Here is a 62,559-nt window from a genome sequence, read left to right as displayed (position 1 = left end):
TCTTATGTGCTAAAATGTTTTACTTTGGCCTTGTTATAGGTCAGGTTTTTTTTTTTTTGGAGTGTGTACAGTACACTTTGGCTTGGAGGGCCAAAGATTCCAAGACCCTCTTCACCTGAAACTGGATGGCGAGCCCCAGCCCAGAGGACCAGGCGCACGGGTAGATAGTGACCCGACTGGTCACCAGCTGAGAGACTTTGAGACTGAAGAATTAATTCATTGGAGACTGAAGTATTCAAATTTATTTATTTATTTTTTTTAAAAAGCGCGCAGTATTTGTTTGTCTTTTAAATGTGGATCCACAATTGTTATTATATTAAATATTTGCTCTTTTCTTGTAGACACTGTGTGTTCTGTTGTTGCTCACACCTGGGTTTCCTAGAATTTAATATCTTCTGATTAGGCCCAACTTCCTATATATATAGTATAAATTAATTAACCTGTTTTTGTGAGTTGCAGGTTACAGAAGCTTTTACAGAGAGTGCTTTAAAAAAATGAAACATTAGTGGATCTTTATTCAAACTAACTCGGCTTTTACTTTGGTTCTGTGGTTGGCGACGTCTTTTAAAAACCAGATTTCAGAAAGAAGGAGAGCAAAAGTGATGCAGAGTGTTCTTCCAGTTTTGGAACCAAGTGGTTCAAAAAAACATCTTTAATTTAATTAAAAAATTTGAATGTATTTATTACTCAAATGATGATGTTCACAGATTAAGTATTCAGATATTTGTAATATCATTTCATAAGATGCAGTTTTGTATTGGAGTGCTCGTAATATTATTTAAGTAAATTTCTGAGTTTGAAAAAAAAAAAAATTCCAGACAAATATTTAGAAATGTAAAAAAAAAAATATTTGATTTTCAAGACTTGACTCTTAAAGCTCTGACTGTTTAAAACTCAGAAATTAGCATGTTTTATGTAGAAAATTTCAGTTTTTTCTTACCGATTTTTGACTTTTCAAACTCCAAAGTTTCTTTTGTTTCTTGTCTAGAAAATTTCTGAGTAATCTAAAAATTTCGGAGTATTTCTTTTCTTAAAAATTTTTTACTTTTCAAACTCAGATCTCAAAATTTCAGAGTTTCTTTTTAGCATAATCTGACTTTTCAAACTCCAAAATTTCCACATTTTTTCAGAATTTTTTGAGAATCTCAAAATTTCAGACTTCTTGGTGGAAATGTACTCCTATTTTCACTCTAAAATGCCCCTAGCACATCTTTGGCACCATGCAGCGAAGACAGAACATTATGATGTATAAAATCCATGATCATCACTGAGGCTCTGTGAAGCAGCAGGGAAAGGGAATCTTGATATTCAGGCCAAGCATGAACAAACTTATCTTTAGTGGATCGCTGCTTTTGACAATCCAGAAACATCTTTACATCTTTTCAGTTTAATTTGGCTTCTTATGAAACTGTTTCCTTTTATTCAACGCTTTAAATCAAATCCTCTAATCACAGGGATGTGAGAGCTCAGCTCAGCAACCAGTTAAAGACAGAATAACCATCCAGACTATGTTTGAATTATCGGCTTTACTTTCAGGGTTTTCGGACAGGTCGGCCCCCACTTTGGTTTCTTGTGCAGGGAGGTGGAAGTGGTGAGCAGCTGCAGGAGGAGGGGAAGCTGCAGGACAATTTGCTGCATAACAAAAGTCCAATCAAAGTCTCATCAATCTGAGTCGCATTCATAAACATCTTCATCTCCTCAGAACGTTTCCCATCTCATGCGGAATTGAGATGGGACATGGAGTCCTGGAAAGCATCATCGTTTGTTGGCAAGCGCTGCTAATCCGCCTCTTTTGCTTTTGCTTAGCTCTATGTCGATGTTTCAACTTCCTCCTTTTCTCTCCATTCAACTCTGATTGAGTTCACAGTTAAGGTTTTTTCTTTTGAGATAATAAACAGCTGCTCCCAGTTTTACAAAAAATACCTTGTTACCACAATTAAACATCATCTAGCAACTGATCTGTCTAAAAGGAAAAATAGAAAAAGGGAAGAACTGCCCAAGCAATTTGAAGAAAAATCTAGAAAACAAATGAATAAGAGTTGCTAAAGTTTAAAATACAAATACTCAAGTAAAATTAAAATTTCATAGACTTTTTTTATTTAAAAAATAATAATTTTTCAGTTGCTCCTGCTTCTGTTTACCATGAATGTCTGTTTTTCTTGGTAATTTAAATGCTCTTTTTTCTCTGTCTCTTTAAAACAAATCGCCTGAGATTTGTAACGTTTGTGATTGTGAACGCACATTTTCTTGGATTTTACTCAACCTTGTGGGGGGAAAACTCTTCAGAAAATCTGGCCGTTCGTTCCCGTGGAGGACGCGCCGTGGCAACAGCGTCTCGCTGAATTACCCTGGTACCTTGACTGGCTACTCACGTCAGGTTTCCATGGCAACACAGGTTGAAGAGTTGATTGAGAACGGGCAGAAGAGAAGCAGATGATGTCTGTCTTCGTTGAGCCACTCACCTCAAATTAGAAAATTCCGCATGAGATGGGAAACGTTCTGAGGAGATGAAGATGTTTATGAATGCGACTCAGATTGATGAGACTTTGATTGGACTTTTGTTATGCAGCAAATTGTCCTGCAGCTTCCCCTCCTCCTGCAGCTGCTCACCACTTCCACCTCCCTGCACAAGAAACCAAAGTGGGGGCCGACCTGCCCGAAAACCCTGAAAGTAAAGCCGATAATTCAAACATAGTCTGGATGTTTATTCTGTCTTTAACTGGGTTAGCTGAGCTGAGCTCTCACATCCCTGTAATTAGAGGATTTGATTTAAAGCGTTGAATAAAAGGAAACAGTTTCATAAGAAGCCAAATTAAACTGAAAAGATGTAAAGATGTTTCTGGATTGTCAAAAGCAGCGATCCACTAAAGATAAAGTTTGTTCATGCTTGGCCTGAATATCAAGATTCCCTTTTCCCTGCTGCTTCACAGAGCCTCAGTGATGATCATGGATTTTATACATCATAATGTTCTGTCTTCGCTGCATGGTGCCAAAGATGTGCTAGGGGCATTTTAGAGTGAAAATAGGAGTACATTTCCACCAAGAAGTCTGAAATTTTGAGATTCTCAAAAAATTCTGAGGAAAAAATGTGGAAATTTTGGAGTTTGAAAAGTCAGATTATGCTAAAAAGAAACTCTGAAATTTTGAGATCTGAGTTTGAAAAGTAAAAAATTTTTAAGAAAAGAAATACTCCGAAATTTTTAGATTACTCAGAAATTTTCTAGACAAGAAACAAAAGAAACTTTGGAGTTTGAAAAGTCAAAAATCGGTAAGAAAAAACTGAAATTTTCTACATAAAACATGCTAATTTATGAGTTTTAAACAGTCAGAGCTTTAAGAGTTAAGTCTTGAAAATCAAAATATTTTTCTTTTTTTACATTTCTAAATATTTGTCTGGAATTTTCGTTTTTTTTTTCAAACTCAGAAATTTACTTAAATAATATTAGGAGCACTCCAATACAAAACTGCATCTTCTAATCTCACGCTGTTCTCACACCGACCCAAAAGGCATCCAGGAGTTCTGCTTCTTTTCTTTACATATGTGTGTGTGTGTGTGTGAGGAGGTGTGTGTTTCCCTGCCAGTATCTTGCACCCTGCTGTTATGTGCTGGACTGTCTCAGGGGCCTCCTTGCACAACCTACACCTTGGGTCTTGTCTGGTGTGGTAGATCTGGGCCTCTATTGCTCTGGTGTTTAGGGCCTGTTCCTGGGCGGCCAGGATGAGGGCCTCTGTGCTGTCCTTGAGTCCAGCTTTTTCCAGCCATTGGTAGGATTTACTGATATCAGCCACTTGGGTTATTTGCTGGTGGTACATCCCATGTAGGGGCTTGTCCTCCCATGATGGTATCTCTGGCACCTCAACCTCCGTTCCCTGTTGTCTGAGATATTCACTGAGCACATTGTCTGTTGAGGCTTTGTCCCTGATGTATTTATGGATCTTAGTTGTTTCATCCTGGACTGTGGTTCTCACACTCACTAGTCCTCTGCCTCCTTCCTTGCGGCTCGTGTACAGTCTCAGGGTGCTGGATTTGGGATGGAACCCTCCATGCATTGTTAGTAGTTTTCTAGTCTTAATATCAGTGGCTTTTATCTCCTTCTTTGGCCAGCTAATTATTCCAGCAGGGTATCTGATTACTGGCAGGGCATAGCTGTTTATCGCACGGATTTTGTTCTTGCCATTGAGCTGGCTTCTCAGGACTTGCCTTATTCGTTGGAGGTATTTAGCTGTGGCTCCTCTCCTTGTGACCTCATCGAGGTTGCCATTTGCTTGTGGTATACCTAGGTACTTGTATCTGTCCTCTATGTCTGCTATTGTTCCTTCTGGGAGTGAGACCCCTTCTGTGCGGATGACCTTCCCCCTCTTTGTGATCAGCCGACCACACTTCTCTAGTCCGAATGACATCCCAATGTCCGTGCTGTATGTATATATATATATATATATATATATATATATATATATATATATATATATATATATATATATATATATATATATATATAATCATCTGAACTTTAAAAGAAGGTTTTCTCTCATAATACAGATAATTTTATTGCCCATCATTGACCTAAAACGCATAAGAATTATCTAGTTAACTATTTATTGTCAGACAAAGGAGAAAATGTTATCTTTTCATATTTTGTAGATTTGGTTTCAACCATAAATTAGGTAAAGCCCACCTTTTTTCCTCATGTACATGTGGTGGACCTTCCTGTCGCCGTATTTCGGTTGGCGGATGCCACAGTTGGACAGCGAGTTGCGGGCGTGATCGGGATTCATGCCAAAGTTGAGGTGGTGACTGGGATGAGTCATGGCCAGCTGAAAGAGAGCGTGAGCAGAAATATTTAGTCTACTTGTCCAAATTAACAAGTTTTCTTTCCAGTATCCAGGAGAAGTTTATCACTTCAGGCAGATCTGAAACCTCAACATTGATCCAGACATTTCAAACATAGAAATTGGTGTGAAACAAAATCAGAAGCTCTCATTTCAGACCAGTTTTTAACATCTCTGTATTTATTTTGTTTTCAATTAAATTCCAAATTACAATTTTTTTTATTGTTATTTATGCGACAGATCAAAAAAAAATATTTATTTCTGGTCATTTCTGAAAATTCAAACTCAGTTTCAGTTAATTTTGTCACTACTTATTAAAAAATGAAAAATATGTCTGCATACTATAAAGCAGGGGTCACCAACACGGGGCCCGTGGGCCCCCGGTGGCCCAAGGGACCTTGTCAGTCGTCTGCGGAGCAAGTTCTATAAATAGCCATTGTCATTAGGCAGCATTGCCAAAGAAATAATTTAATTTAATGTTTTTACACTGAAGTAATAACATTTGTTTAGTTACATGTGACTTTATCCACAACAATGTAGAAGCACAATTTATGCTGTTATGGGAAGATGTCTTACTTGGCCTCACTAAAAGCTCAACTTGCTGCATTTTACAATGAAGTTAAGTTTTATATCCAGACTATCAAAGACAAAAAATAGCTATTAAAACAATTGAAATCTCTATTGTTTTAAATGAACCCTTAGTTTTTTCTTTTTCTTGAATATATTTATCTGTATTTGCTTTTTCTTGAGGCAGAACAAATGAGGCATAATTCTGTTGTTATACAGTGTGTCTGCGAATAAAGTTTAAAAAAAAGCATTCCCCCCTCTCCCCCCCTCACCCAACAGACTTCTTGTGGCTTTGATGTCAAGCAGTGATGTCACTCATCCTGTCTGTGACATCACAGGCGACTGTCTTTGTATTCTCAGATTCCACAGAGAAATTCATTTGCAGTTTAAGATTTGAAAGAAAAGTTACAATGGAAGGAAAGAATTTATTGTCGACCAAAAGTTTGGAGAAGAAATTCATCAAGCTGCAGGAAGAACAGGCGCAGCTTCAAAGGAAAGTTGAAAAACTCAGGAGAAAACTAGAACAGCTAAATTCTAACAATGCAGACAATTACCAAGCTGAGCAGAATGTTCTTAATAACATCAATGACTTCTACAAGGACAAGATTAGATCATTGAACTCAGACCTGGACAAAGAAAGAGAGAAAATCTACAAGCTCAGATGGAAACATGACGCCATCGTAAAGCGAAATGCACAACTGAAACAGACAGAGATTGAATTAAACAAGGATTTTGATAATTTATTAAAGGAAAAATCTAAACAACTAAAGTGGCGTCAAACAGAAAACAGAGAGCTTAAGAGAGAAATTGAGGCATTAAAACTAAAGACGGAAAATATACAATCCAGGGTGGCAGAAGAATCCAAGGAGGTCCCCCATATAGAAAACAAAATCCCAGAAGAGACGCCAACATTCCTGCAACGAGTTGGACGTACCTTCGTCCACATGTACCAATCAGGAACGTTAAGATACTGGGTGCCACCCTGGATTTTTTAATTTCTGAAGAGGAACTTTGTAATAACTTTAAGATTTTGCAGTTTGATTTTCTTTTGAGGTATTGAAGTTTTCACTTGCTGTAAGTTATGTTTTCCATTTTCAGTGAGCAGCACCACTGCTTCTTTCTTCTAAGGTTGTTTCACCAGTTTTCTCCTTACAGTGTTCTTGGCATTAACCATTCAGCAGTCATCCTCTAAGGTAACGGCATCTCAACGTGCTTTGCACTCGTGATGCGAGTACAGAAAGGAATTTGGTGGTTGGAGTAAACCTGCTACTGTTATGCCTCTAACAAAGGTCATTCCAGGGTTAAGCTATTGAGAAATGAGGCATCAGCAGCACTTCATTATGGAGTCCAACTTTCACATCCTGCAATGTCAGCTTAACTTCTAAAAAGATGCAATGTTGCCTTTAATTTTAAGAATTTTTACACATGGACTACGCTACACAGTCCATGTGTAGCGTAGCCGACACGGAGAGCGAGAAAAAGAGATCCCAATCTGATCTAAAATAACAACGACTATAAGGAATCGGTAGTTTATTTCCCCAGTGTTTTACCTACCATTGGTAAAACAGAAGCCTGAGAAAATCCTGACGGATAAAGTCACAGGTGTCGGACTCACTGACTACTTGACAGACGGGTCAAAGATCGAGAAACTGAAGGCATGTTCACAGTCATCAGTATTCCTCAAATTTAAATTGTGACCCCAAATCTTGTCTTTTGCAGAAAATAAAGTTGTGGGGAGTCATAATGACGTGGAAGCTGAACGTAGATAACTTGTCTGCTTTTGTGGCAGGAAAGAGGAACACTGAAAACGCATGTTTGCATTTTTTTTCCTGTATCGTGTTTAGACATTAAGAAAAGAAGACGCTCTATGTGAAAGGAGTAGTACACTAATAAAGCAAACTGGTTGGATTTAGAGTTTATTTTTGATTTGGTGGCCTGGTTGGTGGCTTTGGATTTGATTTTAGAGTGTAGATGTTACAGTATTGTAGAGGAGTAAGGGAGTATTTCAGTTTTTGATGTTGGTTGACCCAATCTTTGTTCAAGATTGTATTTTGACTAGAAAGATGAGATTTTTGGATCAGTGTGAGAATCTGCTAGGTTTTTGTTCAATTGTGGTTTTTGGTTTTGTGAATAAATGGAATTGGTTTTTAGTGCAATGTGAGTAGGTTTTGGTTATGTTACTGTGAAATATTGCATCTGCTACCCGAATATTGAACTGTTAGCATGCGATGATGGTCATGAGGCTGTCATATAGCAACAGTCTTTAAATATGTGTCAAACTCAAGGCCCAGGGGCCAAATCCGGTCCGCCGCAGCTTTTAATGTGGCCCAGTTGTGTGCTCTAATATTATTTTATCAATCAAATAAAATCAGATTTTACTTGTTTACTGTCAAGTTACATCTATAAGTCCCTCCAGTTGTTAATGAATTCAGGAAATTTATGTTAAATCAGGAGATCGGCGAATTTTTTCCTGCAAATATTCCACAAAAATGGTCAAAACGTAAAGTTTAAGTGATGCTAACTCCACTGCTTCCCACCTGCAAGTGGCAGTATTTCCTACTTCTACTACACTGCTGTACTTGAAGTCAAGTTATCGTCTGTAATCGACATGGAGAGTTACAAAAATAACATTTGCCATTATGCAAAAGTACAAATATTGCTAAATCTTTTGCAAATATTTCTTTTTTTTTTTAAAGGTTTTGTTGGCTCTAGTGGCCTTTATTTGAAAGTAGTTTTGACAGGAAACAGGGTAATCAGAGAGGGGGAAGACATGCGGGAAACGTCGCCAGGCAGGGAATCGAACCTACGACCACCGCTACAAGGACTAAGGCCTCAACGTGGGTCATGCTTTGCCCCTGCGCCACCACAGCACCCCCGTTTGCAAATATTTCTAAATTTGTGACATGGATTGTGAAAAACATTACAAAATCAATCCTGAAATCATGGAAGGTCTGATTAATGTGGAAATATGTTCAAAATTATTTAATTTTAAGGACTTATTGAAAGCAGACAGAACGCATAGTCAATGAGTTGGTGTAAGTGTAAACGCAACATTTACACTCGAGTGAAAATGGCTGAAAACAGATGCGTAATTAAATAGTACATCTTTGAAAAGCAGACAGGGATCCTCCTGCACAACCAACAAGAAGTGGTTTCTGGATGATAAGTAAACAGCAAAACACTTGTCATTTCCAGCAGCCATTGTGCAGCTGACAAAACATTCTTTAGCTAGCAACCCAAGCCGAGTTAAAGTGGCTGGGCTTTGCTGGTGTTGCTAGGCAACAGCAGTGCCAATTGAGTGTGTCTTAAAAATTGTGAGGTTTTAAATTGGCTCATTTTCAAGGCACCAAAAGACATGAACTTGTTGGCAAAAACTGCTGGGTAGGTTTTTTAAGTGCATTGTTTGTTTTTAGAAGCAACAGAAACACAAATGGAAGAACAAAACGAGCAAAATGTAAATTTTGAATCACAGGTCTCCTTTAATAAATTTAAGTGGACTCAGCGAAAGACTCCATTTTTTCACTGGACTACCTGAAAGCTGCCACTTTCCCTCCTAAAGCTTTAAAACGCCCACAGTGACATTTAGCAGAAGGTTAATTACAGGCCAGCTCATTCCTCAGGGTTAAAAACGAGGCCTTTCAACAGCACAACACCGTAAGACTAATCAGGAACCCTGCAGCCTAATGAGCTGATCCCAAACAGCAGAGGTCCCTGAACACATCGTCAGCCCGTCCTGAGGTGTGTCAGGTTAACGCCACAGCGGCCAGCGTGTGGGCGGGCGGCGTGTAGGAAGCTTCTGAGGACATCATCACAACATCTACGTCTTGGTTTTTAAAGAAATAAGAAGCTAAAAACTCTCCCAGCTCACCTAAAAAATCTATTCACCACTCAAGTATACCAGTTATGAATATTTGAAGGTAAACAATCAAAGAAACAAATCTATTTTCTAACCTATTTAAAGGTAAAATGCTATTTCCTCTGAGTTGCTAAAAGTAAAATGTTTTAATTTAGTTGAATTCTTGTTCAATATTTAACAGAAAATAAAACATTTCTTCACTTCTTTCCATTTGATTTCTGTCAAACATTTGTGAAAATATTAATCTGTTATGGTCTCAGATGAAACTGTACTCATGTGGAAATAGAGCTCCATCTGGTGGATGAGATCAGAACTGCACCGCTCCGTTTCTGTAAATAAACCAACTTTTACAAGTAAATGTAGTTTATTTTTTAAACATGAAGCATATTGAGGTTGTGTTAATTAATTTGAGACACATTTTTAAAAATATACAAGAAAGATTGAGCTGTTTTCATTCTTCCACCACACTTTTTAAGTTTACACTTTGTGTTGTTGACATTGGCAGGATTTTAAATATTGCTCTAGTTCCATTGGCAGATAAATTTATTTCTAACAAGATAATTTTCATGTGTTATAAGTAAAACAATCTGCCAATGCAACTAGTAATTTTTTTGTCAGTATTAATAAATGATTGACTTAAATTAAGATCCTTTATCTTGTTGAAAGTTTATCTAAAAGTTAGTTTTGTCTTATTTCAAGTGTACTGAGATATTTGCAGTAGAAACTATCAAAAAGTACTCGGTGAGATTTTGTGTTTTTGCAGTGTGGGACAGAAAAGCTATAAAAAATTAATAAAAAGAATAAATCTGGTACTGTATGCCCTGACTTAGTGTCTTTCCTGGAAATATTTCATACTGGAGCAGCTGAAATGTGAAAAAGCAGAGTTTTTCCACCAACTTATTGATGATGAGTTCACTGGCTTGTTTTCGCTAACAGAATGGCAGCTTCCTGTCTGTTTCCACTTCAGAGTCCTTCTGCAGCATCACTTATTCAGGTGGCATTGAGTGGAGTGGGCTGCTTCCGCACTTATTGCTTTTCCTCCAACAAGATGGCACCGAGGAGGAACTACTTTAGCATCTGCTGCTTTATTATTCCTAAACAGCCTAAAAAGAGTAGAGCTGTGCTGTTTCTACTGAATCTACAGCAGGCGGATGAATCAAAACGTCCATCTGCGACATCAGAAACTCACCACAGTGAATCTGAGATCAGCGCCACGTTTTTACGTCTTCTTCTGCTCTCACTCCGTAAAGCGCCTCATGCAGGATTCATGCCTGCTGTAGACATGAAAAGGAAATCACCTTCTCTTGTCCTGCATCTCGTCAACAACGAACACGTCTATTTTTCATGCTGTCTACATGCGTGCACATCAATCTTAAGCAGGAAAAGCACTTATGGAAATTACAAGATTGCAGGAGATTTCCACAACAGACCGAAAGTGACAGAAACAGATGTTTTTCTCAGTTCATCGTAACTTGGGTAAATAAAAAGAGCTGTTTTCAAGTACAACGACAGGAACGGTATTTAAATTACTTTCTTAAATTATGAATTAACTACAACTTGCTACGTTTTTTGGAAAAGCAGCAACACCCAGATTTTATTCAGTCAAGAAAATTATTTAAATAGAACTGAAAAACCACTGCATCATGCCCCAAACAACAGGTGAGAAACCGATTACTGCACTGCAAAAACACAAAATCTTGCCAAGTATTTTCGTCAAGTTTACAGTGCAAATCAATCAAATTTTATTTGTATAGCACATTTCAGCAGCAAGGCATTTCAAAGTGCTTTACATCATATCAAACACAATGCAACATAGAATCAACTCAAATATCTCAGTACAGTTGAAATATGACAACATTTTATTTACAAGTAACTTTTCATCAAGATAAAGAGCTTATTTTACATCAATAATTCCTAAATATTGGTGAAAAAGTTCTAGTTTCACTGGCAGATTATGAAACTTTTGACAAGACATATTTCCCATATTTTAAATTAAATAATCTGCCAGAGAAACTTGTTCTTTTTCATCAATATTAAGGAATTATTGACTTAAAACAAGCTCTTTATCTTGCTGAAAAGTTACTTGTAAATACATTTTGTCTTATTTCAAGTATATTAAGATATTCATACTGGAAACTAGACAAAATTTTTTTTTTTTTACTGTGGCGTCTATCAGTTTAAGAAATTCCCAACAATGGAAAAATGTATTCCCAGTTGTCACCAGTAGCAGTTAGAAGGATATAAATAAGCATGAAATAATAGATTTATCATTGCTTTTTGTTCCACCGTAATGTCAGCGTTTCATTTGGAGGAAAAAGGTTTCAAGCCTGAGGACACAATACCAGTTGTCAAGTATGGAGGTGGCAGCATCATGCTGCGGAAGGGGTTTGCAGCAGGAGAAACTGGTGCATTTCCTGCAAAAAATGTGTGGGAAAAAAAGAGAACTGAAAACAAATACCACTTTGATCATTTTAATTTTTAGAGTTCCAGCAAATTGATTGATAATTGATCAGTTTTTTGTTTTAAATATCCAAAATACTGCTAAACGTGATGTGACCTTTCACGCCTCCTCAGTCTTTTTTGTTTTTAAGAAGTTATTAGGCATTATCTATGACAGCATATGTCAGATTAATCTCAAAATTTGACATTTTTATAACAAATTAAAAAATTTTCGAGCTCAGAAATTTTCACATTTTTTTTCTAGGAATTTTCTGAGATTAATCTAAAAACAAATTTGGCGGAAATTTAACCCTCTTTTTTCTTCTATATATGACCTCCAAGGAGTGAAGTACGCCTGAGAATGTTGGAGCAACTTGAAACTGCTACTTTGTATGGTTACCTAGCAACCAAAGTATTGCTAGGCAACCAAAGAGTGAGTGAGTGAGTTAATGTCACCAACTTTACTTACAGATTAGAAAATATAAAAAGTTATTTATATTCCCATACTTCAACGAGGGAATAGAGGGAACTTTCAGAGAATTAAAACTAAAAGACAAACAACGTCTTCCTCCTAGATTGTTGACGATGCTGAAAATGTACAAAATTAAGGAATTTGTCATGACAAACGTCAAAAATCGGTCAATACGCTCAATTTTGAAATCTGACATGATATTTAATAAAACTCCAAATATTTATTCTGAATTTCCTTCAAACGTCTCCTTAAAAAGTTATTGGTATTCATGTTTATTTTGTTATGTTTCTTTTCTTTACTGATTTATTCATAAAACCATGACAGTTTGAATACATATTAGTGATCTAATAGGTTTATTATTGATAAATGAAGAATATTTTATTACAAATAAAGCTCAGTTTATATAAACTATGCAATAGAGGACTGATAATAAATATTATTGATTATAGATAGATTTGAGACTGAAAAAGGTTTCAATACACAATTATTAATTTGTCATCGACTGCTAAATTTAATACTCCTTAATTTATTGTTTATTTATTAGAAACGTACTAATTTGCACATAAATCATCTGGAAACTTTTGGCCTCACTTTGTTGCCAGCAACAGCGAGCGTCATTTTCTATGAAATCTGGCAAATCCTCCATCATTACATGTTAGCTGTCAAAACTGAGTTTTTAAGACAGGAAAACATCCCAAAATAAATCAGTGAAGATGTCAAAAATCTCATTTGTGCCACACGGGCTGAACCAGTGAACATGGCTGTCCTCACAGGACGAGGAACAGACACGGCTGTCAGCTTCGTGACAGACCAGCAACACTCAGAAAACAATTCGACTCACGCTTCATTACACCAGAACACACACAATTTGCTAGATTTTCAAAAAGTCACTCAAAGACGACATCATCCCAACACATTTTTAATTCCATAATTGATAAAATTGTAAAATAGCGCAAGCTGGAGCGGCTCTGCTGCGCTGGTTTTTAATGCCGTGCAGCTCATCGGTTTCCAACTTCAGAGAGTTGTCATGAAGCGTAACCACGGCAACAAGGTGTCGGTCTCACAACTGCTAGCAGCTGATTAGTTCAGCGGCCTGAATAACGTTTGAACTTTGACCCCCAGAATCCCAGAGGAGTTGAAAAGGAAAGAAGAAGGAGGAAGTTCACACCGTCTCTTCCATCCATCGTATCCCCTACTCCAACATCTCTCTGACCAGACGGAGACTTAAAGAGGAGCAGCAAAAGCAAATGAGGTGGATCAGCAGAGCTTGGTGTCATCCAGGAAGTGTTAGCATGTCTTGATATCCTAGCAAGTATTTTTGGTGTAGTTTCTGCTGCAAATATTTTACTACACTTGAAATAAGACAAAACTAACATAATTATTTTTTCAGCAAGAAAAAAGTCAATAATTCTTTTATACTGATGAAAAAATTCTATTTCCACTGGCAGATTATTTCACTTCTAACATGGGATTGTTGGGCACTGCCCACCTTTGGTTGGAGCTACAATCCCTTTCAGATAAATAAAGTCTGTTTGAATTTAATTTGGACAAAACTCTTAATCTGTCAATGAAAGCATAAAAGTGTAACGAGTTTCACTTTTAGAACTGAATTGCTGAAGTAACTCAACTTATTTGCTGATTTTATGATATGTAGACGTGATGACACAACCGTCAGAATAAAACCTTTCCTGATCAAAAGAACTCCGGCGCTGACGGACCAAATGGGACATTGAGAGGGAAAGTTTGTTAGAAGGATTTAGGTCTTATGATGAGCAGCTGGAGGCTGGGAGGCGGCGGCCCCTCGGAAGGCCTGCGCTCGCCGTAAACACGCTTCCAACCCATCAGTTGGCGGCGACACGCTCATCGTGTTCTTGTTTTCCTGCGTCTCTCGTTGACTCGCCTAGCTTTAATTGCTCTGCTGACGCAGAGACACCGGGGCGAAGCTTTGGAGTTTCCCTCCACGCCTCAACACGCATTCGGCTCTAACGTGGATGTTCGCGTCGAAGCTTCAGGGCGGATTTAATTAAGAGAATGTGACTTGTTGTAATAGCTTTCATGTTGTGAGCCGAGGCTGAGACATTATTGATTAATGAGATTATCGTCTGGTCAAAGTCTGGATGAAACCGCTCCCAAAGAGATGTCAGTCTGAACGGCGCTGCTCCGAAAGGGAAAATGAAAGAACTTCTAAGATGAAAGATACATTTCCAACAAAAATTTCAGAAATTTTTAGGTTAATCTTAAAAATTTTCTAGAAAAACAAGGAAATTTCTGAGCTTCTAAAGTTGCAAGTTTTCAAGAAAAAAAATTTGAGCTCAATCTCGGAAATTTTCAAGAAAATAACTTGGAAATTTATGAGATCCAAAGTTGATCATTTTTGACTTTTGAAACTTGATATTTTCGACTTTCAAGTTTTTTCTAGAAAATTTTTGAGATTAAATGTCAAAATTCCTTAGTTTTATTTATTTATTTATTTTTTACAAATGTTCAACTATTTCCAGGTTTTTTTTCAAGAATATTTCTGAGATTAAATCTCAAATTTTCTTCCTTTTTTCCCCCACAAATTTTTGACTTAACAAGGTGAGAAATTACTGAGATTAACCTAAAACTTTCTAGGATCTTTTTGTTGCAAATGCTCAACTTTTGGAGCTCAGAAATTTTCTTGTTTTTTCCTTGAATATTTCCATGTTTAATCCCAAAACTTTAGAATTTTTTTCTCACAAAAATTTTCAACTTTTGGAGTTCAGAATTTCTTATTTTATTTCTCATATTAACCTTAAATTTCTGAGTTCTCTGGCAGAAATGTACCCCTGTTTTTTAATCTACGATGATTTGGGTCATCTAGGAATTCATAAGACCAAGTGGATTCCTGTCAGAAAAGTCAACAGGCTTTAAATATTTACCATCTGAATCTAAATCAGTCCTGTGGCTTCAAGCTGTGAACCATGTTGAGGAAAAGCTGTGGACAGATAGACGTGATGTGTTGGACCCAGGTGAAGCCAAAACACCCAGACATGATCTGATTTCTACAAACAGTCAGAAACTTTTGGATTTTCCTCAAAAAGCTCATCTGGAAGTCGTCGGCTGGCTGCTCAGCGTATCGATTCGCATGTCAAATTTTGGTATCTTGAAGATCAAAATGAAAATAACTCATTTATAGAACATAATTATAAAATTATAAAGGAGTATTAAGACAATACTAAGTAAAAAAATAAAATTACAAGAATAAAGTCGATATAAGAATAAAATAATAAAAGACAAGAAAAAAGTAAATTTGTCATGATCAGGGTCATACTATGACTATTCCCATAAAATTACTTTATTATCTCATTCCTGAAAAATTATGACTTTATTTTCATAATGTTACAATTTTCAAAATCTTGACTTTAATCTCATATTATGTCAATTTTATTCTTGTGTGACTTACGAGAAAATCATAATTTAGCTTTTTCTAACACGCCACCATAGATTGTTATGAACACCTGGGAATAATTTCATATCAAAAGTACCTTTAGAAATGTTTATTTTGAAAAACTGTGAATTGCTGAATATTTATTTCACCATAATGTAATAGATTTACAGCTTTAAAGTTATCTTAATGCTCTCAGAACAGCTTTAATGCTGTTAAAAATCTGCTGTTTTTTAACATACGACAAGTTATGGCCAAAAACATACATATTTAAAAGCAAGTGTTCCTTTTAATATATTTTACTAATATATAATCACAACAACCAGTAATTTGCTAAAATTAGCACCAATCAGAATAAAATCAACATCTCAGAAACAAGTTTATTAGACTCTGTCCTGAGTTCATTTATTACGTTTCAGAATAAAATCATTGATCTAATAAAACTCAATCATTTGCACAGTTCCAATTTCTGGAGCGCAGATTGCCTCTCCATTCACTTATTAAACATTCACAAATGGATTGCTTCGTGTCAGTCACTCTTTCTTTAGCTGATGAAGGCTCACCCTCCATTCTGGAGAAAATCCTCTCAGAATTGGACGTGACTGTATGAGAACGACTGTTTCCCAAATTACTGCGACTCTAAGCCATTAGAAATGAGGGGAGTGAAGTTTTCTTCAACTGAGTCAGGAATCCGCCTCGGGGTTTTCTCATTTTTTTTTCTTTTTAATCAACCTTAAAACCTTTAAGTATAAATAACTGCTGCCCTTAGAAAAGGCTCCACCTCGCAAATGAAAGCCACAGCATCCTGATTCAAAGCCAGAAAATTAATTAAACCAATCTCTCATCAAATGTTGCTTTTTGCACAGATTAATTTACTGAAATGGAACCGGATTCATCTCCCAACTCGGTTAATAATAACTGACGAAAGGCAGAAAGTCAACCTGCTGCAGCTCCTCTAGTAATGCTCTTGAAAGTATGAAAATGAAAGATTGTTCCCATGAAAGGGCAGCACAGCAGGGAGCCCAGCAGCATGAAACACAAAGCATCTTTCAGAGCTTTTTCTGCTCCCCAAAAACCAAAAACCGTTCCAGTTGCTGCGAGACCAACGCTTCCTCTTGGACCTCCAGCGGAGCGTGCTAATATGACATCCTTTCAAAATACCTAGATTAATAGTAATATGGAGCATTTGCAAAAAAAAAAAAGCTCTCAATTTTTAATTAAAATTTGAAATTACAATATTATTGGTGCTAAATATTACATAGATTTCTGCCTTGGCAGGGTTTCTGTTCTCCTGCTAGTTTATCAAGATTTTTTATTTTATTTTTTTGTTTTGTGACTCCATGTTTGTTGAGAAATTCTGCAGCAATGCAACTTGAATTTTAAAAAGTAACTTTTTCCACACCACACTGGTGCATAAACAAACCATCACTCAGTCAAGAAAAACCTTAAAATAAAGATGATTGGATGAACAAACTTTACACTGCAAAAACACAAACCTCACCAAGTAATTTTGGTTTAATTTCTACTGCAGATATCTTACTTAAAATAAGACTAAACTAATTTACAAGTAACTTTTCAGAATGATAAAAGCTTGTTTAATGTTAATATTGATGAAAAAGAGTTGGTTCTACTGGAAGATGTTTCTTGCTGAAAAGTTACTTTCAAGTTAGTTTGTCATATTTAAAGTGTATTAAAATACTTGTACTAGAAACTAAGCAAAAATACTTGGTTAGATTTAGTGATTTTTTATGGAATCTCCATTCCTTTCATTGTGAGACGACAAGCACCGATTGGTTGGACATCTGCTGAATTAGGTCAGTTATTAACTTTAGATATAGGAGTTTATTTTAAGTCAATAATTCCTTAATAGTGTTGAAAAATTACTAGCTGATTATTTCACTAAAACATGGGGAAAATATCTTGTTATAAGTGAAACAATCACTATAGGAACTAGTGATTAATATAATTAAATGTCCCTGTTCCACCCATTTCAGTGCTTGGGAGATACACCTAATAAAACCAGGACATTGTTACTGATATTTCCATTTTAAGCTGTAAAAGCAAAGTGTTATTGTGCTATTCTTAAACAAAACTCATTAATTGTTGATATGAAAATCCTCCGGTTAGGTTAGGCTTCCAGATCCTCTGAACCGCTGTCAGAGCTCATAATAACAAAAGGCCTGGTGAGTATACTTTACAGGTCAACACAGCTGCAAGGCAAATCACTTATCCACATTGAATAGTAGGCAGCATGTAGGCAGCACAGAGTTATTGTTCCACGGCTGGAGCATGACATTTACTGCTGGGAAAACGCCGGGCTGGAGGTGAGTGGGCTGTGCTGAGCAGGAAGACGTAAACCCTCCACTCTGTGCTTCTTCCATCCCCAACGAATGAATTACGACATTGAAGCTCGGGGATATATATACATTTATGCTAGTCCAGTCCTCAGATGCGGAAAGCCAAGACTTGTAAGTACATTAAAAACGAATTGTTATGAATTATTTAAAATGCAACAACAATCTTGGTATTGAAAATAAATTCAAAAGCCTTTTTGGAAAGAATAAAAGAACCGCCTTGCTCCTTAAAGCGGCTAAAATTAGAAGAAAACAGAAGAACTAATCTCAGGAAGATCTCACTGTCGCCATCTTGCAACATCGACATTAAAGGTGACCTGCTATGCTTCTTCAAACTGGTTAGAATGGGTCTATGGTCTAAACAAAACATTTTCATTACATTTTTTGCACAAAATATTTCTTAAATAATAAGTTTTTAGTCAGAATGAATTTGTTTAGGTTCTCTTTTACTTTAAATCCAAATAGGCTGCTGCTGGCCACGCCCCCAACTCAACACTTACACTCACCTGAATAGATGAGCAATTATACAATCGGACATGTTTGAAAAGCAGAACTGGAGCCTACTACATAACCAAAAAAAAAAAAAAAAACACAGGAAATGTTTTCAGGAAAGGAATCTGTAAGCTTGATGATCGTGTCCTTTAAATTCTGGGAATTTAATGCTTAAACTTTCATGATCCAAGAACTTAACCTGTTACTCCCAGGAAATTAACTTGGAAATTTCAGTAAAGTGCTCTCTAATTTTTGGGAATGTACATTTCAAGAATTTAGAAAGAGGACCCTTCAAGTTCATGGAAAGTAACTTGTCTATTTCAGAAAAATATCTCAAAAACAACTCCCTAAATTCCACAAAAGTCCCCAGCGTTTTACAGGAAAGTCACCTAAATTCACAGATGCACAATTATAAAACTGTACAGCTTTGAAAGGCAGAAGTGGAACCTCCTGCACAACCAACAAGGATGCAGCAAGTGGTTTCTGCATGGTAAGTAAAAAACAAAACACTCATCTTTTCCAGCAGCCATTGTGCAGCGCATACAACAGTAAATCCAGCTGACCAAACGTGCTGGAGTTCCACTTGGGTTGCTAGGGAACCAGTGCCCATCAAATGTGACTCAAAAATTGGGAGGTTTTTGAAATGACTCATTTTCCAGACACTGCTTTAACTCGCTCCCAAAAAGCGATAGGGTGTTTATTTTAAACACTTTAGAAGCAGCTGAGACCCAAAAATGTGAAAAATGTGAATTCTGTCTCATTTAAAGCTCATTTTTTCCTGCTAAATCTTTCCCTGACATTTATTCCTTTTTACGGCTGATTTCACTGTTTGGTATTTCCCTGCTCTTGTTATTCGTTTTGTCAACTTTGGAGTCAAAGTTAAGGAAAAGGAAACTAGTGAAATGTCGAGAGGTGAGAGGCTTAACCTTAAGACATTTGCAGAGGTAATCAATCAGACTGACAGCGGTGCCACTGTTCGGTTTGCCTCATGGTTGTAAAACACAGAGGGCACTTTGCCACGTAACGAAGCAGGACCGCTCATAAAAGTAATTAATTTCTAAACATCATCATAGGAAACACCAATTAGGAACAAGGGATAACAATATAAGGTCATGGTGGAGACTTTCTACTCGATTATGTGCTTCAAGAACAGAAGTTCAGCCATTATTATGCCTTTATCTGGGTAAGCTGATTATCAACCTTGCAATAAATCAATGTGAGAATATCAACAGTAGGGGTAATGCATGAATTATTAAGGAGTTTAATAAACTGGTGCTGTAATGTGACCACTTTATAGCAGGCTGCTGCAGTGCGTCTGAACACGGCGGCTTTAATAAAAGAGAAACGTGGTCAGATTTGCCAGTCGTCTCATTCACAACTGGAAATTGGTTTTCAAAAGCAGTTTCTTCATAATTGGTGGCAGTTCAGGGTCAAGAAATAAGATTCAGGCTTTGACTATTTGAATGAAAATCCACCATCATTATATCAAATGTTCATGTTTATTTAGGCCATTTAGGTATTTGTTTATACCACCAATACTAATTTGGTACCATGTATTGTTACTTTGAGACACTGCTAATGCTAATTGTTCTGTACTAACCCTTTACTTTAAGCAAAGTGAAGGAATTAGCAGCTGCATTAGGATTAACAAGCTAAAGCTATAGGCTGCAGTAGCATTTGTCTTTTGCAAACACTATTTACATTAACAACATTTTTATGGCAGCTAATATTTAGCTTTTTGTTTGATTTGGGTTCTTTTCCTTTCTATTTAAGAAAAATATGCAAAGAAAGTTAGCTAGTTAGCTGCTATAGGCTAATTATTGCTGGATTAATGCATCATTTAAATTGACATAGTGATTACTACTTATTATATATTTATGGGTTTTGTTCATGTCTATCCAGAGATGATAATACCATAAAGAGGAAATGGGATAATTAGCTTCTTACAAAGCTACAAAACTAAAACACACAAGTAGCTATGTGTGCCATTCAAGCTCTGAAAAATCATTAACCTTAATTTACCTACTAACAACATAATTTTATAAATGTATGCTTTTACTAGATCTTTGGAATGAAGATGATAGTAACATCAAGGAAATAAGCTGGTTAGCTGCTATATTGTGCTCACTATGTCACGCTAAGTAGCTAAACTCTACATGCTACAGCAGCATTTGTGCAATTAGACAACGTACAAATTGTTTGAGGTACAAATAAAACTTCTAAGTTTCCAAAATCAGATAAAAATAAATAAATGTTTGTTTTTGCTATAACGTTACCATCACAAGTCATATGATGAAAATTAAAATATATATATATTTAGATATTTATGGGCCACAGAAAACGTAGGAACAAGTTGCCAAGAGAAGAGAAAAAGAAGAAACAATTTTTTTTTGCAAACTATATTAGTTGAGCCATAAAGAAATAATCTCATGCTCTGAAAAGCAGTTTTGGAGGTTTTAAAATGGTAAATTTGTGTTTTAATTCAGCAGAAGGTAATTTTTAATAAAATGTTTTTTACATATCTGTAACAACTGTCACTGTGTCCTGACAGTACAATATGAGATAGATAATCTTTTTAAAAAATCAAGCTCCTCTTTCTCATCCTGGCAGTACTATTACCATCTGCAGAAATATGCTACTTCCAGTCAGAGCCAGGAGGAGGGTCTTAGTGCTGTCAATCAAGCTTGTGTACACACTGGTCGTTCTCCACAGCCGTGTCTAGCATGAATGCTGAAGCTTTTAGCATAGCCACCGTTCATCAGCGGATAAACAGTTTTTCTGTAATTATAAGTACAGATACAATAGGCCTTCGCAGCGCTTTGCTGCTCGGGCCTAATTAAAGCTGCAAGCAGCCTCGGGCGGCCCTCGCAGCAAGCGCCGCTCCGGCCTATTGGCCACCGCGGGGGTTCCAGCCACCGCAGAAGCTCTCGCACGGTTTCCACAGCCGCAGCCCGCTCCCCACCGCAGAAGCTCTGCCGCAGTTTCCAGCACCGCCGCCCACCGGCTGCCGCAGAAGCTGTCGCGCTTTTCCCCACCCGTCCACCGGGCGATACACATGAATGTGTTCGGCAGCGCTCCCCGACGACTGTCAAGAAATCTGGTGCAGATTGGTCGATGCATCGAGGAGATACAGCCGATGTATTAACTTAGGGGGCGCAGTGGAGTCAAATTACATTTCAAACCCGTTGGGCTCTTTAGAGGTGAACAAAGGTCATACATATCCAGTTTGGCGCCAATCGGATGATCTATGTGTGAATTAGAGCCAAACGTATGCATATGGCGAGGGACTGATATTCGCCATTTGGCCACGCCCACACGGTTCAGCCAGCAGCGAGCATTGACAGAGTTTATCATCCAAATCATCTTGATTAGGTCAAGAGAGCCATAAACAGAGCTTTCCAAGGAAAAAACAGCACTTCCTGTTCTGAGGGGGCGGGGCTTAGATGACGTCATAATATGATGACATAGAATTTTCAGGCATCCCACCAGCATCACTCAGGCCAAGATTGGTGCAGAAGCTATCGACCGTTCACAGTAAAATATGAGACTTCCTGTTGTCAGGGGGCGTGGCCTAAGTGATGTCATCATTTGACCATTGGATATTATTGGACACCCGATGATGATCAATAACTGAAAGTTTGGTGTCTCTGTGAGTTTTTGTTAGAAATACAAATTTTTCATTTATTCCTGTGTATTACAAAATCGAAGTATTTCATTTGCAGGGCAATGCTGCCCTCTGGTGTTGAATTACTGAAAACGTTTCATTATTTCAGTAATTCGACACCAGAGGGCAGCATTGCCCTACAAATGACGAACATGGACTGTTTATTCTGTTTAACACAGAAGATCTCTCTAATTCATTCTGAGAGGGCGGGGCTTAGATGGCGTCATAATATGATGACATAGCATTGTCAGGCATCACACCAGGATCACTCAGGCCAAGTTTGGTGCAGCTCGGTCGAAACATGTGGAATCTAGAAGCAAACGTATGGCATCGGCGTTACAGGTCACTTCGCCACGCCGCCACACCCACCTGCTTCATCGCAGCCGGTCAGGGCTTGGATCCACAACACACCAACATGTCTTCTGTCTCTGGACACAGTTTCATGTTGATTATGTCAAAGGGCTAAGATAGCGACCGTTCACAGTAAAACATGACACTTCCTGTTCTCAGGGGGCTTGGCCTAAGCGATGTCATAATACTTATAACAAGACATTTTTCCCACGTTATATGTGAAATAATCTGCCATTTTAACTATTACTTTGTCATAAATGTTAAGGAATCATTGACTTAAAACAAGCTAATATTTACTTGTAAGTTAATCTTGTGTAATTTCAAGCACACTAAGATATTTGCATTAGAAACTAGACCAAAAATATCTGGTAAGATTTTGTTTTTGCAGTGCATCATAACCAAATTCAGAGTTAGGTTTAACATTAGTTATTTTAAAATGGACAGACAACTTGGAAATTAAGTATGGAGTTTTACTATGAAATTATATACAAGAGGTATTTATTTCTTTAACAAATAATCCAATCTGTCATGTTGCAGGTCTGGAAGCCGGTAAGACGGTGAAGCTGGAGCCCAACGCCGTTCTGGGCTTCTACCTGCGGGTCACGTGCAAGGAGGAGAAGAGTCTGAGGAACAACAAGAACTTCACCACGCTGGATGTTCAGAAGAACGGCGTTCGCTTCACAAACAGGTGGGTGTTTTCGCCGTGCCTGTACACGTCAGGGCGAGCTGATCCATAACCCCCAGCCTCGCTTCTCGTCAGCCGCTGCGCTGACCCTTGAACTCTTTCTATTATGTCTCTGCAGCAAGCTGAGCTCTCTGAACGAGGAGTACACCAGAAACAGGGAAGAGTACGAGGAGGCCCAGAACGCCATCGTCAAAGAGATCATCAACATCGCCTCAGGTGTGGCCTCACCATCACATGCTGCGCGTGGTGTCCTGTCAGCATGGCATTGATTTTACCAGCAGAGGAGTCTCTGGTGTCTTGGCTACATGGAAATGATGAATATCTGTAAACTGCCTTCTGCGCTTTTCTCTAATTGATTTCAGTCACATTTCTTCCAAAGGCCACTGAACTACATATTCCTTTTAAGTCCTAATTACCATTTCTGTAGGTGAGGTTAGCACTTTAATCCATCCTAACATCAGAATAATTAATGTACTTCCCTGAGGTTGGCCTCTTTACACTCTCAAGACGTGTTTGAGTTTTAAAAAACTGCAATTTCTCAACTGAATGAACTCAAATACCTGACCTGCCTCCTCAGGTGTGTGCGACCAGAGTTTTGGGATCCACGTCGCTGAGCTGGCCTGCTTCCCCCCGTCGGTGATGGCCGTGGCGAGGGAGAAGGCGGAGGAGCTGGAGGAGTTCCAGGAACCTGTGGGGGACGATTCGAAGCGGGACGAAGAGCCCGAGGTCAAGAGACGGTGGACAGATAAGCAAGTAAGGCTCGATTTGACACAATTCTTCTGCTGTCACTCTAATGCGAACTGTCAGTGTTGCTCTCTTTTCCTTGCGTGTCATAAATCGAGCGCTTCAGAGGCAGAGCCGGAACATAAATTAGTAGCTGGTGAAAATTACTGAGAAAATGCAATTGTTTTCCAGGAGTTATGTACAAATAACTCCCTGCAAAAGTATTTACACCTCCTTGAATAGTATTTCCTTTAAAGGGGCATTGTTATGTATTTTCCAGGCACAAATTTATAGCACAATCAAGTAGCTATGTTACCTTCAGTTGTTAAAGTGCTATAGTGTATGTATATATCAAATATGACTTAAAACATTTTTGCTTTGTAATTTAACGCTTTGATATTGGGCCTTTTTTGAAACTCCGTCTTCAGGAAGTCATCACAACATGGCTCCTTTATTAACTCTTTAACATCGTTTTTACCAGGGTTTCACTGAGAAGTGGCTCGTTTAATGAGCTCAGCAGGTGGGTAGTTCCACCAGATGTTTGCTAATTGCTTCTGGCTAGTCTGAAGGAGCTGAGTGGAGGAGTAACCTGGGTGGGCTGCTCTGTGAGTCGGAAGCTTGAAAACTGCAGCTCAGAGGAGGAGCTATGCCTGGAAGGCAGAGCTAGGTCTAACCAGGCGTTTTCACAACTGAATGGTTGCCATGGAGATTAAAAGATTTGTCAAACATGCACAAAAACCTCAATAAAATTTGCAAATACTAATCTAGAAATCCAAGTTTTTGCCTTTTCCAGGGTCCTTGCTTTCTATACCTAATAATCTCCATCCTGTGTCTCCTTCAGGTGGGAGAAAAGGTGATCCAGGACTTCCTGGAGAAGGTGAAGGCACTTCCTGTCGTCACCATGACTGAGGAGGAGGTGAAGGCAGAGCTCAGGAGAATAAAGCAGGACTTGGTGGCCAAAAATAACACGTACATCAGTGAGATACTTGCCCGCTGTGCTCCTGTAAAAACTGCCTGACTTTTACATTTTTTTCTCTAAATGCTCATGTTCACCTAAAGCTCATGTAGGAATAGAGTTGAGATTAGAGTGCCTATAATCTATAAGTTTTTCAATAAAGAATTTCTCTTAATTTGCTTTCCACCAACATCTGTACATGTTTCTTTGAATTTGAAGCAGATTTTTGATTCAAAGAAAGAAAACCAGAACTTTGTGTTCTGGTTTTGCCTGACCTGACCTGATATGTTGCATCGCCTGACCTGATTGTTGCTGCATGAGCTCGTCTTCATCTGATCTGGGTTTCCAGGAAGCCAAGCGTCATATAGGGCAGATAAGGAATAGGCATGTCTGAAGGCTTGCCACCGTCATCTGGTGGCTGTGAACATTGTTCATGTATAGGTCTTTGGTGTCAGTGTTTGCTCTGTTGATAGCATTCAGTAAAACTGCAGCATGGGTTTCATGCATGTGGAATTGAGATTTCCCGCAGAGAACCCTAAAGAGATCTGATTTCATGCGGAGGACAGACATGGCTTAGTTTCTTCGACATACCCTTGGTGAGAACATACAAGCGAAGGTTATGTTTGAGCTGATCTCATTTTGACAGAATGTGTTTATTCACAAAAACCTTAAGCATTATATCTATTATTTTTTTCCCTTAAATGGTCCTCCATTCTCAAAGCAGAGGCTTTGGCAAGCCAGTTTGTCATATAATCTGTTTTATTCACATGCTAAAAATTGAAACTGACTCAGATACAATTTGATCCACAACTATGTGGAGTGTTAGGTTTTAGCATTTATTGTATTTATTAAGATAGTCCAGGTGCAGGTCAAATGCAAGTTCAATTTGTACATCAATCCAGTTTCTTTGATATGTGTGTGTGGGGATGGAGAGGGATGCAGGTGTGTGTGTGTGTATTAGAGAGTTTGTGTATGGCCTTTGAACTTTTTTTTCCTGGTGCTTAAATGCTTTTATAATGCACGGGACAAAAATGACCCATCAGACAATCCTTGTACTCTAGTGGTGTGCAGCCCACATGGGCAAAGCATCACTTTTTCTAATGATGGGGTCAATTTAGGAAGTCATAAAATTTCAAGCCGGAAAAAGATAGTTTACGGTATTTTTTCTGCAGGTAAACATGGTAATGGGTCACTTTTGACCCGCAAGACAACACAAGGGTTAACTAAAATGTGTCAGAAAAGAGGAGACATTGCGCTTTGTAGACAATATTGAGTTATTACAGTAATTTCACCCCCGCAGTAGCAGGGGAGCTGAGGGGCGCTCTTTTAATGGACAGTAAATAAAGAAAATTACTTCCTAGATATTGAAAGTTCCAGTTATTGATAAATGGGCAAATATATTTACTCAGAAAACATTTAAAGAACTACATACAATTAAAATAAGTAAAAAAAATATTCAGGCGGAAATTTGAAATTTAGGTAATAAAATGCTAAAGAAAAAGCAATGATTTTGCTAAATCATCTCCATTTGTTTATTATAACTCACCTAAAACAGGAGAGATTTTGTTTTGTTTAAGTTCAGATTGGCTGTAGCAAATGTTGAAGGGAAAAACCTTCTCTGCATCTTCTTTGTACCAATCTAGATGAGGAAGCCACAAACCGACAGCTTCTGAGAATGATGAGTTTTGGGTTTTCATGGCACATTTTGTTTTGCCACCAGGGAATAATTCCCTTGGGCGTAAATCTCTGCATTGTGCCACTCTGGGGCAGCTCTCTGTGTCAAAGCAAGCATGTTCAGCTGATCGACATTTCCAAGAAGCTGGTCAGAATTCAAATTCTGTCTGGAATAATGAGGCATGATGGCGAACCTGCAGGCCTGTCGGTGGTGGTCGCCGCCATCACTCTCTGGTCCCATCGACTCATTCCTGTCACGCTTTTCCAGTATCAACCTTATGTTCTGCATTGTTTCCACTGTTGGTCACGTTTCATAAATTATAACACGAGTTTCACTGCGTGTAATTGAAGTTACACCCCAAATACCTGTGACTCGATGCGGTTTAGTTCCATCTGTAAAGCACATAAAGAAAGCAAACTACAATGTTTTGACCTTATTCTTTCTTTATGTTTGGCTTCCCGTGATTTCCTTTTATACAATCATGTTCAATAAATTAAGAAGTCACTAAGTGAAACATTATGTAGATTACAGACTGATGATTTGAAACCTTTATTTCCTGATTTCCTGCTTCCAGCTAATGAAAGCATGACTTTTAAGAATAGAGTATTACTTCAGACCAATAATAAAAGTAATGTGGATTTCAAAAAATGTCTCCTACCTCCTTGAAGTTCTCTTCTAAGAAACAAATTTCATCTCCCCCTAAACTGTCAGAGTTGGAGAGGAAAATGACACAGAACTTTGGATTTACACTCTATGCACTGCAAAAACAAAATCCTACCAACTGCTTTTGGTTTACTTTCTAGTGCAAATATCTTATTACATTCGACATAAGACCAAACTAACTTAAACGTAACTTTGCAGCAAAATATAGGAGCTTGTTTTAGGTAAATAATTCCTTTATATTGATGAAAAAAGTACTGGTAGATTATTTAATTTAGAAGGCATGTTTACCATAAATCCAGGAAAAGAAAGGTTTCCAGAGATGGTGGAAATATGTCGACATATCTAACATAACTTCTCTATTTTTGGAATTTTGTAAATGGTAATTTTGACCTAAAAAAGTCTGAATGTAAACATCTGGGTTCAACTGTACAATGCAAAAATGTAAAGTTAAAAAAGTAATGTAAATAATGTAAACTAGAAATAAAATTAAGTTAGAAGTAACTTGTTAGAAGTAACAAGATGAAAGGGCTTGTTTTTAAGTAAATTCCTCAATACTGACAAAAATGTTCTGGTTCCATCAGATTATTTTACTTATGGCAAGGGAAAAGTATCTTATAAGTGAAATAATCTCTCAGTGAAACTATACTTAAAAAAAAAAAATCAATATTAAAGTTATTGACCTAAAACAAGCTCCTATATTTTGCTGAAAAGTTACTTGTAAGTTCATTTTAATTTTATTTCTAATCAAGATATTTTCACTACAAACTAGACCACTCTAAGCTGTTTTTGCAGTTTTTCTTTTTGAGTAAAAAAGAAACCAAACAAACTTTCTTTTAACTTAGAGATGCCTATTTAGTTTCACTCGACATTTTAATCAGAGCAAGTGAATGAAAAACCAGACATGTTTGATCTAATAAAGTTTTATTTTCTTAGAAATGGCAAGTTTTCAGTTTTCTTTTGTCTTTCTAAGAAAGTATACCCCTTTTTGAATTTCAACTAGCATCTACTAATGGTTATTGAATACTTCACAATATATTAAGTCTAGATGTTATGGTACATGCATACGATTCAGGCTGCATGAGGAGCCAAAGTCACCACGATACACTGGGAGGAGGGCAGAAACGGGTGGGGACGGGGGGATACAGGGCGCTGCAGACTGACCAGGTTCCAGTTAAAAAGGGGGCTGTAGCGCCCCCTATTGAAACCCTCTCCACAAAACACTGACTGCATCAACATATAAACACACACGCACACAGAGTTTGCACTGTGCACGACACACATTTACACACACCTCTTTATACAAGTGTGGAGCTCCTCCACCGGCCATTTAAACTAACTCACAGGAGAGGGTTTAGTGCTAACAAGCTTCTCTTTCACAGAAAGAAATTCACCACTGGAACCTTTCAGCTTCTGCAGTCCAACGTGGCGGGAGGCGGGGACGGGAAGGGACGCTAACCAAAGGAAAAAAAATAATTATTATAATAATATATAATAAAATAAAAGACATTCAAATACAGTCAGCTTTTTGCTTGAAAATACAAAACTACATGAGAAAGCATTGAAATAAAATCCATCAATCAGAACATATATATATATATATTTTAAAAAGCCCAAGTGCTCCATCTCTCTCTCTCTCTCACACACACACACATACACACCCCCACGCACACGCACGATCAATCTTTTCCCTTTTTTTTTTAATCCAATGGGGATGGCAGCTGCGAGGAAGCAGGAAGTCTTTTTAACCGCAGTTCGCAAGAGGATTAGCTGTGTGGAGATCTTCATGCTTTAAGTGCCACCAGGTGGACCTCGAAAGCCCCTCAGAATAACCTGCCCTTCCCAGTCTTCTTTGTTTACAGTCTGGAGCGAGGAATCGCTTCAGGAAGCTCCACGGCTCCCTCTAGTGACCCCCTGCAGCGAGTGCGGCTGACGCCAAATGAAGCTGCTTCCTCTGCAGCCTCTTCCACTGAGAGCGCTGAGCTCAGAGTCTCTCTGGGTCCTTATAGCTGCAGGCGGATGCACGTTTAGAACTGGGTGTGTGTGTGTGTGTGTGTGTGTGTGTGTGTGTGTGTGTGTGTGTGTGTGTGTGTGTGTGTGTGTGTGTGTGTGTGTAATGCAATGTGTTTGTTTGCTTATCTGAGGGCGTTAACACGAGCCGCCGCCTTCAGTTATGTTGTAGCGTGTTGGACTCGATGGGCGGCGCCGAGTCGTACAGAGTGTCCGTGTCATGTGTGGGCTCTCCGGCCAGCGTACACGGGTTGGACAACGTTCCCGCGCCGCAGTCACAGAAAAACCTGGAGGAGAGCGTGAAGCAATAAAATTAACATCTACAGGTGACCTAATGTGCTCTGTTAAACTTGAGGAAAACCATGAAACTCGTAGTTTAATTACGTTTTTAATAAAAGTTTTAAATTAAGATGTCTGTCCTTTAAAGAAATGTCAAATGCAAGATTTTCTCAAAGTCTGGAGGCATTTTTCTAAAGAGCTTTAGAAACAAAATGAAGGAAACATCAGAACAAACATAAATTTTACTGACAAAATTTAAAAGTAAAGAACGAAAGAAGCTCACCGATCGTGTCGTATAAACTCTACATCGTGTCCTTGGTGACACTTTTTGATGCAGTTAACACAGATGGCATTCCTATCTGTTGTATTACAGGTGTGACACCTAGAAAGCCAAATAAATCATTTAAATAAAAACTTAAAACTGCAATAAAAATTATAAATCAGATCTATTTCAATATTTTTTACCTATAGAAGTCGTGGTGTAGCTGGAGATCTTGTTCACCTCGCCTCTCACTGACCTGCAGACGGATTTCATCAAGTACCAGGAGATGATTGAAACCACTCTGGATGTGAATCAGGTTGGGTTCATTGTTAATATTGTAATGACGTCAACACCGGAGATGTAGTCCCGCCAAACAGGGTTTATTAGAAATAGGTACAAGCTGCTATTTCTGAGGCTGCAGCTCACGCCTCTAACAAACGGGCACCATCAACCATTAGCTTCATTGCTAACTCCCCTCTGAACTCTCTCCCACATCCGGTTCCGGTACTCCCGCTCCACCGATCCCCCGCCCACATGACAGGCCTATCACATGTGAGTGGGAGCCAGCAGAGTCAGACAGGGGAAGCCCATAACTCTCTAACAGAAAGGATCACAATGCAACTTATAACAAATACAAATAACCATATGAACCCCAGCAGAACTAAAACACAGAATCGTTACACTACCCCCCCACTACAGAGTTCCTCGCCCACGAGGGAACAAACAAAGTCATCAAACCGTCTTGGGGCCCTCCTCGTCCGCTGTGGGCGAGCTCCCTGCGGCGCTTCAGACGGCACCGCTGGGACATCATTCCGCAACAGCGGTATGGCTTCTGGAGAAGCTGGTAGCGATACTGGCGACCCCGACTGATGGCCTTCTGGGGCCTGTGGTGCAGCCCTGCCCTGGTAGGGGGCCAACCTGTCCCTGTGCAGTGCTAGTTTTCTCCTGTTCTGGAGCATCTGCACTCTGTAAACAACCTCCCCCATGCGCTCCAACACTCTGCAGGGGCCCACCCACTGACTGTCCAGTTTCGGGCAATGACCCTTCTTTCTCCGAGGGTTGTAAACCCAGACCAACTCTCCTGGTGTAAAGTGTCGGCCCTTAGCTCTTACATCATAGTTCCGTTTTTGACGCACACCTGCTTGTTCCTGTTGTCTCCGAGCAAATGCATGTGCTGTCTCCAACCTATCCTGAAGCTTTCTGGCATACTCAGGACCAACTGAAACAGCAGGTGCATCCGGAGGGCGTCCGAAAGACAGTTCAGCTGGTGTGTGCAACTCTCTCCCCAACATGAGGAGTGATGGAGTGCACGCTGTGGAGTCCTGTACAGCTGAGCGGCATGCCATTAGCACCAGTGGAAGGTGCTCGTCCCAGTCCCGCTGATGCTCCGCTGTGAGAATGGCCAGCTGCTGTCCAAGGTGCGGTGGAGTCTTTCCACCAGTCCGTCGCTCTGGGGATGTAGTTGTGTTGTTCTTGTTTTCTGGATGCCAAGACGGCTGCACATGACAGAAAAAACCCGTGACTCAAAATTTCTGCCCTGGTCACTATGAATAATGTCTGGCACCCCAAACCTGCTAATAAATCCCCCCAACAAGGCATCTGCCACTGTCTCTGCCTCCTGATCAGGGATGGCGTAGGCCTCTGGCCATTTTGTAAAATAGTCAATAGCTGACAGAACATAACAGTTTCCCTTGTCTGAGCGTGGCAGTGGACCCATAACGTCCACCGCCACTCTTTCCATAGGGGCCCCTACAACAAACTGTTGCAGGAGGGCATGCGACTGACCTGTCGGCCCCTTCCGTGCTGTGCAGGGGTCACAGCGGCGGCAGAAGTCCTCCACGTCCCTCCTGCACCGGCCCCAATAAAACCCCTGCCGGAGGCGGCGGAGTGTTTTTGTGACGCCAAAATGTCCGGACCCAGATGCTCCATGCATGGCCTGCAGGACTACGTCTTTCAGGCCTTTGGGGACTACAATTTGCCACCGCTCCTCACCCGTGGCAGGGTCTTTCCATGCCCTCTGCAGCACCCCGTCTTCCAGACGCAGAGCCTCAAACTTGGACCACAATCCTTTAGTTGCCAGCGAGAGCCCAGCCACCTCCTCCCATGGTGGTTTCAGTTGTCTCTCCACCCACTGTAACACAGGCTGGATGTCAGGATCCTGTTCCTGTTGATGCCTCCAGCTGTCTGTGCCAACCGCCTGCAGCGCCCTGCAGATTACTGGGTCACCCCGACATGATCCTGGCTGGCTCCGTTGCAGCTGTTCCTCCTCCAACCTCTCCCTCCGGTCACAGTAACTGCATCCCCCTGCAGCACAAGGGCGACGGGAGAGGGCATCGGCATTAGCGTGCTTAGCTCCAGCCCGATGGACAACTGAGAAGTTGTAGGACTGCAGCTCTTCCAGCCACCGGGCCACCTGACCCTCAGGTTCCTTAAAAGACACCAGCCATTGGAGAGCAGAGTGATCAGTCCTTATAGTGAAGGGCAGGCCACACAGGTAGTACTTAAAATGACGCAGAGAAAGCACCACCGCCAGCAGCTCCCGCCTTGTCACGCAGTAGCGCCTCTCTGCTTTGTTAAAGGCCCTGCTAAAATACCCCACCACTCTCTCGCCTTCTTCCCCCAACTGGGAAAGGACACCCCCGACTCCCACGTTACTTGCATCCGTGTCAAGAATGAAAGGGACAGGGGTCAGCAGGAGCGAGCACTGGGGCCTCAGTCAGACTTTGCCGCAGACAGTCAAATGCTCCCTGGCACTGTTCGGTCCACACGTAGTCTCGGTTCTTCTGGAGGAGTTGGAACAGGGGAGCCGCTATACTTGCAAACCCCCGCACAAACCTCCTGTAATAAGAAGCCAGGCCCAGGAAACTTTTAAGATCTCTCTGGGTTGAGGGGATTGGCCACTCTGCCACCATCTTTACTTTGTCCTCCATCGTGCTGATTCCCTCCCTTCCAACCCGGTGACCCAGAAATGTCACTTCTTGTTGCATGAAATGACATTTATCTGGGTGGAGCCTCAGCCCTGCTGCTCTAATTCTCTCCAGCACCTGACGGAGTGAACCCAGGGCCGTTGCAAAAGAGGTGCCATGGACCAGTATGTCATCCAGATACACCAGGCACTCTTGGCGAGGGATGTCAGCCAGCACCCGGTCCATCAGTCTGGAAAAGGTGGCAGGGGCATTGCACAGCCCAAATGAGAGCACTTTAAACTGCCAAAGTCCCCGTCCCGTGCAAAAAGCAGTCTTTGGTCTGGCACTCGTTGATAGGGGGACCTGGTAATAACCGCTGCGAAGATCCAGAGACGAGAACCAGTTGGAGCGTGACACTAGGTCCAGTGACTCATCGACCCTAGGTAGTGGATATGAATCTTTTTCTGTCACCCCATTCAGCGGCCTGTAATCAGCACACAGGCACCACTCTCCATTCTTTTTGGGCACCATGACAACAGCAGCCGCCCAGGGACTGTCCGAAGGCTCAATAATGCCAGCCTGCAACATGTCCAACACTGCCTTGTCACATGCTTCCTGCCGGGCCAGGGGGAGCCGGCGTGGCCGACATTTTATCGGGGGTGCATCTCCCGTCAGAATGTCATGCTCCACCAACCGAGTCCGCCCCACCTGGTCTTCACTCAGAGCAAAACTGTCCTTAAAGTCCACGAGCAGCTGCCACAGTTGTTCTTGCTGCTGGGTGTCCAAACCCCTACAGTTCTCTGCCCAGATCCTCCGCATCATGGTCACCGATGCATCTTCTGTCTCATGAGGCATCCAAACTGGGGGTATAGGGCATGTAGGTGTGGGGACTGTTGCGGCAGCAATCTGGTTGATCTGAGGTGAGATGTGCTCAACAGCTGCAATCTGAGGTTCTGTGTGACAGACCACGGGCCCCAGCAGAACTGGGTCAGAAACTGCGGGCATCAGCGGGATGAGGGGACCTTCTTTAAAGCTCCATGTCCCCCCTCCCAAATCCAACTGGCACCCCGCAGCCCTTAAAAAGTCCAATCCTAATATGCACATGTCCTGCACCTCTGCTACCCACACGGGGTGGGTGATAGATCGGCCACCTACATTAACAGTCATTGTCCCCCTCCCCTTCATAGGTGCCATGTCCCCTGTGACTGTGCGCAGCTGCACTGTAGTGGGCTGAATCCGAGTCCAGTCTGGCACCACATCAGGCCTCACTAGCGTTACTGTGGAACCAGTGTCAATCAGGGCCGTGCAGGGAATTCCTTCCACTGTGACTGGGACATAACAAAAATCCCCAACACAGGTGCGGCCAACCACTGCAACCATGGTCAGTTGGCTTTGGCTTGAGTGCATGTCTGGGGGAGTCTGGGGCAGGACCCCCTGATGATGCTGTCGGGCCCTGCCTGCTGGCAATGAAGGTGTGGAGGCTACGGCAAGGGTCTGCGATGCCTCCCCCATGCAGACCCCGTATCGTTTCCCTGCTTATTGACTGCTTTAGGACACCGTCTGAGGAGATGCCCTGGTTGACCACAGCCCCAACAAAGGACAGGGGCTGCGGAGGAGTCCCTCGTCGACTGCAGCGACACCGCTCGAACCATTTCCGCCAACTCTGAGGCCCAAGCAGGCTTCTCCAGGTTCCACTCTGCTCCCTCCGCAGATCTGCATGCTGGTGGTTGTCCTCTCTGGTCCTCTCCAGCTGCTACTCCAACCAAGCACTCCCTCTCCACAGCTAAATCCAAAGCATCCTGCAGGGTTTGGGGGTGCATCAGCTGGACCTGCACACGCAGCTCCGGAGGTGACAGAGCTCTGATGAACTGATCTTTCGGCAATTCGTTCTGTACACCTGACTGCATGTGTGCATACGCCCTGCGTGTGAGGCTCTCAATGTCATTAGCTAAAACACGCAAGGGCTCACCCGGCAACCTGCTCCTGCCACTGAGTTTATTTTTAAAGATGTCGGGCTGTACACATTGTCCAAACCGCCTCTTAAGAGCTCCGACTAAGGCATCATAGTCTTTTCTGTCCTCTGAACCAAGCAGCAATAAGCAGTCCAATGCATCATCTTGTAGGCAGAGAGCTAGCTGCAGGGCTTTATGCTCCACTGTCCAACGTCCAGCCTGTGCCAGTAGCTCAAACTGTGCATGGAACGCCTCCCAGCTTGACCTACCGGAGTACTTGGGCGTCTTCAACTGAACAGCGATGCTATGGACGCCACCATCATTGCAATAGTCCTGCCCGCCACCACACTTGTTGACAAGATCGTTCGGCGCTTCCTGGGACAATGGCGTCGACGGGCGCAACTTCGCACCGGCACCCAGGCCTGCTTCGGCAGCCATTCTCGCTGCGGAGCCACGCAGGGAAGCCTTTGCCCGAGCCATTTTATTAAGCTCCGCACCCCACGCCTCACTGTCCTCCTCTCTTTCCGACTTAACTCTCAGGTGGGGAAACGCGCCGTCCATGACGCTAATGCAGCCGGCGGAGATAACGAGCTAACAAGACCCACTCAGCTCCGCTCGTAATGGTTTACTTCTGACACCAATGTAATGACGTCAACACCGGAGATGTAGTCCCGCCAAACAGGGTTTATTAGAAATAGGTACAAGCTGCTATTTCTGAGGCTGCAGCTCACGCATCTAACAAACGGGCACCATCAACCATTAGCTTCATTGCTAACTCCCCTCTGAACTCTCTCCCACATCCGGTCCTGGTACTCCCGCTCCACCGATCCCCCGCCCACATGACAGGCCTATCACATGAGAGTGGGAGCCAGCAGAGTCAGACAGGGGAAGCCCATAACTCTCTAACAGAAAGGATCACAATGCAACTTATAACAAATACAAATAACCATATGAACCCCAGCAGAACTAAAACACAGAATCGTTACAATATCAAATATGTTGTTCTGTGTTGTATTTTCATCTTCACATTTATTTTCTTCCCTACATTTTGTACCATGCATGTAGATCGAACACCATGAGTTCCTGGTGAAGCCGTGGTTCGATCCCGCTCTGAGTGAGCTCAGGGAGAAGATGGACGCCCTGGAGAAAAGCATGCAGGCTGTGCTGAGCAGTGCAGCCAGAGAACTAGGTGACAACATAAATTATTACTTAACAAGAGGCGGAAATCTACTGTTAAAATCAAAGGCTGTGTTTTTAAGGAGTGTGGAAATTTGCGGGACCGGGATCGTCGAGACGACCAACACCGATGCTGTTGCTGCTGTTTCTAATTCATTCTGCTGCTTGTGAGCTCTGTGTTGGCGCACAAGACGTAACCGACAAAATCCGGTTAAAGGACTTTCAAAATAAAAGATCCTCCAGACTCAACACATAAAACGGAAGTATTTAATTATTTCTTGCGCGGCCCGGGGGTTGGGGACCACTGCTGTAGTCTATTAAAGGTATAAATCTGGCTTCCGACTTCCTCAGTGTGTCATGATGGCGTTAAAGCTTTTGCCCACATGCAGAACACCACAGGGAACAGAAATCAGTTAAGGATTTTTATTGAGGCAAAGTTATGTGATGTGGTGGGGATCCTGGGGTGGAGTCTGGAAGACAGCGGAAAACTGCGAACAGGAGGAGATGGTGAGTTCGGGTCAACTGGGAAACGGGAGTTATGATGGAAACAGATCGGTTCTTACGTGGGAAGGAATGATCACAATCAGGGAGATAGTCTGTGGGTTCCTAAGCAGGGAGGCTGCGGTGGAGGGCGGGCAGGTAAGTGATGTCTTGACGGAGGTGGAGGCGGGGTCCGACTGCCAGCCGATGACAACTGAGACTCTTGAGATCTGACAGGAGAGGTGAAGACGGAACTCGGGCAACCAGTGGGTAACGTCCACGGCGTCACGAGGAGGGCTTTAACCAAAAAGCCAGGATGAAAGTCACTCTGGGGAATCCAAATGGTCTCGAGGCGAAAACGATTCCTGAAGAGCACAGAGGACAACGAAGAGTTACTTAGAGGAAAAACAAACTCAGAGGACTAACCTCGAGGGGCTCAGTGTACCAAGTAGGTAAAACACTCCGGCGTCGAAGTGCTGGCAGTCAGCTTCTTTAACCTCCAGAGGATGATGAGATAACGACCGCCAGGTGCGTAAAACCCCTGGGCGCGCCTCCCAGGTAGACAGCCTCTGGCTCCATCTAGTGGGCCACAGTGATGCTACAGACTGACACCAGGAAGAGGGGAAAAGAAAAACAAAAGGAGAAAAAAAAAAAGGACCAAGACCCCCAGAACCCGACAGTACCCCCCCCTCAACGGTCGCCACCCGGCGGCCGAGAAGAGCAGGAGGGAAGCGACGAAACATAATCAGTAATAAGAGAAGGATCAAGGATAAAAGATCGAGGGACCCAAGAACGATCCTCCGGACCGTAGCCCTCCCAGTCGACGAGGGTACTGCCACCCACGACCTCGCCGACGGGAGTCCACGATCCGGCGGACAGAATAAGCCGGATGGCCATCAATGACACGGGCGGGAGGAGGGGGCTCTGGAGGAGGGCAAAGCGCACTGGTGCCTGGGTGTCCGGAAAACCTGGATGAGTGGATCCAGTTAAGAAAACGGGCTCGGACAGAGGAGGGAACATAGATCTTATGTGAAGGACAGGAGTCAGGGGCTGGTTCAGATTGTTGTGCCTGTTTAATTAGGTCCTCTATCTCCCAAGTAACAACGGCTACGGTGCAACTGGGGGGCAGAATGGAGGCAGGACCTTTTTCCCAATCATCCGGAGAATGGAGGCGGGACAGGGCATCAGGTTTGATGTTACGTGAGCCGGGACGGTAGGAAATGGATAGATTAAACCTGGAAAAGAAAAGGGACCAACGGGACTGACGGGGATTTAGCCTTTTAGCGGCTTGTAGATAAGAGAGGTTCTTATGATCCGTCCAGACCAGCACGGGATGTTCAGCGCCCTCCAACCAGTGCCGCCACTCCTCCAGGGCTAGTTTAATAGCCAGAAGCTCCCGATCGCCCACATCATAGTTGCGTTCTGGGGGGGACAACCTACGGGAGAAGAATGCACAAGGATGAATTTTATTATCAGCCTCGGAGACTTGGGAAAGAACAGCTCCTACTCCAGTGTCAGATGCGTCCACTTCAACGACAAACTGTTTCTTAGGATCAGGTTGGATTAGCACGGGTGCGTTAGAAAACAGAGTCTTTAGCTTAATGAAAGCCGCATCCGCCTCGGGAGTCCAACTGAACGGAATCTTGGTCGAAGTGAGGGCAGTTAACGGTAAGGCTGTCTGACTATAGTTGCGGATAAAGCGGCGATAGAAATTGGCAAATCCGAGGAATCTTTGGAGTTGTTTGCGTGTTTCCGGGATTGGCCATTCCAGCACAGCCTTGATCTTTTCCTCCGTTGGCCTTACCTGCCCACCCTCAAGGATGAATCCCAGGAAAGAGACGGATGGCTTGTGGAACTCGCATTTCTCAGCTTTTACATAGAGCTTGTTTTCTAGGAGCCGTTGTAAAACTAGACGAACGTGATGCTTGTGGTCTTCGAGGGACTTGGAGTAGATTAAAATATCATCTAGGTAGACGAAAACGAAGATATTCAGAAAGTCTCTCAGAACATCGTTTACAAGAGCTTGAAAGAAAGCGGGAGCATTAGACAAGCCGAACGGCATGACCAAATATTCAAAGTGTCCGATAGGTGTTTTAAACGCGGTTTTCCATTCATCCCCGTGACGAATACGGAGTAAATGATAGGCGTTCCTTAGATCTAATTTGGTGAAAATAGTGGCGTCATGCACTGGCTCGAAAGCTGAAGATAACAGGGGCAGAGGATATTTATTTTTTACTGTAATTTGATTTAAGCCCCTGTAGTCTATGCATGGCCGCAGCGAACCGTCCTTCTTGCCTACAAAAAAAAACCCCGCCCCTAAGGGAGAGGAGGATGGGCGGATGATCCCGGCCGCTAAAGAGTCTCTGATGTAACCCTCCATGGTTTCCCATTCAGGTCGAGAAATGTTGTACAGCCGGCTAGAGGGAAGTGGCGCCCCGGGGAGAAGGTCGATCGCGCAGTCATACGGACGGTGTGGTGGTAGAGAGAGTGCTTTTGACTTACTAAAAACTGGGGTTAAATCATGGTACTCGGGTGGGATGGTGGAGAGATCAGGCATGTCTGCCTCCTTTGGTTTAGCCGTGGGAGGACCTGGTGGAACTGCTGAGCGGAGACAGGATTGATGACAAAAAGTGGACCAGGATTCAACATGTCTGTCTGTCCAGTTGATGTGGGGATTATGCTGTTGCAACCATTTAAACCCTAGGATTACGGAGGAGCTTACGGTGGGAAAAACAAAAAACGAAATGATCTCACTATGATTTCCAGAAATAACTAACTTCAACGGTTTGGTCTGATGGGTGATTTTAGGAAGGGGTTTTCCATCCAAAGCTGAGACACAAAGGGGAACGGTTAATGGGGTGGTTTCTATGGACAGCTGCTGAACTAGTGCTGAATCAAAGAGATTCTGTTCGCAGCCCGAATCTATAAAGACAGACAACGGAAGTGACTGATCGCGGTCGATTAATGTTGCCGATAATAGCAAGCGAGGTGAATCCCCCTTTTCTAAACGGTCCACCAGTTTCCTCGCCTTTACTGGTGGACCCGGGGGTTTAACCGAGTTGGGCAATGAGCTATGAAGTGATCAGGTGAACCACAATATAAACACAGGCGGGAAGTCATTCTCCTATGACGCTCAGCTGGGGTGAGGCGAGTATGACCAATTTGCATCGGTTCCGGACCTGGGGGACTTGGCGGACATGGAAGACTGAGAGCGGAGGGAGAGGGAGTAGCAGATGTTAAAGTTCTAATAGGTGGTTCTCTCCGATTTCTCTCTTTCGCGCGGGACCGGATTCTGTTATCGAGACGAATGGTCAAACTTATGAGATCCTCTAATGTCTCGGGTTCATCTAGCGTGGCTAGTTCATCTTTGATCTGCTCATTTAGTGCATGAAAATATACACTCTTTAGTGCCGCCGAGTTCCAATTAGAAGCTGCAGCCTTCACCCTGAAATCGACGGCAAAGTCGGCTACCGTTCGCTGCCCCTGTTTAATTTTCCACAATTCACGAGAGTTAAATGTTTTATCTTGGTCTTGACTGAAAACTTGCCTAAACTCTTTCAGGAAAGCGTCAAACGTACACCCGAAATCAGTGGGAGATGGAAATCTTGCCTCGGCCCAATCTAGCGCTCGACCGGACAGCAGAGACAGAACATAGGCGATCTTTGCGCCGTCATGAGGGAAACTCTGGGGAGAGTGGTTAAAAATTAAAGAGCATTGCAAAATGAACCCCTTGCACCTGTATATGTCTCCAGAGAATCTTTCCGGGGTAGGAGGTCGAACCTCCGAGTATGAAGGACGCGCTGGCGGAGCCGGGTCGGGAGCCGGCGCGGGGTCTGGAGGCGTAGCCTGCGGAACAGATTTCTGTAGGAAATTCATTAGATCAGTTAGGCGCTGGTTAGTCTCGGCTTGACGGGCACTTAATTCTCGTAGGGCGGACTCATGAGTGTGAAGTTGTGACTGTTGTTCCGATAGTGTTCGTCTGATGGCGTCTGCGGGGCTTGCCTGCTGGCCGGAGTGTTCTGTCATGATGGCGTTAAAGCTTTTGCCCACATGCAGAACACCACAGGGAACAGAAATCAGTTAAGGATTTTTATTGAGGCAAAGTTATGTGATGTGGTGGGGATCCTGGGGTGGAGTCTGGAAGACAGCGGAAAACTGCGAACAGGAGGAGATGGTGAGTTCGGGTCAACTGGGAAACGGGAGTTATGATGGAAACAGATCGGTTCTTACGTGGGAAGGAATGATCACAATCAGGGAGATAGTCTGTGGGTTCCTAAGCAGGGAGGCTGCGGTGGAGGGCGGGCAGGTAAGTGATGTCTTGACGGAGGTGGAGGCGGGGTCCGACTGCCAGCCGATGACAACTGAGACTCTTGAGATCTGACAGGAGAGGTGAAGACGGAACTCGGGCAACCAGTGGGTAACGTCCACGGCGTCACGAGGAGGGCTTTAACCAAAAAGCCAGGATGAAAGTCACTCTGGGGAATCCAAATGGTCTCGAGGCGAAAACGATTCCTGAAGAGCACAGAGGACAACGAAGAGTTACTTAGAGGAAAAACAAACTCAGAGGACTAACCTCGAGGGGCTCAGTGTACCAAGTAGGTAAAACACTCCGGCGTCGAAGTGCTGGCAGTCAGCTTCTTTAACCTCCAGAGGATGATGAGATAACGACCGCCAGGTGCGTAAAACCCCTGGGCGCGCCTCCCAGGTAGACAGCCTCTGGCTCCATCTAGTGGGCCACAGTGATGCTACAGACTGACACCAGGAAGAGGGGAAAAGAAAAACAAAAGGAGAAAAAAAAAAGGACCAAGACCCCCAGAACCCGACACAGTGAGAGATTTGGATGAAAAGTCTGGAGATGTTTTTGTGTATGTGCAAATGTCCATATTTAACTAAATTAAACTGGTGCTGAAAGGCGTGCCCTGCAGCCTTCTTTTTCTGTGTACAAAATCTTAATAGTTTTTTATCTAGTTTCTAGTGTAAATACCTTAATATACTTTCGAGACAACGATAGTTTTGTCCTGAAATTACACAAAAATAACTTACAAGTAACACGTTACACCAAACCAGAACACAGATATAAACACAGTCAGAATATTTCTAAATAGCCTGATTACTGGGCATATCAATTAGCAAATCTCTGGTACATAATTAATCAAAACTGCCAAACGCAGCGTCATGTTGGATTTCCGTCTCTACAATACCACTCACAATATGGGGACGATTCCAAATGTCAGGTTTGTGCCTCTGTTCGTACGTAACGTGCCTCATCTAACCAATCAACAACATTCTAGTTGGCTCTTTGGCTGACGTCACCATAGTAAACCAATGAAATGTATTGTTTGAAAAATCCCACTTGACCCTGGAAGTTTACGCTAGCAAAGGAAGCTAAAGCTACAGGTTGTTTTTCTTCTCTTTTCTTCTCCCTAAATAAACACATCGGAAACATGGTTTGTGAAAAATGTACGTATGACATTTCTCTCTTTAATCTTATGTAAGTTTGAAGCTAATGGAAGTTGTTTGTGTCAACGAAGCCTCCCCGAACGCTGACGAAGGTTACGTGAAGATAACATTCGGTTTTATTCTTCGTTGTACACATTTTTCCTTGCAGTAAATATAAACTTTGGTTGTTTCAGGTGAGAAGAAGCTTGGTAGAGTTATCACTCCGGACACTTGGAATGATGGAGCTCGGAATACAACAGGTGATGGATTCAAAACAACAACAACAACAAAAAGAACATGTTTGATACGGGAGCACGAAGTCTATGCTTAATTTATAGGATTTGTTTCAACAAAATAGAGTAAGCTTACACGTTATATTCCCTTTAGGTTTCTCACTCATTACACAAATGTCAGTGGTAAAAGCTGTATATGTTAATTACCTTAAAGTAGGTAGATTCTGATTAATAAGCATGGTGGTGACAGCATCATGCTGATGCACTGCTTTTCATACTGTGAAGTTGGTTAGAGCTGAGAGGAAGATAGATGAAGCAGTATAGTGGTAAGCTTTGTGTTTAAACTTTTAGTTTTTGATAGTAATCTGCTCTGTTACTCTGACTTATCCAGGTCGGCTATCATTTATATTGTCTCACTCAATGTAGTAGTGATTAATGGGTTTCTCTTGCTCACATTTTTACTTAGAAAGTGGAGGGCGCAAGTTGAACGAAAACAAAATGCTGACATCTGTTGTGATTTAAACTCGACCGGCCCAAAACGTGTGAGCACATGAACAGGAAATCAGCCAACACAGAATAATCAGACTTTACTTTTTTATTCTTTTTTAGCGCTAGAAAAGACCCTTACAGGCTTAGGTGGATGTCAAGTGTAAAGGCCCGAATCTATACAGCATCTGCTCAAACACGGAAGACACCTTGCTTATATCCTAAAGTCCGCCTCCTGGTCTGCTGATGTGTTACGTCACTGCCTAGTGGTCAGACGATGAGCTAAAGTTAAGTTTCGTTTCTACAGAAAGTTTCCGTATGAAACAAAAGGCTTTTGTGCAGAATCTTTGTGTCCGTAGTTGAGTGTGCGTGCATGCATGGTGCGTGTCTGGAGCAAACGTCTCAACAACTCCCCCTTTTGATCTCTAAGAGACCACACAACTTTGAAAGAACGTCATACATTTGGGGGAGCAACACATCCTGAGGAAGACATTGCCCACTGTTCGGAAAACATCCCCTGGGCCCATTACGGTGCTTGTTGGTTTCATTTCATTTCATTCATCGGAGGTAAAAACGAACAGGGCGCCCCATTTGGCCCCAAAATGGCGGCGGGTTGACACCACAATGTTCCTCTTACAGGCTGAAAAGGAACAGAAAAATATAAAGTGAAAATAAAGTAAAACAAAATGAAATGTTAAACAAAATCGTTAATGTTAATTACTATTAGTAAAATGTGTGATTCGAAAATAATATGTGAATGTAAATAATCCTTTAATGAATAAAGTGAAATGATTAAAGAATAAATGTTAGGAGTTGAAGCCGGCATTTTTATTTTTAATAATTAGTAAGTTGTGAACAAACAATAAAATGTAACTTTAATGCAGTGCAGGTTTATACTATGAATGGCGGTAAAAAATGGAAGACTACAAAATGAATGAAATGTTAGTTAATATGCAAGCTTCAGTAATCCAAAGCTCAATGAGAATAAAAAACTTTTAATGTTAGGTATAATGCTAGCAAATAAAATGTTAAACAAAGTAGTGTGAAGATCCTTTTTTTACTTGAGAGGTGAAATCCCTAAGGTCAAAATGTGAAAGTGGTTAATGGTCAAAAAGGGATGCGAACTTACCAACTGAAAAGAAATGTCTAGTGCACATAATATGAAAGAAACACACTCAAAATATGCAAATCAATGTGTTAGGCAAAAAGTCACTCAAAACCCAGTGTAATGATAGTGGCAAAATGTTAAAAAGTCAGCAGGATAAAGTTTTTTTTTTAATGAGATCTACAAAGTTATTCAAAACAGTGTCTCCTGGCATCATGTGACAGCAAATCGGTTTCTACGTGTGTCGAGATGGCTCAATTTCATCCGGACACACCCAGAAAGGACTACACACTGGAAAGTTGCAGGTTCACGGTTGTTTTACGTTTCTGAGAAACCATCTGATAGGCAGGGGGCTTTCCATCACTGTCGCTCCCTTTCTCTATAGATGAAGTTATGCACCTTACAGCTAAAGACCTCAGACAAGGAACACAGCAGCAACCGCAGGTGATCAGGAGTGCCAGGAAGGTTGCCACAGAAAGGAGCAAAGAGATGATGGTTTCTTTATATTTTCCAAACAGATCAGTGAACCACTTATCCAAGGGGTTTGAAACTCCAGAGTGCTCATGCATCGTTTTACTAAGGGCCCTAAGTCCTTCTAGCGCCTTGGTCACTGTTAATTTAGTTTGTGCACAAACTTTAGCCAATTTTGTTTTCAAATTTTGATTCATTCGTTCTGCTTTGCCTTAGGATTCCGGGTGGTAAACCATACCGAACTTGTGTTTCAAACCAAGATGAGCTTCCACTGTTTGCAGGTCCTTGTTTCTGAAATGTGTTCCGTTGTTTGATCTGATTTTTTCTGGAAAACCGTGCCTGGGGATGTAATGGTTGATTAGACATTTTATGACAGTTTTACTATCTTCTCTCGCTGCTGGCCACGCAACACAAACCAGCAAATATCTTTTGCCTTGCACCGTGTTTATCATGTCAGTAAAATCCAACACAACCTCTTTCCCTGGACATGTGAGTGGAGGGAACTGTCCCTGATGTGGTTTCAAAGTTTTCTTAGGGTTAAATTGTCCACACACTTCACAATTATTTACACACTATTTCACCATGTTGATCATTTGGGGATGCCACCAGTCTTTAAGATTATGCATCATCTGTTTAGTCCCAACATGTCCCACCCCGTGAGCTTCAAGAAGCAGCTCTTGTTTTTTCCCAGGGGGCAGAATTAACCTGCCGTCTGGACCCCTCCAGCATCCATTTGTTTCAGTGGCGCCTCGTTGCTTCCACATGTTTTTCTCTTCAAGTGGCACCCCCTTTTGGCATCTTACCACCTCCTCATGTTTTAGGGTTCGGCCGCTGGTGGTCAGAAATCCTTTACCTGTGATCCTTGGGCAAGCTTTAACGCTTCGATCACTGCTTTTATTTCTGCCCTCTGCGCAGATGCTGCCCCTTGTAGTCTCTCTGCTTTCCTCTGGTCCCATCAGAGGAGTTGCTTGAAGGTCTGGTCTTACCTTCTCTTCTGTTGCCACAAGTTCTGCACACACGTGTGGTTCTCCTTCTGAAAAACAGTCTGCCATGTTCACGCCTTCGTGTGTGAATGAAATGTTAGGAGCTTCCAGGACTTTGGAAAGTCTTTGTTGTCGCAACGCTGTCATGGTGAAACTTTGTGAGTTTACATTTGCCACTACACTGTGTGACGTTAACACCAACAGTGAATGTCCCATGACTATGTGTGCAGTTTTTGTATCAATTTGTGTGCAGGGATGATGTCTCTGTTCCATTTTGTCCAAAATTGCAGATAAATACATCATGATTTGTCTCTCACCCCCTTTTTTCTGATACAAAACTCCGTTAACGGCCAGTTTTGCAGCAGAAACATCCAGAAAGAAGGATACTGAGGAATCCAAAGGGGTCTCTCAGAGTCCACCTGAAACGAAATCGGAGCACAGGAGACCAGCCCCACATCCATAGGCGTTTCCGCCCAGAGAGATGCAGGCATAGATGTTATCATATGTTCTGCTGAAGGGTGGTCTGATTTTTCCCTACCGTGATGCTTGGACATGTTCATGATGAAGGTCTACTGTTTCAGACCCTGAAAAGCTGATCTTATATGTGTCAAGAGAAGGGGAGAAAAACAAACCTGGCACTGCTGTCGCAATCCAATCTGTGGCTGCCAGGGAGCGTTTCATCATTGGGCCCAATTCTTTTGCTTGGTGCTCAGGGTGCAAACGGAGAGAGATGTGAGGCACAGCTTCATCAGATATTTGATAACATTCTGACTGCGTTTCTGTGAAAGAGACAGCAGCAGCTACACCAACTGGAGCTACATAAATATCTGAGATTTTACCTCCCAGGTTGTTTCCTCCAAAGTGGAAAGGAAAGGTTCCTGGTACCATTCAGAGACGTCTCTGTCGTAGAACAGGGTCACGTGAGGGGGATCCGGAGGAGAGACGTAGGAGCACAGACACAGGAGCCAAGGTTTCCAGTCCACAAACGTTGACATTAGGCGGCTGGAGGGTAAGTTCATTAAAAGGCCCCAATATATGTCTGCATACTCAGAAACAACTGGCTGCATGAGGAATTGTCCATCCGTGAGAAAGTTTGCACAAGGGAGGGACGTGCCATCGGGAAAGGAAACAATTAATCCATTCACAGAGCACATAATTGTTGCTCCCAGTTTTATCAGTAAGTCTCTTCCTAGCAAATTGACGGGAGTTGTTGGAGAGCTGACAAAAGAATGTTGCAGGTGCTGATTGCCCACTGTGAAGGTCAGAGGCTTAGTGAAAGGCAGACTTTGTTCTGTCCCTGAGGACCCAGTTAAAGATACCGTTTGTGACGTCAAACTGAGGGGAGAAACAAAGTTCAATGTGCTGTGTGTAGCACCTGTGTCCAACAGGAAGTGTGTTTCTCTCCCCTCCCGTGTTGCTGACAGCATGGGGTCTGCAGTTCCCATGCTGGGCTGTGGGTCTCCAGGGGCGTGTCACTAGATGTTCTGTGTGGGCTCGTTGTTACCCTGAAAATACTGTCCAGGTATAGCATTGGGATTGTGGGGGATCATACCTGGTTCCCCGTGATTTGGTATGGCCCAGCAATGTTTTGCCCAGTGTCCAACACGGCCACACCGGTAGCATTTGTCCTCCTGCTGTGGTCCCCTGGTCCGCGCCCCACGACCCCTCCACGGAGCACCGCCCTCGCGACCGGCCAAACGCCTTCCCCGTCCACGAGGAAACGCTCTGTACCTGTTTTGAGGATATGAAACAGAAAAAACAGGAGGAGGAACCAATCCTCCCCCACTCTGATTAGTGTTTTGCCAGGAAGTTGCATTTTGTGTATGGGTTGGAGCACCTCCACCCACAACCATCACATGTTCTTTTTTATCTGTCTTCTTATTCAATTTTTGTTTTGCTTCCCGCAATTGGCGTTTCAACAGCTGAATTTCTAAATCCTTTGTGTCAGATTGCTTTTTCTTGAACTCATCTTGTGCCTTTATTAAGTGATGGAGCAGATGCCTCTCCCATCTAACGTACTCGCACCCTGTTAAATCTGGATTATTTCTCATAGATTGTACAACCTGTTCAGGAACACCTTTCAAGATTGCCTCTCTAAACATTTCAGTTAAGTTTGAGTGTGGGCCTTTTGGATTAATTGTAGTTTGTCCGAGCCAGGTTTCTGCAGCTTTATTTATGTATTCTTTAGGATCCATGCTGCAATCCCATTCAAACCTGGTGATGGGAGTGATTGTGGCCAGTGGAAACTGCCTTTTTATTTCCCGTGCCAAAGGTGTGATGAATTGATGTGCTGGAGTAGAATTACTTACATTTTGGGTCCCTGCTGCGTGTTCTATGTCTCTCATAACCATGCCAGACATAGCTCTGCTCATTATTGCTCTGAAATCTCCCAGCGCTAGAGTCATTCCAGAGGTCAGCTGGTCTAACTCTGCCAACCAAAGACTCCCACCAACTGTAATACTGGGCAGTTTATCTACTATTGCATCTCTGTCACCCAGAGGAAAAGGAACATATTTCTGACCCCCAGTACTGGTTTTCAAAAGAGGATAAGCCCCTGTGTTGCTCCCAACCAGGGCGTGCTGTCCCTCTGCTGTGTGAAGGCCTAAGCCACGCATGCTCTCTAGAGGGCACGAGATGTGATAGACCTCTCTCAGTTCATCAGTTTTATCTGTAAGGTTCTCCTCTGAAACCCACGTTCCATTTGCATCCATTTTAATTTTAACGTTTTTGGCTGAATTAGATTTTATCTCTCCTCTCTCCATCTGTTCTGCTCTGTCACACAGGTTCTGCAACCTCTGAGCAGATCTGACAAAGGTGTCATTTAACTAAGACCAAGCCGTGGGTTTTGGTGTGGACGGGGTCTAATCTAATATAGTCCAGTTCGGGTTTCATTCCCAGTGTGGACTTCTGAAGCGTTTTGTGGGGTAGCTGTCTCCCCCTCGACTGCTAAAGTTCCCTGTGTAATGTTAATTATGGGATAAATGCCCTGGGAAGGCCGAGTTTCATCTCCACTATATGGTGGAGGAAGTGAATTGTCTGTGTTTATGTTTGTGTGTTCGGAGCTGGTGGCAACTTTTTGTTTTTTGTGTTCAAATGCATGTGAAAGTCCCTGCCAGGAAACCAAAAGTTTTTCACTCTGCCTGAGTTCTCTCTCAGCATTCTGCTCGTTTGTTTTACAGCTTCTTTTAGTGAAAACTCCTGCTTCTCCTTCTTTTTGCATAGTGTCTATCAAATGTTTTTTAGAATTGTTGATTCCCTGCAACAAATGATTCCCCAGGGGCTGTCTGCTTAGCAAATCGCCTCCATCCATTTCAACCAGACTTTTTAATTTATTTTGTATTTTTTGTCCGTCCCCGTCCGTTTGGAATTCGTCAAGTTCCCCCAGATAAGTTATTACCCCATCTATTTGCTCCCCGAGTGTCATCCAGGGCCCTGCGCCCCACTTAGAGTCGTACTTCTCCCTGTCGACCTCCTCCGCCATGTTCAAACCCAGAGATCACCTCTCTTCTTCTCTGCCTTTTTTTTTTTTTTTTACTGCCTCGCACGGCGGCGAGAAAACCAACACAGCAGATAAAGTTAGAAACTTTTCCCCAAATTACAGTTCCCAGACCCCAACCATGGTTTCAAAGCACATTTACAACAAACAGAAAAGCGACGCATGGACAAAACGTCTGCTCGGCGGCAGAGTCGGACACACACAGCTGACAGAGACACAGCTGACATAAAAGAGACAACTTTACACAAGACACAGAAATGGATCCACGCTCCACAGAGCTCCTATTTTTGTCCTCGATGGCACATCCTTTTACTTCTACCTTGTACTTATCCTTTGTACTTCTACTTTGTCCTTATACTTTGTACTTATACTCTGTCCTTATACTTTGTACTTATACTCTGTCCTTATACTTTGTACTTATACTTCATCCGAGGAGCAGATCACGATCAACCTTAACCCAATATCTACGTTGTCCTATGGTGGCCAGCTCTCACCGCTTTTAGCGTTTATCGAGCTGACTCAGATTGGCCAGCGCGTTCTTTTTGGAGGGCAGTACTCCTCGGGGCCAAAACCGACAAAACCCAGCCTTAACCTTCACCGCGTCCGACGCAAGGGGGAGACGGCCAGTTCTCACTGCATGCCAATCGACCCAAACTTTTTTTTTTTTTTTATATTGCTCCTATGAATAATAAAAGACGGAAAACAGTACGACACGACTGACAAATCAGACAACTCAATCTGAACACCGGCTGATATATGGAATTTAGACAGCCCAAAGAAACAGTACAAGGGTGTATATTTAAGGAAAAAGCTTCCTCATCTGTTTATTTGGGCCCAACACCCATGTACTGTCCCGGCAGGCTGTTGCCTTAAACGGCCCGTCCAATCTCTGCTCGTATCTCAACACGAAACCATCCTCTGCTACCATTTGTTGTGATTTAAACTCGACGGACCCAAAACGTGTGAGCACACGAACAGGAAATCAGCCAACACAGAATAATCAGACTTTACTTTTTTTATTCTTTTTTAGCGCTAGAAAAGAGAGACGCGTACCCTTACAGGCTTAGGTGGATGTCAAGTGTAAAGGCCCGAATCTATACAGCATCTGCTCAAACACGGAAGACACATTGCTTATATCCTAAAGTCCGCCTCCTGGTCTGCTGATGTGTTACGTCACTGCCTAGTGGTCAGACGATGAGCTAAAGTTAAGTTTCGTTTCTACAGAAAGTGTCCGTATGAAACAAAAGGCTTTTGTGCAGAATCTTTGTGTCCGTAGATGAGTGTGCGTGCATGTATGGTGCGTGTCTGGAGCAAACGTCTCAACATAATGAAAGGTATAAAAGTATCTACATTTTTATCAGGGAATTTGGCGTTAAGATATTTTTCTTGATGAATTATTAGATCCCTTTAGCTAAAAATACATTTATTTATGTATTTGGCTGTTCACTGTATTTAGATTGTAATACATGCGCTTGGACGGCAGGGGGCAGCAGATGTTCGCGCCAACCCGTTCCTCGTCCTCTTGTTCCGCAGCAGAAGAAGTCACCTGGGAACGGAGGCGCTTCAGCCTTGCAGTCTGACCGACACTGAATGAGAAAGCACTGATTCCTGTTTGAAAATGCTGAAGTTTATGCCTAAACTGTTGCTGCTACTGCTGGTAGCCTTCCCGGTGACCATTCTCATCAATGGAGCAGCTGGTCCACTCAGCAGGTTAAACACTGGTTGGTTAGTCGCAGCTCTGACCCGTTTCCTCTTTAGATGAACCTTCATCTCCTCTGTTTACAGCCTGCTCTCTACTCGCCTGCTTTTCTTTAGGTTCAGGGTTTAAATCTGAAACGTGGAGCGCTGTCAACCTTTGGATCACTTTGAATTTTTCAAACTTTCCATCAATCTTTTTAGTTTTTTATGTTGGAAAAATCTCAACTTTCTCTTACATTTATTTCGCCAAACATCTTGATATCTGATCAGAAATCTCTACATTTGATTGAATAAAGTGAATTTTTATACCGTTAATGATTTCTCCCTGAAATCTGGATTAATCCAGAATAAAAACAGGTTCAATCTGCAGCCTGGTGGATTAAAAAGGGTCTGCGGCTGCTTGTGGTGATGCGTTCAGGGTCATCATGATTTGTTTCATGAAGCTGGGCTCCTGTAGAGCTGATCTGGATGTTTTTCTGAGTAATGGTCCAGTCAAAACCCGCTGAACGGTTTCTCTCTAAGCGGCCTGTCTGGACCCAGAACCTCCACCATTGGGTCGGGAAGTTGTTGAACTGGAAGCACTGGTGTACGGTGGCCGACAGGTGCAAATGCGCAGCAAAAGAGAAAACATGCAAACAAAAAAGAAGACACCCCCGAATGAAATGCAGCAAACAAAAAGAGAGACGCAAACACCCCCGAATGAAATGCAGCAAATAAAAAGAGAGACGCAAACACCCCAGAATGAAATGCAGCAAACAAAAAGTGTTGAAAACGGAAGTGCTCCAGACCACTAGGGGGAGTCAAAGAAAATAGTATTCATTTCTATGGGACCAGAGGCAAGATTCAGAGAAAGAAATTTGAAAGAAAGTAAAGGTATCTCTCTGAATCTTGCATCTGGAAAGTGTGATTATTGTGAGAAGTCTGAAACAATAGAGCATGTTATTTTAGAGTGTTGTAAGTATGAAGAAGAGAGAAGATGCATGCTGAGAGAGTGTGTAGGTATTAAAGAAAGGTTTAATTTAATAGAATTTTTGAGGAGAGATTTCGGGAGTAGACATATTCAAATAATTATTCGGTATCTTAAAAAAACAAAGCTATTTCATAGGATATGAGTAGAGCAAGTTGGGTGTGAATGTGTAAAGAATATCAAAGAGGGGTATATAAAGTTATAAGCAAGTTGGATAATATAAGCAGGTGTGTATGTGTGGGGGTATGTTTAATCAGGAGTTAATGGAGGGAAAAGGTAGAAAGTGAAAGTTTATAGACCATCTCGAACCACACTCCATACTGGTAAGTGGCGGTAATGCTACTGTAAGTTTGTTGCCAACCGCCAATAAATACCAAGAAGAAGAAGAAGAAGAATCTTGCATCTGGTCCCATAGAAATGAATACTATTTTCTTTGACTCCCCCTAGTGGTCTGGAGCACTTCCGTTTTCAACACTTTTTGTTTGCTGCATTTCATTCGGGGGTGTTTGCGTCTCTCTTTTTATTTGCTGCATTTCATTCGGGGGTGTTTGCGTCTCTCTTTTTATTTGCTGCATTTCATTCGGGGGTGTTTGCGTCTCTCTTTTTATTTGCTGCATTTCATTCGGGGGTGTCTTCTTTTTTGTTTGCATGTTTTCTCTTTTGCTGCGCATTTGCACCTGTCGGCCACCGTACTGGTGTCTGGAAAATAAAGCAGCTAATTTATTCCAGTTTGGTCTTAAATAGGCGGGGTTTGTGTTGTCTTTGACTCACCACCAGGGGGCGCCGTTTGCCGGTCAGAGGCTGTTTGTTTGGAGTCTGTACTGTGAAGAATCAAACAAACAGCTGAGACTCGTCTCTTCCTGGACTGATTTCATTCAGTTTCAAACTTTTTCTTTGATTTGCTTTTGAAGATGCAGAAAATAAACTGATGATTTGCTGTAAAACTGCTTCTGTTCTCTTTCCACTTTCATCGTGTAAAAATGATAATTTTTGCTCCAATTTTCATAATGTTTTATTGAACAACCTACAAATGATGCTGTATATTTGTAGAGATTACTTCAGTGCCATTTTATTTCAATAACCAGAAATAAAATGGCACTGAAATGGAAAAGCAGTTTTAATCCAGGTGGAATCTGGGAAAAGGGGCGGAGCTTAAATAATTGGTTATTTGCTGACACGTTTATGGACCAACTGAAGCTCGGCTGATTGTAACCATGGTAAGACAAAAACACTTTTTAAAAACATTTTTACAAACTTTCCAGTTATTTTAAATGTTAAAATAGTTAATTTATAGATTCTGAAACCATAAAATAAAACTAATTCTCAAACATTTTAGCTCTGGTTTGTGTTTGAATTCATTTACTGGAGGCCCAACAGCAGCTTAGTTCATTTATTCTTTGGGTCGGCTCTCACCTTCCTGAGGACGATGCCCCTCTGTCTGGTTCTGGTCAGGCCTGTTTGCTGGTGTTACCAGCAAACAGGCCTCTTTAAAAGGATGTGACAACAACTTTGACACAGGTTTTCCCTCCAAATTGTGCTGCGATTGTCAGACTTGTGCTGAAAGGCTTCAGCCCCTTCATAGAGTACGATGTGCCTTGGGAAAGCATCAATAACTTTTGATTATTGATGGGGTTAGGGTACTGCCAACAGTACTGTGCCAACACAGTACTGTTGACACTGTGAACTGGTACCAGGACGTGCTGAAAAGTGAAACCATCTCCATAAAGCTGGTGAGCAGAAGGAAGTATGAATTCCTCCAGAACGTTCTGGTAGATGTTTCAGTGGACCAGAACCAGCAGGAAACATGGCGACCCAAACCAACACAACCAACGATCATCGTCCTAAATTTGGAGGAAAACGCAAGACTTTAAAAGATAACAAAAACTGATGGATCGCAGATGACGTAGTACCGACGTCACTCAAAAATATGGGGTCAGGACGTAAATACCCAATTCCGATTTTTTGTCAGATCAGAATTTTTTCGTTCACACTTCCAAATAAATGCGACCTGTGTGTTTTCTGCTGTGTGAACGGGCCAACGACCTGAAAGTGTCCCGCATGCGCGGTAGGGGGCGCAATAGCGTCAGCTTCTCAGTGTTCCACCAACCACCGTAAAAAGAAGAAGTGCTCAGTGTTCGGTAGTAAACATGGATGCTAACGGTGGAGCATAGCTCACACATTTAGGTAAGGATCTCGTCGTTTAAATTGTATTTTTATATATTTTATTGGACATTTACTTAGAAAGACAAGCACTCATATGTATGGTAAAATATATTATTTATGTATACTGTGAGTATTTCCCCACTGTCTGGCCATAAACTGTTTTTAATGGGGTTTCTGTAGATCGCTGCAAATGGTTGACCTACATTATAGAAATGCATTATGACATAACATTAACATACAACTTCAGCATGAATTTGGGTTTACAGAAGCTAAATAAATAATTTACCAGTAGATCCAAGTACATAGATATAACATGGGTTAGCTGTTAGCGATAGCATTAAGTAATTTTAATTACTTAAAATTACTATTGTAAGTAATAGTTATTAAAATAATAAAATACTATTTTAATATTTAAGTAAAATAGTCATTTTACTTAAAAAGACTGTGATATTCTGGGGTTGGAAAGAACAAGCAGAAGGAATGTGGAGACGAAGTCTTTTTAATGGTGGAACGCAGGAACCGAACAGCTACTACAGTACAGTTTTTCTGGCTAACCCCACCTAATAAGTTGGCCTACTAAGAACTATACCTAGAACAGGTATATCTGTATTTCTACCACTAGGGGCAACAAACCACTCTATTACATTCCTCCCCTTTTAGATTTCTACTGCAACTAATATGTAGGAAAAAATGCATAATAACAGCAAATAAATCCTCTATGGCCTTCACTAAGAATTTAACAATTTAGGCTGCACTTAATGCTTTATTACCTCAAAAATCAACTAGCAGTAACTAAATCATACTTTATACATTTTCAAAGATTCAGTCTCTTTGGAGGAACTCTGTGCCTCACAGGGTATCTGCGCTCCGCTGATGGGCTTTGGGTTGTTTTAGGGGTTGATACTGAGGGCTCTCCTGTTGTCTGCCCAGGTGATTCAGCAGGCAAAGGTGATGCTGTCAGGGTTCCTCTCGGACTTCCTGGAACAACACAGTCTCTGATCTCTTCGGGTTCCTCCACAAGCACTTGGGAAGACATAACTGGAGATTTCTCCACATCTTGTTTCCATGGTAACATGTGGTCGACATGTATGGTGCGCGTTCTCTGTCCGTCTTGTATCCGATAAGTAACGCTTCCCAACTCCTTCAAAACTGTTCCACAGGTCCACTTCACAAACCCTCCTCTGAAATTTCGGACACGAACAGTCTCTCCTTCCGAAAAAACGCGCAAAAATGGAGCTCTGCGATCATGATGTCGCTTTTGCTTGAACTGCCCCTGTTTAATGTGTTGGGCAAGTTCAGGTTTGAGAAGACTGAAACGGGTTCGGATCTGACGTTTCAGGAATAGCTCTGCTGGTGTGCAACCTGTCACGGTGTGCGGTGTACTGCGATACATGATAAGGAAGTTTGCCAATCGATGACTGAGTGGCAATGTGGCCTTCCCATCTGCCTCCAGTACATTTTTCATCAAAGATCGTTTCAGGATTTGTACTGACCTCTCTGCTGCTCCATTTGATGCAGGGTGATATGCAGGAACAGCTGTGTGACGGATCCCGTTTAACTCCAAAGACTGGCGGAATTCTTGTGACACCAGCTGAGGTCCATTGTCTGAAACAAGTTCTTCTGGAAGTCCATATGAAGAGAATAACCTTCTCAAGATTTCAATGGTATTGTGTGACGTGATGGATGTCATCGGGAATACTTCCAACCATTTTGAATGACTGCCAATGACCACTAAGAAATAGTGTTTGTCCTTTTCAGCGAAGTCAATGTGAATCCGTTGCCACGCTCTTTCAGGCCATTTCCACGGGTGGAGTGGTGCGACCGCTGGCAACTTCTGCACAGCTTGACAGATTTGACAGCTTTGGACCAGTTCTTGTATGTCACCGTCACACCCTGGCCACCACAGGTAACTGCGGGCGAGAGCTTTTATACAACATATGCCTGGATGTTCATGATGCAGGTCTTTCAGCACTTCCTGTCGGTAACTTGGTGGGATGATAACACATTGTCCCCAAAGAACACATCCTTGTTCTGCTGACAGTTCCTGTCTGCGAATGAATTAAGGTTTAAGTGTTTCATCCTGCACATAATTTGTGCAAACTCCAAAAATGATGGCAAGAGCCTCTTTCTCTATTTGGGCATACTTCCGCTCAGCATCGGTTAGCGTTCTTGGTGCAAATGCCACCGGCCTTTCCTCTCCATTTTCCAAGATATGAGAAATGACTGCACCGACCCCACAAGGTGATGCATCACAGGCTAATTTCAATGGCAGGCGTGTGCTATAATGCACTAACACTTTGTTCTGCAGCAGTAGTCTTTTTGCATCTTCAAATGCTTGTGTACATGCTGTTGTCCAAATCCATGTTTCATCTTTTCTCAACAGGTTGTGGAGAGGCTGAAGGATGGTAGATGGATTGTTGAGAAATCGACTGTAGTAATTCAGAAGACCCAAAAAAGACTTCAGTTCAGTGACATTGGTTGGTTCTGGTGCCTTTGTTATGGCTGCAACCTTTTCCTCCATGGGGTGCAGTCCATCTTTGTTGATCCTGTGTCCCAAATATTCCACACTGTTCTGAAGGAAACGACACTTTGCAAGCTTAACTCTCACACCATGCTTCTCCAGGCGTGTGAGAACTTCTTCCAACCTCTGTAGATGTTCCTTCTCCGATGGCGCAGTGATGAGAATATCATCCAGAGAACAGGTCACATGATCTATCCCTTGTAAAATCTGATCCATCACAGACTGAAAAATAGCAGGAGCACTGGAAACGCCATAGCTGAGGCGACTGTACTTGTACAGACCTTTGTGGGTATTGATAACCAGATACTTCTCTGACTCTTCATCTAACTCCAGCTGCTGGTAGGCATGAGAAAGGTCCAGTTTACTGAATGATGTTCCTCCCTCCAAAGTAGGAAAAAGGTCTTCAGCATTAGGAAGTGGATAATGTTTCTCTTCAATGCACTGATTTATGCTGACCTTGTAGTCACCACAGTTCCTAATGGTTTTGTTAGTTTTGGGCACCATAACAATGGGAGACGCCCACTCACTTTTCTCGACCTTTGAAATCACCTTCACCTTTTCCAATCTGTCCAACTCTTTTTCTACCGCTTCCTTTAGTGCATAAGGAACTGGGCGAGCTTTACAGAAAACTGGTGCAGTGTTTGGCTTAATGCGAATCCTGGCCTTAAATCCCTTGATGCAGCCTTGGTCATCAGAAAACACTGCCTGATGGCGTAGGATCACTTTCTGTAATCCTGGTTTTGCATCTTTTTGCACTAGTACCTTGTGTACTGTGAAAATCTGTTTCCAGTTTAGCTGTAGTTTCTTTAACCAGTTTCGTCCAATCAGGGATGGCCTGTTTCCCTGAACAATGATCAGTGGTAAAATACTCTTTTGTGTTTCATACTGTACTGGTACAACTATACATCCACAAACAGCGATGCTTTGGCCTGAGTAAGACTTCAACTTTAACCCAACTGGTTTTATAGGGAACAGGGTGAGATGTGACTGGTAATACTTGTCACTTATCACTGATACTGCTGATCCTGTGTCCAGCAACATGGTGGTGTTTTTGTCTCCCAGTAAAACGTCCACTGTGTAACCTTTTTCACTGGAAGCAACAGAGTACACTGAATAAACTCCAAACAGTTCGGCTTCATCATTTCTGTTTGATGCCTCGATGTCCGTTTCCACATACTGAGTTTGTTGTCTGCTTTTTTTTTATTCCTGCAAGCACGAGCAATGTGTCCTATTTTTGCACAAACATGACATTGTTCATTTCTAAATCTGCAGTCGTGTGCGGAATGTTTTCCACCACATCGATAGTGTGGCGAGACTAGGTTAAAATCAGGAATATTGGGCAATTTAAATCTCTGAACCCAATTAGGTTGCTCCACAGCGCCACCCTGGGAATTTCACCCAGAGAATATTACCTCTTCTTTTTTTAAAGCACACAGGTTCGGTTATGCATAAATTGAAACATCTGAGGCAATTTCAAATATACAAACAGCTATTTATTAAATTCTTTAAAAACTCTTTTCAAAACCAGTTCTTTACAACAAAAAAACTAAGGAAAGACAGAAGAAACAACAGTAGCTGAGGTCACCGGCAGAAGGGGCCACTATAGGGACGGCATCCACCAAACAAAAAAACCGTAAAAGCACCAGACGCAGTGAGACAACCCAAACTCAAGAATCACGGCACACAAAAGAGGGAGACACCGTCACCACACCAGCACCACCACCGGACCTCAGCAACTGCAAACAAAAGAAAAACAGTTAACAAATACAACAACCTTAAACTTAATACAACAAAAGAAAAACAATATCAGCCCAAATAAATAAACAATTATCTAAAGGAACCAAAGGGCTGGAAACTAAATAAAGAAAAAAATAGAAAATCCAAGTTGAAGATTAAGATCCGGTGTGGCTCTGGTCACGCCACAGCAGGAGGCGAGCTCGGCGCGCCGATGCCACACCCCAAACACCGCTCCAATTAAGGCGTATAGGCGCCACCACAGTCCGAGTTTGATGACGTGCAAAATCCGGGATCCAAAAGAGCAGCAATGGTTCGAATATGGGGAGACCTATGAAAGTTAATCATTTTAGACAGAACTGCAACAAACTGGAGCTTACAATGAGCGTTAATTTACCTGTCAATCCAGGCAAAACGCACACACACACTCGCTGAACGAGGAAGCAGAGGAGAGCAGCACAATAGCGTTTCACCTACAATCATACTTAAATTTAGATTTTCTAACAAAGATCAGCAATAGTGCAGGGAGAGAGGAAACCTACCACCAGGGAATCAAAGCAGCATGCACCACACTGGCGATATGTTGCCTTTTTTTACCGCCGGAACCCAAGAGACGCGGGCCACACAGTGAATGATGAGGAAGACACATGTCTGACTGGGCACAGCGGCCGCTTATATACCCCGCCCACTTTACCCAACCGGAGCGTCACACCTGGAAACTATTTGTATAGAAATATGTATATTTCTATACCACTACAATAGCATGGTTGCCTTGTTGCTGTATCTTTTTTAGACCCCATCCAGCTCTTAATGTGATGTTTTTCCTCTTTTGAGTTCTGTCCCTCATTTGGGTGCTGTCCCTTTCATCCTCTCTTAAAAAACATTTGTCAGGGCATTGACTTGGTGAGGGTCATGGTGTCCAGAAAACTCCATAGTATTCTTTGAAGCAAGTTCCATGTTCATGGCAATCTCACAAGCACGTGAAAAGGTAAGATCTTTTTCTGCCAGCAGCTGACGCTGTGCAGCATCCGAGCGCAGCCCACTGACAAAACGATCTCTCAGCGCCTCATCCAAGTATTGTCCGAAATTACATGTGGCTGACAACTGCCTCAGGGCAACCACGTAGTCTGATACTGGCTCCCCCTCCTATTGGTTACGTTTTTGGAATCGAAAATGCTCAGCTATCACCACTGGTGCTGGCTTATAGTGTGCTTGTAACGCTGCAGTGAGCGCTGCATACTGCATCGTGCTCGGTATTTTCGGAGACACAAGATTCTTTAGATTCTTTTTTTTTTTTTTTTTTTTTAAAGATGGCGCCAGTGTGTACGGCAGGCCGTCTGTCCTTACCTTACCTATGTGTGTTAATGTTTGTATTAGCGCTTATTTGCCAAAGTTTTTATACCAGCGCTCTACTGATCTATGACCGCCGAACTCTTTTGGATCTTCGATCCTCAGCAGAGACGAAATTTCTTTATGGAAATCCGAAAACTTTGCCTCCGGTTCTCATGGGAGTACCGGATTACCTCCTCTGCATACTGGCCACACCTTTCCGGAGAAAACGCCATCGCGTCCGGGGGAGACGCAGCGGTAGGCTGGTGAGGTTGAAGTTCAGCTTATCACGGATTGCCACAACTGGAACGAATCTTTTTTGGTCCCCTCTGGATTCTGCTTATACCTGGTTGGTGCCGCTGGCTGGCTCAGAAGGACGGGTTTTTCAGCAACGGCCCCGCTACCGTATTCAGAGACGCTCTAGACAGCAGGGAGTGAACTCGACGAACCTCCAGGCTCTACGTCGGGGTGTTTACAGCGCTAAAGACCAGAACCGACCGGCCCCTGTCAGGATCGGCTTGGTAAATGCCAGATCACTTTCAAATAAAACTTATATTCTTAAGGACTTCTTCATTTCAAATCGACTGGACTTCCTGTGTGTAACAGAGACTTGGCTGAGTGTTGGTGAGCTCACTGCATTCTCTGAACTTTTACCGCCAGACTGTGTTTACTTGAATTGTCCCCGAAAGTCTGGTCGTGGAGGAGGAATAGCAACCTTTTTCCGGAATGTATACAAATGTAAGCCGCTGCCCGCGTCTTTCTCCTCCCTTCAACTCCAGCTTTGAATTGAGTATGTTTGAGTTGGGTCGCTCGTACCCAATGCTGTGCGCTGTTATTTACAGACCTCCTGGATATAATAAGGACTTTATGAATGATTTTTCTGAACTGTTGGCATATGTTTTGCCTCTATATGATCAAGTTCTTATTGTTGGAGATTTTAATATTCATGTTTGTTGCCCAGACAAACAGATGGTAAAAGATTTTTTAAATTTGATTGATTCTTTTAATTTCACTCAGTGGGTATTTGAGCCCACACATGAAGGTGGTCATGTATTAGACCTTGTTCTATCTTTTGGGTTGCCAATTTCCCACTTGATGGTTGGTGATGCTGTGTTTTCAGATCATAAACCGGTGTTGTTCAATATTGATATGCCTAGTAACTTTGTAAAACCCTGTGTTTCTGCACGGTGCCATCGCGTAATAAGCCAGCAAACGGCTATTCGTTTTTCTGAGTTATTTGAATCAAAAATTTCTATGCCATCATTTAATGATACGGAGACCCTTACCGCTTGGCTCTATTCTACATGTCAACCGGCTCTAGATGAAGTGGCTCCAATGAAACCCAGGAAATGGAGGACTAAAATGGAACCATGGCTCAATGATAGAACTCGTGCTGCTCGACGTGAATGCAGAAAATTTGAACGAAAGTGGAAAAAAGACAAGTTACAGGTGTCGTTCCAGCTGTTGAAGGATTCCTGGCATCGATATCAGCTAATAGTGAAAGACACCAAACGGGAGCACTTGTCAAATATAATTTTACTTAATTGTCACAAGCCTCGCTTATTATTTCATATTGTTGATAGTGTTTTGAATGTTCCGCATTATACGGGCTTTGAGCCTTCTCTGGAGGTATGTGAGAAATTTCGCGTTTTTTTCGAGGACAAAGTGGCTGGTGTTAGGGCCAATATTATGTGTTCAGCTTCTGACCCTTCAGTTGCTGTCAAATGCTCCACTGCTTTGTCTCAGTTTGAACCTGTTACTTTGTCTTTAATACATGAGGCTGTAGGTCATCTTAAGGCCTCAGGTTCTGCAGCTGACATTTTACCCCCACGACTTTTTAAAGAGGTTCTTCCTGTTTTAGGGATTTCTATTACGGCTATTATAAATAGTAGCCTGATCACTGGTGTGGTTCCAAAGCCTTTTAAACAGGCATCAGTTCAACCGCTGATCAAAAAACCTGGCTTAGACCCTTTTCTGTTATCTAATTTTAGGCCTATTTCAAAGCTTCCATTTATGTCTAAAATTTTAGAGAAAGTTGTTTATAATCAATTAAAGGCCTATCTCGATGTAAATAATATTCTTGAGGATTTTCAGTCTGGTTTTAAAACTTTACACAGCACCGAATCTGCATTGTTGAGGGTGTTTAATGATATCCTTTTGGCTACTGATGCTGGAGATCCAGTGATTTTAGTTCTTTTAGATTTGACTGCAGCCTTTGACACGGTGGACCATGATGTTTTACTTTCCCGTTTAGAGCATTATGTAGGTTTCAAAGGCACAGTCTTAGTGTGGCTTAGGTCGTACTTGACGGATAGGTCTTTCTGTGTTGACATAGATGATTTTAGATCATCGTCTGCTCCTTTATTGTGTGGAGTACCGCAGGGCTCGATACTTGGACCTCTTTTGTTTTCTTTATATTTGCTTCCCCTTGGGTCAATATTTAGGAAACATAATATTGCTTTTCATTGCTATGCGGATGATACACAAATTTATGTGCCTCTCAATCGTAAGGGAGTCAATACAGTACCAATTTTATTGGAGTGCCTTGATGACATAAAAACTTGGATGGCTCTGAATTTTTTGAATTTTAATGAAAGAAAGACGGAAGTTATTATTTTTGACCCTGGTACTACCTGCAAGTCCACTCCTGTGGATTTGGGTCCGCTATCACATTACGTAAAGCCATTTGTTACAAATTTGGGCTTTGTAATGGACGTAAATTTTAAGTTGGATAAACAAATCAGTGCCGTTGTGAAAACGAGCTTTTTCCATTTGAGACGGCTTGCTAAGATTAGGAATATTGTACCAGTGGATTATTTTGAAATATTAATCCATGCTTTTATCACAACACGACTGGATTACTGTAACTCCTTATATGTGGGTGTCAGCCAGTCTTCTTTGTCCCGTCTTCAGCTGGTCCAGAATGCGGCTGCTCGGCTCTTAACTGGATCGCGGAAGAGAGAACATGTTACCCCGATTTTATATTCTCTGCACTGGCTGCCGGTACATTTCAGAGTGCATTTTAAGATTCTTTTATTTGTATTTAAATCTTTAAATGGCCTTGCTCCCTTCTATCTCTCTGAGCTGCTACACATACGTACACTGTCCTCCTCGAGCTCTTAGATCAGCGAGCCAAATGAACCTGGAGGTGCCGAGGACTTCCAGGAGGCAGAGAGGAGACAGGGCGTTTGCTGTTGCAGCTCCCAAACTTTGGAATTCTTTACCTATGTTGGTAAAACAGGCCCCCTCTTTAGCAATTTTTAAATCTGCTCTTAAGACTTACCTTTTTCGGTTGGCCTTTGATTCAGTTTGAGATGCTGCTTTTCTGTATTTATCTGGGTATGTTTATGTATTATATAGAGTGTTTTACGTCACTGCATTGTTGGTTTTTATGTGTTTTAATTTTGATCTTTATTTGTTTAATCTTGTGACTGTACAGCACTTTGGTCAGTGGTACTGTTTTAAAGTGCTATATAAATAAACTTGACTTGACTTGACTTGACTTGACTTAGCAGCCCATAAGTATCTGCTCCGATCACAGAGAGAAAAGTGCAAACAATCTTCTCATCCGGAACATCATTAGCCAACATCCACTGTTCCAAACGCTCCAAATATGACTCAAAATCTTCCTTCGATTCATCATATTCAACCACACGACCCACGTGCATAGCCATATTAGCTTCTTGATGCTAAATCTTGTAGCTTCGGAGAAAAAAAAACAACATACGGTTGTTTCCCTT

At 42.1% G+C, this 62,559-nt stretch overlaps 1 protein-coding gene and 4 long non-coding RNA genes across 5 annotated transcripts; 3 read left to right on the top strand and 2 right to left on the bottom strand.

Moving 5' to 3' along the window:
- The first annotated feature begins 22,982 nt into the window (after positions 1-22,982).
- On the top strand, positions 22,983-23,266 carry LOC111607835. Its single transcript, XR_002752443.1, has 2 exons — positions 22,983-23,119; positions 23,235-23,266. It is a non-coding gene; the product is annotated as an uncharacterized LOC111607835 (long non-coding RNA).
- Positions 23,267-23,421: 155 nt separating this feature from the next.
- LOC111607834 (DNA mismatch repair protein Msh2-like) lies at positions 23,422-24,984 on the top strand. The gene is made up of 3 exons (XM_023330043.1): positions 23,422-23,440; positions 23,694-23,869; positions 24,681-24,984. Exons 1-3 carry the CDS (start codon positions 23,422-23,424, stop codon positions 24,855-24,857), a joined length of 372 nt encoding a protein of 123 aa, XP_023185811.1. The 3' UTR covers positions 24,858-24,984.
- Positions 24,985-29,216: 4,232 nt separating this feature from the next.
- On the bottom strand, positions 29,217-29,897 carry LOC111607836. Its single transcript, XR_002752444.1, has 3 exons — positions 29,884-29,897; positions 29,702-29,800; positions 29,217-29,426 (listed from the first exon to the last, which is right to left on the bottom strand). It is a non-coding gene; the product is annotated as an uncharacterized LOC111607836 (long non-coding RNA).
- An 11,662-nt stretch (positions 29,898-41,559) lies between these two features.
- On the top strand, positions 41,560-42,376 carry LOC111607833. The gene is made up of 3 exons (XR_002752442.1): positions 41,560-41,654; positions 41,828-41,893; positions 42,333-42,376. It is a non-coding gene; the product is annotated as an uncharacterized LOC111607833 (long non-coding RNA).
- A 2,934-nt stretch (positions 42,377-45,310) lies between these two features.
- On the bottom strand, positions 45,311-45,836 carry LOC111607837. The gene is made up of 3 exons (XR_002752445.1): positions 45,751-45,836; positions 45,544-45,619; positions 45,311-45,330 (listed from the first exon to the last, which is right to left on the bottom strand). It is a non-coding gene; the product is annotated as an uncharacterized LOC111607837 (long non-coding RNA).
- Between the last annotated feature and the right edge of the window lie 16,723 nt (positions 45,837-62,559).

The sequence above is a fragment of the Xiphophorus maculatus genome, unplaced genomic scaffold (genome assembly GCF_002775205.1).
Source record: "Xiphophorus maculatus strain JP 163 A unplaced genomic scaffold, X_maculatus-5.0-male Unplaced_Scaffold_BN000159F, whole genome shotgun sequence".
Taxonomy (NCBI): Eukaryota; Metazoa; Chordata; class Actinopteri; order Cyprinodontiformes; family Poeciliidae; genus Xiphophorus; species Xiphophorus maculatus.
The sequence above is the reverse complement of the archived record's forward strand: the minus strand, read 5'-3'. Positions and strand labels throughout refer to the sequence as shown.

What these genes read in the sequence shown, in the direction of transcription:
- LOC111607834 (XM_023330043.1), top strand. An exon ending in GACGGTGGACAGATAAGCAA is followed by an intron (nt 23,870 to 24,680) that starts GTAAGGCTCGAT and finishes TGTCTCCTTCAG; the next exon opens with GTGGGAGAAAAGGTGATCCA.